The sequence below is a fragment of the Tenrec ecaudatus genome, chromosome 2 (genome assembly GCF_050624435.1).
Source record: "Tenrec ecaudatus isolate mTenEca1 chromosome 2, mTenEca1.hap1, whole genome shotgun sequence".
NCBI lineage: Eukaryota > Metazoa > Chordata > Mammalia > Afrosoricida > Tenrecidae > Tenrec > Tenrec ecaudatus.
The window spans coordinates 208,186,562-208,247,509 of record NC_134531.1 but is presented as its reverse complement, the minus strand read 5'-3'; the positions used below and the strand labels follow the sequence as shown (position 1 = coordinate 208,247,509).

Sequence of the window (60,948 nt, the reverse complement as noted above, 5' to 3'; positions counted from 1 at the left end):
AGACAAGTGTGTGCATGAGCAAATTGGTGAAGAAAGGTGATGGTGCCCGGCTATCAAAAGATACAGCGTCTGGGGTCTTGAAGGCTTGAAGGTAAACAAGTGGCCATCTAGCTCAGAAGCAACAAAGCCCACATGGAAGAAGCTCACCAGCCTGTGTGATCACGAGGTGTCGAAGGGATCAGGTATCAGGTATCAAAGAACAAAAAATCATTATTGTGAATGAGGGGGTGTGCAGATTGGGGACCCAATGCCCATCTGTAGGCAACTGGATATCCCCTTATGGAGGGGTCGCAGGGAGATGAGCCAGTCAGGGTGTAGTGTAGCAATGATGACACATACAACTTTCCTCTAGTTCCTAAATGCTTCCCACCCCCTGCCCCCCACTCTCATGATCCCAGTTCTACCTTACAAAGCCAGCTAGACCAGAGGATGTACACTGGTACAGATGGGAACCAGAAACACAGGGAATTCAGGACAGATGATCCCATCAGGACCAGTGGTGTGAGTGGTGATACCGGGAGGGTGGAAGGAAGGTTGGGTAGAAAAGGGGAACCGATTATAAGGATCTACATATAACCTCCTCCCTGGGGGACTGACCACAGAAAAGAGGGTGAGGGGAGACATCAGATAGTGTAAGAGAGGACAAAATAATTTGTAAATTATCAAGCGTACATGATAGAGAGGGGAGAGGGGAGTGGGGAGCGGGGAGGGAGGGGAAAAATGAGGAGCTGATACCAAGGGCTCAAGTAGAAAGCAAATGTTTTGAGAATGATGAGGAAAACTGATGTATAAATGTACTTGATATACAATGGATGTATGGTGATGAGTTGTATGAGCCCCCAATAAAATGATTTTTTTTAAAAATCAGCCCATTCTTCTCTCCTATTTCTCAGAGTGTTTTGTATTGTATATTGTAAGTGAAACAAAATATAAACAAATAGCTAAAGGAACTTTAAAATAAATACCTGCTCTGGTTTCTAAAAAAAAACAAGAAAAAAAGGTTTATATAAAAGGGCAATTGAATATTGAAAAACACCCCAGCCCAGTCCATAAGTCCAATATTAGCCTGTATGTTTGACACCAATCTATAAAGTCCTCTTGAGACTCACAAAACACAGGAAGATCACAGACCAGTGGGTGGGAAGTTTTGTGGATCCAGTGGTATTGTAAGCATCTCAGCACTGATGGGGGTGTCCCACGTGGCTCCTCTAGCTCAGGGCACTAGATTAGCTCCATGTGTCTTGTCAGCTGCAATAGGAGTATCTGTGTGCGACCTCCAGCAAGCTATCTCCGCTGTGGCCCCAAATGAGGTCATCAAGCAATGACCTGACAGGCTAAACTCTACCCTTTACTCTTAATCCTCTCAAATTGACAAGATGATGTAAGTACCAGACATTAAAGACCACGCTGAATATTTAATAGGCCAGGGAAGTCAACTGACCCCGTTTTCGAGTTTGATCCAGAATAAAGATTACAATAATCCCTATTTGAGAGGAAAGCATTTCGAGGCCCTTGCCTTGCCTGTGGCGAGTGGGGATGTGCTAGTGGCTTAATCTCACTAGATACTCTGCAGATGGATTTTTGCCCCCAGTAACTTTCTGTAGCAGTCTGATCCTTCTTTCCCAGGCTGTTCCTAGGGACACATACGAATCTGATGCTGGGGTGGGGGGTTAAGCATGCTGGGGACAAATCTTTCTGGTAACCTCCTTGACATCAAGGCCTCCAGTCCTTGTTCTAGCAAGTCAGCCCACAACACCCCCACCCCACATCAGCTCTGACAGCTCGTGACGGAGGAAACTCCTGGACGTTGTCACCAGGAAGGCCCAGCATCTTGAAGAAGCCAAAGTCTAGCTCTATAGACCCCACTCAGCTCCAGCCACTCTGTCCCTCTAGGGGACGGGTGGCGCAGCAGGCTAGGCACTGGCCTGCTAGCTGCAAGGCTGGTGATTCAAATCCACTTGCTGCTCCAAGGGAGATTGATGAGGCTGTCTGTCCCCAGTGTCTCGGGTACCCAGCGGAGGAGAGTTTGACCCTGTCCTACAGGGCCGCTATGATTCAAACAGACCCACGTAGTGGGTTTGGTCTGTACCTCTTGCTCACACATGACCAGGGGCCCAGAAAGTCAAGCTGCCACCCCACCCCAGTGGACCTGGCTCTCCCCATGCTCATGCTAGCACCACCCAGAAATGAAACTCAAGTAACACAAAGTACACGAGGCAGAAGCTTGTATTAAACCATTTTATTGCAAATGGTTAAGAATTCAGACTACAGATTTCCTTGAGGTTAGTTTGTGGCTGCTCCAGAGACTGGGAACGTGGATGAGACCCCTCAACGAGGGCCTGACTGCCCTAGCCCCACAGGATTGGGTACACTGGTTCTCCCGGCAGCGTAGTAACCTCAACTCCAAGACGGTGTGATTTACATACATACTACTGGGTTAATACAAAGTGCGCTACAGTCTATAATAAGAGGTCTCGTTAGGAATCAGGAGTGGGAAGCACAACTGTGAAGGCAGTGATAAAATATGTAGGAATGTTTCCTAATACTCTAATGTGTTATTCAATGCCTGAGAGAGAAGACGACAGCATGTGTCAAAGGAGCTCTTCTCCCCAGGTGGAAAGATCAGAGCAGAAATGTTAGCTGGTGCTACACACGGTCCACCGTGGAAAAAGGCCCATCAGGCAGGGTGGTGGTTGTGTCTGGGTCACAGAGCGCACTGATCTTGCAGGGGACCTTCTATGACGCTGAGGCGTCTCATCTCCGCCCCAACGTGACGGTGTACGTGAAAACAGAGATCACGCTCTTCAGAGTGCTGATGTGGACACTTACAAAGCGGAATGTGGAACTCGGACGGAGCAGAGTGGCAGCTGTGACTATGTTTAAATTACTTTCAGGCAAGGCTTCGCGGCTGTTACTTCAAGCTTGCCCTCCAGTATTTGCCACACATCCTGATTTTAAAGAAAGGTATCACATGTAAAACTGAGATGCTGGTGGACACTCAGAGGCGTGCGGCTCAAAGCCTGGAATCCTTTGGAAAGCAAGGCGTGCTCAGCAGTTGCTGTGCTGTGGGGAGACAGGCCCTGCAGCTGGCCCTGGACAGTGGGCCCTTCGCAGTGCAAGGCTGACCTGTGACACAGCACCTAAGACTCAACTCCTACCTCCTGGTTCCTGGCTGGGCACAGAGTCTGGCACACCTGTTAGCAGGTGAGAAAGACAAGTCCGGCATTACCATTCTCCGGCCACATCAGCCCACACAACTGGCCGACCGTCACACGCAGGGAGCCTGATCTCTGCTATTAACACGCTTCTGTTGTAGAATGTCCTGATAGTCTAATGAAGATGTAAACTGACAAGTCAGCCAGTAAGGGATCTAAAGCTTTGCATGAGGTTTCCTGGTGAAATCGCTTGGGTGGTGGTGGTGGTGCCAAGAAAACATAATCTCAAGTGATTGTAACCATTCCTCATGTTCAGGGAGAAAATCCTGCCATCTGGGGGGCCCCTGCTTTCAACACTCTAACAGTGTTGCAGATACGGCCAGCTTAGTGTTGCAAGAAAATGTGTGTGTGTGTGTGGGGGGGGGGGGGGGGGCGGGGCGGACAACACTGGCGCTTCCCCACCCCTGCGACTACAGTATAAAATGACTTTCCTCCTGGCTGGCCCAGGCTTGCTAGTGGGCAGAGGGAAGTGGGAAGTCTGTGTCGCAAGAAAAGAAGGACTGCGTCATCGTCACCAGTTGAAATTTCTGAGAAATGCAGGTGAGGGGTGGGTGTCACCGTTCCTCCTCAGAGGAAGGGTGGCTGGTTGATGTCTCCAGGGGCTCGCTGCCGAAATGGACAGGTCAGGATTGTCTTTGGGGTGTGGATCAGCTCACCCAGAGTGGATTCTGTGGGTGAGCTGTGAAGGCCCAGCCCCACCTCACCACGACATTCCAGGGTTGCTGCTGAGACTCGGAGCGTGTTGTTAGTTGTTTTCAAATCTGGCATACGGGTTCTCCTCTTTAAACAAACCTGAAAACAAAAGGAACTTGCATTATAAACTCATGCTTCCAATTGGAACAGAATTCAAGCAAGCCCCGTAGATCCATTTTATATGAAGGTTTCCTGGAGACCTTAGGAAGCCTGGGTATCGGTCTGTCTGCTTCTCTCTCTGCTGTAGCCCAGCTTCCTGAGCCCCTCAGCTCTACTGAGTCAGTTGCTTACATAGCAGCTCCGTGTTCATTTCGAGGAGCTTCACCCCACCTGGACCACCACCGAGACAATCTCCTCAGGAAGACATAAGCACTCTATCTGCACAGCCACTGCCCGATCCTTGCCCGAGCCTTACACCCTTTCTTGCACGAGTCAATCAAGCCCACACCATAAAGGCCATGAGAAACCCACTGCCCGGCAGCTGGCAGCATCAGCGCAGGGAAGGCTGTGACTCTAATTCCAACATGACACCGCCACCTCCACCAGCACCTCAGCCAGAGGGGCCCACCAGGCAAAGAGGCTTGACCCACCGCGGGGCGCTTTGCCTTACTGAGAGAACCAGGCCCTGTGGGCTCGCCAGGGGGCTGCGTAGCCGTGACTCCCAGTGGAGGGCCGCTGGACATGGGACTCGCTCCAGTGCACCGGGACTCCCGCAGCCCTGCTCAGTTGGGACCCTGAGCCCCTGGCACTTCAGCCTCTCGCCCTGTCCCCGGCAGCAAGTGCTGCTGACTGTAGGAGCAGTCAGTGGGGCCTTCCTGGGGCCTACGTAACCACGCTTCCCCAGAGGACAGCGCAGAGCGCCTTCATGAGGGCCCTGGTGGCAGAGTGCTGAAAAAGCCGGCACAGTGGATTTCCTTATACACCCTGCCCCCCCCCCCCCAGGGGCCTCTTGTTGGCAGGTGGGTCAGTTAGCACAGAAGCGAAGGAGCAGACAGGCCACCGAGGTAGCGGTGCCACGCTTCCTGCAGCCATAGTCCACGGACACCGTGTCTCGCCCAGGCCGCAGAGGGAGCTCCTCCCTCCCGCTCCCACAGGTTCGGGCCCGCAGGCTGCAGCGCTCGGGTGCAGGCCAGACTTTCCAGTAGCACAGAGCAACAGTCATACCTTCCAAGGCGGAAACAGAAAGTTAAAAAAGCAAACTCCTTCACACAAAGGGATGGGGGGTTTAGCATTTGTACAGTTTTTCTTCTTAGTTGCCACGGAGGTGGCGCCGACTCCCGGAAACCCGGGTGCTGTCTGTGCCGTCTGCAGAAACTAAGCGACTGTCTGGGGGTTATGTTACTCCATAACTTCCCTGGTTTTCACCAATTCTCTACTTTCCCAAACATGTCATCCTTTTCACGTTTCCTGGTGAAGTGCTCAAGGTCAGAGAGCCGGTGTGCGCCCAGCCTTGCTACTAAGGGGCATTCTTAGGGCTCTCGTTTGGAGATGGGCTGGGCTGTGTTCGGGAAGTCCATGGTGCAGGCAAGACCCTTCGCCAACACCCCAGGGCACACACATCAACTCTTCCCCAATGTTTCCGCCATGTTGTCCAGTTTTCACAGACACATGAGGTGACCGAAAAGACCAGGAGCACCTTCCACATCAAAATGACCCTGTGTGTTGTGACACTCTGAGGCGGTCTTGGGCGGCAGATGTGCCCAAAGCAATAGGTCCATTGAGTTCTTCACTATTTTTTCCATTGATTAAAAGCAAAACGAAATATCTGACTTCATATTCGCCCTCTGCTTTTATCACTACATCTTTTTATGGGTGTGCAGCTTATTGACAGCAATGACAAAAACCCAACCTTAATCAACGCATCTCCATCACTGTTAACCCCCTTCTCACCTCCCTTCTGCCCCAGGTAACCACTAGTAGACTTTGATTTCACTTTATATACGTGGGATCATACAATTACTGGTCCTGTGGGACTGACTGTGCTCGTTCAGCATAATATCTTCACACTGCATGCATACCGTGGCAGGTATCAGTCTTCATCCCTCCCAGTGCTGAAGAGTATTGGACTGTGTGTGTGTGTTAGGGTATTTCTATTGTTTGCCTACTGCAGTGACATTGGTGAGCAAGTCCTTTTTGGAGTCACGGCCTTTGAGTCTTTCAAACCCAGAGCTTGGAGTGGAAGTGCTGGGTCTGTATCATGATGACCTTCTGGGCCAGCGGTGAGGATTTTTGTTCTTTACGCTCAGGAGTAAACCATGGGGAAGGCGCCGGCTCAGACCTTCACCAGCAAGTGTTTCCAGGCTCTTCGGTTCTGGCAAGAAAGGCTGTGTCAGCTGCAAGTTGTTAGTGGGGCTTCTAATCGGACGCCATGCTATTCGTGATGTTACAGTCTCACTTCTTGGATTTCTGGGTTCGGCACACAGATTAAATTGGTGAGCTGAAAGGCTAGCACACCTTCTCTGATTCTGAACTATGCAGGAGCAGCCCCTTGTTCTGCTGAGACAGCTGCCCCTGGGTCCACGTTCAGGTTTCACACGAGCACAATGAGGTGCTCCAGAATTCCCAGGCTTCATAACGTTATTAAGAAACTTAGAGGAGATAAGAGACTAAAGGTGTATCTTCTGAACGGCTCCAACAGGAAATGTCTTTGTACCTGGTCTCTTTGGGTACCGGCTCGCTATCTCCAACTGAGAACACAGCCACGCACGCGCACCCACACACACACCCACACACGCAGACGGTCAGAAAGGGCGGCGTGCCTTTAGTGCTGCCTCCTGCTTGGTAGGCGGCTGCAGCACCCAGAGACAGAAATGAGCACACTGGGGGGAGATAAACACAGGACGCAGGGCTAGGTCAGAGATGACAAGATGACAATGACTCTCGCCACACAGGCCCCACTTCAGGGCAAACAAGAAGCTACATTCTGGCAGCTTTAATGTTGGCTACATGAGCCAACAATCATCAGAGACACCGAGCTTCGTGAAGAAACTCAGTGGAGATAAAAACACCCCACGGTTTACTCTTTCAAGACCGTCAGTGGAAGGAGCTCTGGTAGCAGCACCTGGAAACAAGCTGGCTGTTTCTCCTTGCAGCGCCTTCCTCCTGCTCCAGTGAAGGAAGCCTGACAGCAAGAACCAGGCCCCACCCAGCTCAGGTCCTGCGGCCCGGCATCAGCCCGGATGACGGACGGCGGCGATCCCTGATCGGCGGGAGAGGAGCCCGCGCGCTCTTACCGTACTTTTTCCTGATCTCGTCGTGTCGGGACTTCATCTCTGCTCTCCTAAGACATGAAAGAGAAACACGTGCAGCCTCAGATTCCAGTACCCAACGTCATCTCAACAGACACACCCACCCTTCGTCCTTGGTCAAAGAAGCTGCGAGTGTGGTCTGGGCATTTCCTCTCGCTGCCCAGAGGGGACCAGGTGAGGCTGACCATGGCCAGGTAACACCAGACAGGCAATGGGACAGCAGGCAGTTTCCGCAGATGGTCTCCTGAGGTCCCTGCCACCTGACATTCATTCAGGATATGGTCATTGTACCGCACGCATGAGGGTCATGCAAGCCAGGCCCCCAGCTGTTGCCTCTCGCTCTGACGAGTAACAGCAGACAAGGCAGAGACAGCCTGCAACAACGCTAATGCCGTTGACGAGGTGCCTACCGTGCAGCATCTCACTCTCCAACTGCGACCCACAAAACCCCGCAGCCTTCATTTTAAAAACAGAATGCACGGGAGACCTCGAACTTGAGTGTTCACGGTCCTTCTCATCAGTCCCCACCCCTCCTGGCACCTCTCTTCCTGGCGGATCCTGCGCTCCTCTCGCTCTCGGATGGCCTTCTCCTCGCTTTTGTCCGGCTTGCGGCTCTTCTTCCTCTTGTAGCAGCAGCAGTAGCAGCAGCAGACGGCGAGACTGAGCAGGAGGGAGCCCCCCACCGCTGACATGGCAATGATCAGTGCCTCAAAGTTCACTGGAAAAGGCAAAGGTTAAACTCACTTCAATGATGGCACACACTACCATTCACCCCGGTGAATGGTCGCAACGCACAGAAGTCGAAGTGGGAAGTCCACTCAGACAGGGCCTTGGACCGGAGCTGGGATGGAATGGGTCTGATGGCAGGCACTCCAAACCACACCTTCTGTCAGTCACACACTGTTGACTTGTACCCGTCTGCGGGCTGTAACCACGGGGAATGGCAGTTACAGGGCAGGCTTTCTCACCGCCTGATCTTGAGGAGCCGCGGATGGACTCAGCAAACGCACATAGGAAGCCGGTGATGTCAAGGGGCATCTGCATTTACACTCTCCTAGGGCATCTCAAAGTCTTAACTTGCAGAAATTAAAACTAAATCCGAGCCAGCTTATTCCTGTGATGTTTATTTCCAGGAGGAACAAGCCTCCTCTGGGGTGCACTCTGTCCACAGAGGACACCATAGAGTCATTTTCAAATCTGAGTCTTCACTGGACACCCGGGGCTAGAGAACCACTGACTCACCTGTGTCAAAAAGTGTAGGAGTGCTTGCCAGGGTCAATTTTTGCAGACAAATACAATTTTAAAACAATTTCAAGTTTTTTTAAAAGTTTATAGATTAAAGCCAGTCAAGATTTTCCTATTCAACCCAGTGCTCCAAGATGTGAATGGAACATAGCGGCATGAAGCAGGGAACCAGTAGAGAGATCTGAGGGGCCAGCCTCAATCCTAACTGCGTGGACAGCCGCCCCTCCTCCCAGAAGAGTTCATTTCAGAGGACAGCACTGAAGCTACTGCACAAGGAGAGGGACATGTCTGATCAGAGCAAGTGGAAACAAATGAAGGGGGAGGAAGAGAGTAGAGCACATCCTGGCCCACCAAGCCTTGAGGACGATATCCCTGCTCAGAGCAGCCAATCCACAGAGAGGACTATATGGTTGGCCCCACTACGAGACACAACCCTCACTTACCCACAGTCACTTTTGGGGAAAACACTGAAGACATAGTGTGGGAACTGCGCCCAATCTGACCCCACCACACGGAGGCAAAAGAGCATGCAACAGGACAGCAAGGGGAGCAGAGCAAGGAGGGCCAGAAGGTGTATCAAAAATAGACTTTGGGGCCAGGGCGTGGCACCCCATCAGACTCCACCAGAAAACACTCCTAAAAGTCAACAAACAGACCTTGAACTATTTACAGGCTTTTCTTTTCTTTTTTAAGTCAATTTCTTTGGTTCTTTTATTTTGTTGCTTTGTTTTGTTGTCTTGTTTTGTGCATATTATTATCTCAGCAGATCTAGATAAGCTGGATAACCAATCTGGAGAAAACATAACCAATCTGGAGAAAACAAAGGACCGATGGTTCCAGCAGGACATGGGAGAGGGGGAGGCGGGGCAAGGAAAGGAAGGACAAGGGAACAACAAGTGATCCAAAAATCAGTGGCAAGGAGGGTGTAAGAGGCCTGGTAGGGCTTGATTAAGGGCAATGTAACTGAGAGGAATTGCGGAAACCTAAATGAAGGCTGAGCATGATAGTGGGACATGAGGAAAGTAAGAAGAAATAGAGGAAAGATCTAGGAGGCAAAGGACATTTAGAGAGGTCCAAATACAGGGATGTACATATGTAAATACATTTATATATGATGATGGGGAAATAGATCTATGTGCATATATGTATAGGTTTAGTATTAAGGTAGCAGATGGACACTGGTCCTCCACTCAAGTACTTCCTCAATGAAAGAACACTTTGTTCTATTAAACTGGCATTCCATGATGGGTCACCTTCCCGACACAATTGCTGAAGACAAAGTGGGTACATAAGCAAATGTGGTGAAGAAAGCTGATGGTGCCCAGTTATCTAAAGATAAAGTGTCTGGGGTCTTAAAGGATTGAAGATAAACAAGCGGCCATCTGGCTCAGAAGCAACAAAGCCCCCATGGAAGAACACACCAGCTTGTGTGATCATGAGCATTGATGGGATCAGGTATTAGGCACCAAACAACAAAAAATCTTATCATTGTGAATGAGGGGGAGTGCGGAGTAGGGACCCAAAGTCTTCTGTAGGCAACTGGACATCCGGTCACAGGGAGGAGACAAGCCAGTCAGAGTGCAGTGTAACAACGATGAAACACACAACTTTCCTCTAGTTCTTAAATGTTTCCTCCCCACAACTATCATGATCCCAATTCTACCATACATATTTGGCTAGACCAGAGGATGTACACTGGTACAAATAGGAACTGGAAACACAGGGAATCCAGTACAGATGAACTCTTCAGGACCAGTGGTGAGGCTGGTGACACACGGAGGGTAGAAGGAAGGTAGGGGACAAAGCAGGAACCAATTAGAAGGATCTACATATAACCCCCTCCTGGGGGATGGACAACAGAAAAGTGGGTGAAGGGAAATGTTGGACAAAGACATGACAAATAATAATTTAATAAATTATCAAGGGTTCATGATGGAGGGGGTGCAAGGAGGGAGGGGAAAATGAGCTGATACTAAGGGCTCAAGTAGAAAATGTTTTAAGAATGATGATGGCAACAAATGTACAAATGTGCTTGACACAATGGATGGATGGATTGTACGAGCCCCCAGTAAAATGATTAAAAAAAAAAAAAGATATTTCTATTCAACTCCCACTGGAGCGGAGTATTGAATGTCGCCTTTACAACTGGTTTTTAATTGTACTGGTAATAGCAGCCCTTGAAGATGCTTCAAAAGTGAGTCCTCCCCTGGAGAGGGGTGTTACTCTATGTGAATACGCATGTCTACAGCAATTCCACTTTTGATGTTTTTCAGAATTGAAGTTAAAAATGATGCTACCACACAGAGTCAACAACCTCTAAACTTACAGCTCCTTGGGTTATAATGGGGGCAGCGCCCCTCCCAGAGGAAGAACACTTCCAAAGTGTTAAAGTAAAAAAGGGTCTCAAACACGGCCCAGTTTATGGGAATGTGTTTGATCCCGCAGCCTCTTCAGAATGGAGCCGTGAACAGAGAACTTTCACAGCTCGCTACCGGCAAGCACGCTTCAGAGAGACTGCAGCCCTACTCCTCTAAGTCTCCTTCCAATCGTCAGGACGCCTCCAGGGCGGGCCAAGGAGGCAGAAGCATCCACTGAGAGCCGCCCTAGAGCAGCAGGTGCCAGGTTCCCGAGTCGCTCCTGGTCCCACTTGTTACTGCTTGAAACTACAGCAAATTCACTTAAAAGATAATTCTACAAATCAATCTGCAACATAGCAAATGAACAAAACTTCTGTGTATTAAGTAGGTCAACCTGTAAGGCAGCAAAACCGTTAAAGCAGAACCCTAAAGAAAAATGTTTACCGTTGAGTCAGAATGGCATTCATTACTGTGACAACCCCTACATCCTAGCACCTGACAAGCCTAACCCAGATGTAATACATCAAATAATGAACAGACACACAGCTTCATTAGGATGTTGCTTTCAGGTGCAACTAACAATGACCCTGCTATCAACAGAAGGGAACACTCCCCAGTCCTGTGCCTGTTGGGCCTTCCTGTCTCCCTGATCCTCTCTCTACCAAGCTTGATGCCCTTCTCCATGGACTGGTCCCTCCTGATAACATGCATACATATTCCTCAGCAACACCATAATTCAAAGGCATCAATTCTTTAGTTTTCCTTAATCATTATCTAACTTTCGCATGCATATGAAGCAAATGAAAATACCATAGCTTGGGTCAGGCACACCTTAGCCCCCAAAGCGCGCATTTCTACTCTTTTAACATTTTAAAGAGGTCCTATGTGGCAGATCCGCCCATCGTACTGCATCCTTTGATTTTTTGACTGCTGTTTACTTGGACGTGTTGACCCAAGTAAATGAAATCTTTGACGACTTCTCCATTTAGTAAGATGTTGCTTTGTGGTTCAACTGGGCACACTGTGCTCCTCATGTCGAAGAAGCATCCACATTGAAGGCCGCAGTAAGCGCGTCAGGTCCTCCTCACTTTCAGCAGGTAAGGCTGCCACCTGCACACTGCAAGTTCAATGAGACTTCCTCCAAGCCTGATGCACATTCTTCTTCATCCAGTGCAGCTAACTCACATTATTTGCTCAGCACAGACTGAATCAATACAGTAAAAGGATACAGCCCTGATACACACTTCTGATTTTAAACCATGTGGTTCCCTTTGTTGATTTTAAACGACTGCCTGTCAGTCTATGTAAGGGTACAGATTCCCGAGGAGCACCATGAAGTGATGTGGAATTGCCATTCTTCACATTGTCATCCATGCTTTGTTATCACCCACACAGTTGAACGCCTTTACATACTCAGTGACACACATGTAAACACCTTTCTGGTGTCTCATCTTTCAGACACATCTCATTGCATGACCTCTTTTGAATCCATCATACATTTCTGGTCACTCCGTCAGTGAAGTGCTGCGCTTCACTTGCATGTGATATTACTGATATTGTTGGACAGGCCTGCATTCTGCTGGGTGCCTATCTTTGGAATGGGTGTAACTCTTCTCTAGTCAGTTAGCCAGGTAGCTGTGGCATAAGGTGCTTCTAGTGCTGCATCTCATTGATACTTTGCACCTCCTGGAGTCCTGGTTTTTGCTATGCCTTCAGGGCAGTTTGAACTTCCTCCTGCAGTACCAGCAGTTCTTGATCCTACGCTATCTCCTGAAGTGGTGAGCACCAGCCAACTCTTTCGGACACAGTGACACTGCCAACTTCTTTTGATGCTTCCTGCACTGTTCAACAGTTTGCCCAGAGAAGCCTTCAATGTTAAACTGACCGTGTGAACTTTTCCTTCTTTCTTTCAGCTCTCTGCTTGAGAAACTCCGAGTGTGCTCCTTCTGTCTGGTTTTCTGTGCCCGGGTCTTTGCCCTTTCACTACACTACTTTGCCTTCTCCAGCTGCCCGTCATAATCTTCTGTTTGGCTCGTTTACACCCTCCTTTCATGCACCTGCTTTAGCTACTCTGCATTCAAGAGCAAGTATCCGAGTTTCTCCTGACAGCCGTTTTGGTCTTTTTCTTCTTTCTCAACTTAAAACAAAATTTTTATTCAATACTTTTATTGGGGGCACTTACATCTCTTAGCACAATCCATACCTTCATCTCTGTGTCAAGCACATTTACACATATGCCGCCATCTTCATTTTCAATGCATTCCTTTCACCTTGAGCCCTTGATGTCAGCTCCTCCTTTCTCAATTTGTTAATGACCTTTTGCTTTCTTCACATATGTTCTTGATGTCATCCTACAACTTGTGTGGCCTTTAGTCACTAAGATTCAATGCCTCAAATCTACTCTGGAAATGGTCTCTAAATTCAGGTGGGGTATGCTTATGGTAGGACTGGCTCTCACGAACTTTTCATGTTCTTCGGCTGCATTTTAAACCTGCTTATGAGCAGTTATACTGTGGTATACAGGCTCCTGAGGGTACCTAACAATGTGACAACTGATACTCTACTCTGCATCTAGCCTTCTTTTGACTGATAATTGCGCTTCTCCACTGTTTTTCTATAGATGTCGTCAATGTGACTCCTGTGTATTCTGTCTGACCAGTACATGTCACAATTTATACTGTGGAAAAAAGATTTCCAGTGAACAAATCATTGGTCGTGCAAATTCTTCCATGCTATCTCTAGTGTTGTTTCCATTGCTGTGGCCATTCTTTTCCAACGACAGATTCTGTTTTTCTGTTTTTAACTTTCACATTCCAAGCACCAGTAACCACGCAGGCACCCTGCTGCAGGTTAGGGACAGTCCACGCTGTCCAAGCTGGTAAAGACCTCCAATCTCTCATCGCTGGCATCAGTGCGTGGTGCAGAAAGCGGAATAATTGTCATTATCAATCGGTCTCTCTGTAGGTGGCTGGGTACTACGGTATCACCGAGCAGTGTGCGTGGAACACAGATCCTGAAGGGTTTCTTTTTACAAGAAATGTGATCCTGTTCCTCTTCAACTTGCTGTTCCGGTGCAGATGACCGTACAGCTTTCAGATTGAAAATGGCCAATAGCAGACTCTTTCAGTGCATCACGGCCTATCATACTGATCTTTATGCACTGCTTTACTCTAGATAACTCCTAATGTCCTAGACTCGTCCTTTGTACACTCCTTGTTTTGATCCTGGATGTCTGTAGCCGTTTCTTTTCATTTGAGTCGGGCCACAGCAGCCAAGAAGGCTTCCGCAGCTTTGCCCCTCTAGGTCACGAAGGTGTCTGGCGGTAGTTTGAGGAGGCAGCCCTTTCCCAGGGGCATTTTGAGTACCTTGCAACCGGAGCAGCCAGGGTCCAGAACTGTATCTGCCACGGTCCGGCTGCTGTTTTCGGTGGCCAATCCCTCAGAATCAGGCCACTTACTCCTTCTTGCTATGCTCTTCGTCTGGAAGCTCCGAGAGAACAATTTACCATGCATGAACCTGCTAGTACTCGAAGCAAGCCACGTCAGCTCACCACCACAGAGGGACGGAGGAGTAAGAGTGGGTCACGCTCAGAACCATTTAATAATGAATGAAACGCTCCGAGGACTTCCTCTAAGGGTGACAGTCCGTGATGGAACACCCCAACCTCAATGAGCTGACGAGGTACTTCCCAGGCACGTTGCCACTAGTTGTGGCTGAAATGTCGGTGTGGTGCGGGGGACACTGAAAAGTAGAGTTCTAATATGCCAGCATGCCTTTTAGCTCACACAATCATGTTATTCACGAATGACCGGGAAAGCCGAGGTCAAGGTTACTCACCGAGGTTCACGCAAGATTCCTTCCTAGTCAGGGGCAGCATAAAGCAAAACAAAACAAAGCTAAGCAAAATGGGCAAGAGAAAACACCCCGAGCCTTTGCTAGTTTGGGAAGAACAACTGAGAGCCATGGCTCGAGATTCAGGGAATGACCGCCGATCCACAAGTGGTCAAGTCAGAGCTCTGGGGCCGGCCAGGGGGCCTGGCTGGCAGAGCAAGACGGTCAGTGAGTACCCTGACGCTGAGCGGGACACAGCCGTGTAGGAGAAGGTGTCAATCACCCTTAACTCAGACACCACTGGTGCACTGTGGTCATATCACGTGGGTTGTCAAGGGAACCAGAGTTCAGGATATTAAAGTTATGAAAAGGCAGAGCACGTCAAGACTGTCCCCAACACCACACCCACAGTCATTGCGACACTTTCCAGAGTGCGCGGAAGCGGGGTGAGCTGCTTCAACGACAGGCATGGCTGCAGGAGCCGCCAGAACCGACTGCCCACACAGGGAGAAGCTTAAACCGTAAGGCCAGGCTGATGGCTGAGAAGGCGGCTTTTCGGGTCACCCAGACCCACAGCAGCTCTCCCAGTGTATTTTTAGAGGGGCAACTTATGTTATCAAAAAAAAAATTGAAATATGGGTTTTTCAAGAAGTGAATTGAAACAGTGACTTACCCCAGCAAACGCCCCAGCGTGCAGCACTCAGCTTACACAGAGACCCAGGTGGCAAGATTTTCCTCACGGGGTAGTCCATACACACCTTGTTGGTGCTGCACCAAAGACACTGAAATTCAAGGCCAGTATTGGACCAGGTTAGGGCAGAATGTGAAAGCCACGCCTCACCGCCTTAAGGCCTAGAAGCACGCCATGCCACCCCCCCAACCCCCCTCTGCCGGGCTGAGATGGTCTTGGCCTCACAACCAGACTGTTCTCCACTCAGCACAGCTGCTTCTGTCTGCTGCCACAGCAGCCCGCTCAAAGGAAGAGCCAAGGCCCAGGGGCACGTCACTCTTTCCCTGGTGCTAAGCACAATCCCTCACGGGGGCTTTGCATGGTCTGCTCACTCTGGCCAGGAGGCTCCCTCCCCAAGGAGGCCGACCCTCACCAACTTCAAGGTGTGACCTTCCTCACCCCCTTCTCTGCTGGGCTGGTTTTCTCCTGCCCCCATCCACCCACCTTGTGCACTATGTAGTCTGTGGCAGCTGTGTGCTCCTCGGGTGGCACCAGAGCACCCAGGACCAAGTCTGGCCCGCGGGAGGCACTTAGTAAGTGCCCACTGCACAATTATGACCACCACCTCCTCTGCTTTTGATCAGGGGCTCACCCTCTTACAGTGGCTCTTCACCGCCATGCTGAATGGTGGGCACTGTGCACCCAGTTTAAAGGTCATGTAACACGTAAGAAGGTTCATGGTGGTTGTCTTACACTGCTGATACGGTAAGATGCGATGGTGAGGCTGCGGCGACACAGAGCCTCCTGTACCCGTGGCACCGTTCCTAACACATGTGCTTGACATGCCTAGTTGGTGACAACCAGAAGATGGATGAGCAACAGGAGGCAGCAGGAGACTGATGTCCATAGAGGAGGGGCAGGAACCATGCTGGAGGTAGCACCTGCCATGCCGCGACAGGCCAGACTGTACTTTGTATTTGCAATCTTGATTGAAGCAGTTTAGGAGGAGAGATCAAAATTGCTTGTCCCGGTTAGGATGAAGTCTATTAACAAGACTTCTCCAGAGGACCCCTGGCTTGCCTAGGTCTATTTGCAAAGTATCCACTTTAGGGTCTTGTGCTTACTTACGGTCATTCAGGTGGTCCTTAACCACCTGCGTCGCCCTCTGCTTAGCGGGGCCCGCCGGGAACCTCTCCCACCCCAGGAGCTACATAAAGAGTGCGTGGGGAACACTCGGGTGACAATGCAGTTCTCCACAGGCATCGTGATATGCTCTAGGAAAGGACAAAACAACACAACCCCCTCTAGCAGAACTCCTAAAACATACAAGGGCACTGGCTGCAGGAGAAGCTGTGTCTCCTGAGGACTAGGTGACAAGCTGAGCTACTTACGGAGACATTTTTCAGGCACTCTTCACAGGTTCTGTTTGAGTTCTGAGAGCAAGCTGTGGGAAAAGAGGAACAAGGAAATCATTGAGTTGTGCAACATAGACATCGGCTTTCTGGTGCGGGTGAGGTGGAGGGCAGGATATTGACGAGTCTCCTGATGCTTGACTCTGATTCAGAACCATACGATTCACAGCCCCCACCCTCCAAGAACACACCTCCTTCAGGAAATGCCAACCCGCGCCGAGCAGCTAAGCAGCCAAATGCTGTGGGCACGCACGCAGGCACACTCCCACCCTCACAGGGTCTCCTGGGGAGAGGAGGTCAGCAGATAGCCCACTGGAGTCTCAAGAAGTGTGCATGGAGGGTCACGAATGGACTGGAGCCTGCAGCTGGGCAGCAGCAGCAGACACTCTGGGACACGAGCCTTTATTCACCACTGACGTGATGCCAAACCAGGGTCTTCAGACCCATCCTGAGCCTCGGTGACAAGCAAGGCCTCCATCTCCCTCAGACAGCACAGAGCAGGTAGTGCCATGGAGTCAGCTGCTCCAATCAAGGGGGTGGGTGGCCTCGGGGCTCTCTCCAGGATGGGGCCCCACGGTTGCTGCAGGGAGGGATCAACTTCCAACAGCTCACAACTTTGGAATTCCAGCTGAGCAAGAAGGGCTGACCACATACAAGACTTCCCATGTCCCCTCATGCAGCTGCTGAAGGCTCACTCCCCTCTACCACCCCCCCCCCCCCACTCAAACATTCACTCATTCTGAAAAGAGCTCTGTGACCTGAAGACTCCAAATCCTACCCCACCCCGAGTGGCTACTGGTGAAAAGTACTGGTGAGAACCAGCGTGGCACCCAGTGCTCAGGGCTGGGTGGGGGGGAGCAGTCTGAATACTTTGGTGAAAGGCTGGGCGGTTTGCTCAAAGTAGAAACTCCCTAAACCACAGATTCTGGTCAGCCACGGGAAGGGAAGTACAGCTGACCCCACTGAACTCCCTTACTGTCGTGGGTGCTGCAGAAGAGGCTGCGGCTGCAGTTCCAAGTCTCTGGGAAGGCGGCCTTGGGGAAAGGGAGGTGTGATGTGGGGCTGCAGGACAGAGGCCCTGGGGGAGGGGGGCAGAGCTGGCAATACTACAAACCTCTGATAGGAAACGGAACTTCTGAGCACTGGTTCTGGAAGGCTTGGAGACAGACACCGCAGGGGCCCACTCTGTGTCAGGCTGTGCCCTCTGGACACCATTCTTCACTAAAGGGCACGGGTTAACTCCAGGGTTAGGCCCGGGGATGGCCAAGCTCTGCCCTGAACAGCGTGTTGCTCTACAAGCTGAGCAACGCCCCCAACTGATGGGCACGTGGCTAAAGAGCAGGAGCAGGGAGTTGTCCTGCTCACACCGGGGTAATCTAAGCCTCAGAACGGAGGCTGGCAGGGGACAGACTAACATCCGGGAATACAGCAGCCCATGATCCACAGCGACAAGGAGCAAGCACACAGGAGGCGGCTGCAGAGAGGGAGGCACCGCTACCACTGGACACACCGACAAAGCCAGTCACCTGACGGGTGAAGGGTAGGGCCACTGCCCACTCAAATATTTTGGTAAAAATAGTCACAGCAGATACCAAGGGGGAGTGGCCAGCACGCTGAGTAGATGGGGATCCCGGAATTCACCAGACCAGACCTTCACCCTTTCCATGGCTTTGCTGTTTCTAAACAGAGGGCTTGGTGGGAGGCTTTGCACAGCTGCCAGACACGCCCCGTTCACAGTGCCTTCTTGAAAAATGTTTACCAGGAAGGGTACCCTGCCTTCTCATCCCGGGGGCCAGGAAGGGTGAGCAGAGGGAGTGGGCGCTCCCTGACAGGGAGAGCCCTTGATGAAGCCGTGTTGGGATAGCTACTTTTCGTGAACAAAAAGAATTCTGTCCAAGAAACACATCACACGCTCCGTACTGCCCGGGGCCTCAAGACCCAGAGCCAGCATGAGTCATGAGGAGTCCAGGGTTACAGCCAGTGCGGGGCTTGACAGCTGCCAGGGGGAGGGGGGGGGGGCACAGGCCTGGTGCAGGTCACTGCCAACGCTGGGGGAGGTCACTTGGGGCTCTCCTCTGACAACACCACATCATCGTGCACTAACATCTGACTCCTGCTGCTCTGATAGCTCAGGGGTCATGGCACCCTCCCAGTCCCCCAGGCTGTGAAAGGACCCAGGGGCTTCTCGCCAGAGTTCACCCAAAGATGCCTATGCTTCTAAGTCTACTGCTGAGGTACTGGCAAAGGTACGCACTTCTGAAGTCTTACCACCCAAAGTCTTCATGCACAGCCGATTATTTACCGAGCCATACAACTTTGAGTCTCACTCACTTGAGAAATTATATATAAAAAGATAAATAATAATAATTAAAAAAAAGGTCCTTCTGTTAAGATACACTAAACCATGACCCACTTAGAAGCTCTCACCTAAAGTTTCAGGCCAGCCAGTTAATTCATTAAGGACACACACAGACTTGTGTAAAGAGATACATTTACGTGAAGAAAAGATAAAGTGTATTATTTACTGCGGGTGTGTGTCACATGTCAGGCCAAGGGCTGTAGCAGTCTGCCATGCCCTTGGGTCATAGGACAAGTGTGTTGGTAAAAGCATCCAGCCAGCTCGCTCACTCGTGCGCGCGCACGCACACACACACACACACACACACACACGGAGTGCACCAACACTGCCCATTTCAGACAGGAAGGGAAAGGGGAATCTCGACTAGACAAAACTCCCCTGTCGTCATGCTGCCTTGACAGAAAATGCAGCGAGGACGAGCGCTAGCACCCGGCCAAAGGATGCCCCGGATGTCCTGTCACATCTCACACCATCTCCTGAGGGCAAGTAGGACAAGCCCTGAGGAATTTTCTGGGACTGCAGACCTCTCCAAGTGGGACCCTGACTGCAAGGGAGACTGGCACCTGCTCTTTCTGGAGCAGCAAATGGAGGGAAGGGACTCCTCCAGGAGTGGTGCTCCCTCCAGGTAGAGACGTGGGGTTCTCGGACCGGTCTGACAGACCACTCGCACAGTGCGAGCGGGGCCCACCACAGCGACCACTTGGCATCCATCTTGCAGTAAGCTCTTCGGGACCATGTGGGTTCCTAATGACTGCCCTCCACCAAAGCACGCACAGCCATTACAGAGGTGGAGTGAGGCATTCTCGGAATCCACACTGGATCCTGGCCAAGAAACCACAGCCTTAGCACAGCAGGATGGCACGGTTCTCACAGTGGGACCAGCAGCACAGAACATCCTCTGCAGGGGAAGAGGGAGGGGCCGTTGAAGGTAGGCACTTACATGTCCTTGGGGACAGCACCATTATCTTCTCTACCAGGGGAAGGCTGTTCCTTGGTGAGGGAGGGAGCTGGGAAAACCACAGGGGACTCCTTAGGAATGGAAGCAAGCTTGCACAGTGCCCTCCTGGCTCCGTGGCCCTGAATTACTGGGATTACCACTCAGGTTATGGGCAGTTCAAACCCAACAGCCTATCGGAAGGGGAAAGATGAGGCCCGCTTGGAAACCCGATTACCGGGTCTCCATGACTCGGAATTGACTTGGGTTTGGTTTGTCTGTTTCTTTGGTGACAGTCTGTGCGAATTTCACTTCATGAAGCTTCTCTCTGCAACTCTGGGCACAAATACAAAGCTACAATCAGCATGGTCAAATCGTGTTTCCTGGAGCCTGGGCCCGCCATTTCCCAATGGCTTTCTTGCCACTTCCCTCTAATAAGCCCAGCAAATGTGCCCTGAAGCTGTTGATAACGAGGTGCTGGTTTGGTCACAGACTCCTGGCACACACCTATTCTGTTTCAAAGTACTCCTTCCACCCTGGCCCTTAGAACTGAGTTTAGGTCTCATGCTCTGCCCTACACTCGTTCGTCCACTGAGAAGCTTAAATCGGCTGCATGGCTAACGTCACCAATACATAGGCACATACTGGCAGTAGGTAAGAAGGCACAGATAAGAACCTGTCCTACTCAGAGCAAATATACAGGAAGGTCAGCGGAGAAAAGGCGCTGTGCTAGGCTGGTGTGGAAATGACCTCCCATACTAAGGTGAGCAGCAAACACCCTTCCAACTGGGCCCCCACACTACAAAGAAACAAACTCACTGCCCCCAAGCTGATTCCAACTCACAGGGCAGAACTGCTCTTGGGGGTTTCAGAGACTGTAACTCTTTACAGGCATAGAAAGCCTTTGTCCTGCGGAGAGGCTGGTGGTTTTCCACTGCTCACCTTGTGAGCCCAGTAAACAACCCGTAGCCATCGGGGCTCCTTTACCCAGGTCCGGATCAACCTTCATTTTAAAGGTTAGGCTATAAAGTTCTGTAACACTGGTTCTCAACCTTCCTAAGGCTGCGACCCCTTCATACAGTTCCTCATACTGTGGTGACCCCCCCACCAACCATAAAATTATTTTTGTTGCTACTTTATCACTGTCATTTTGCTACTGTTATGAATCGGACGACGGTCGTTGGACCCTCAAAGGGGTTGCTACCCACAGGTTGTGCACCGTTGCTCCAGAATCAATCAACAGCAGTGAGTTTGGCTGTTGGTGTTTAAAAAAAACCAAGTCGGAGCTGTTTGTAAAATGTACTGGGCGTTAGATCTACGTCTGATCAACCGGATCCCCAAACCACAGGGATATGTCAAAGGAGACCATGTGTGGCAACTGACATTCTTCCTCCGATTCCCCAGCCTGCTGTCCTGCTCTGGACCCTTTCCCAGCCCCACTTCTTGGAGCGCTGATGCTGGCTCCTGCTCCCCAGCAGCACTCAACTTCTTAAGCTTCCATTCGCTTTCTTCCACTACAACTGTGCGCCCCAACCCTCCCCCCACAACACCAACTAACTTATTTCTGGGTCAATCTTCCCAAGCAATAGGAACTGTCTGGTGATCACCCCAGGTGCTCCTGCACTGGGCACAGTGAACCAAACCAAACCACTACAACAAAACCTCACTGCCATTAAGTCAATAGCGACTCACAGCCACTCTATAGGACAGGGTAGAAGTGCCCCTGTGCGTTTCCGAGACTTTAACTCTTGATGGTAGAGGGAAGCCTCTCCTGCAGAGACTGAGGGTTTCCATCCTGTAACCCCTGTGGCACAGGGAACATGCAGGAGGGATAGGGAAAACCCCCCTGAAGGCCTGGAGTACGCAGGCACTGAATCTTTTGCTTCCAAGGAGCAGAGGAACGTGTCACTTTGATAAAAGTTTCTTCCCCCTGCCCTTTCTGAAGGAAGGCACACCGCAACCCCAAGTAGTCACCAAGTACCCACCGCGGCCACCTGCAGCTCCTTGGGGGTCTCTAACTTTGGTTAGTTGCAGTGAAGGGGTGGCCTATCACATACCTAGTCCCTTCTATTTCTCCAGGAGTGGGAGACTGGAGGCTAGGGAAGGGTAATGAGGGGGTGCGTGGAATCAGCCCCTCCATAGACCAGCCCTGGAACTTGGAATTCGTTTTTCAGCTCTGTTACGGGACCCCAAATCTAAACCACGGGCAAAATAGTCAGCTTTTTCTTCGAGGGTGGCAATACGAAATGAGACGCAGCCCGCCTGGTGTCGCACTAAGCGCGGCGCTATCCGCACAAACAATACAGACCCCGCCCCCATGGACACTTTCCATAGCGGCCCTGGCCCTCAGGCCCCGCCACGGGGCGCAATTGTCTTACAGAGTCACGCGCTGGGCGGGGAGGGGGGGAAGTTGTCGAGCAGCAGAAGTTAAGTGCAAAGAAATGGTCCTGTCCACATCACTAAGGACCGCCCGTCTGTGTCCTCTCTCATAAAGACATGAGGTTATGAGCCCTCAGCCACAATACCATCCCCGATGGCGGGGCTGTGTGACAATCAGGGGCACCCTTACTTTGGGGGCTGTCCGACCCGAGTCTCCCTGCTGGCCGAGCTGCGGAATCCCGAGGGGGGCGGGGCGGTCCCGGGGCCCCTCGCCGCCTCCCGCAGCCCCGGGCTTGGGTTTGAAGTGTTTGTGGGAGGGATGAGGGGCGCTCTGTGGGGCGGGGTCGGAAACCGCGGCGCAGCGACTCGGGGGTCGCGGCCTGGAGGGGGGCACTCGGCCTGCGAGCCTTCAACTGGCCCCGCCGGCTGGTCCTTACCTGTCCCGAGCGGCTGCTGCGCGGCGGCCGCAGGGAGGAGTATCAGGAGCAGCGCGAAGCCGCCGAAGGGCAGCGCCCAGCGCGCCGTCAGCCCGCGGGCCCCGCCGGACGCCATGTCGCTTGGGTCTCAGTTGGCAGCCGTCGGCTGGTCCTACGGTCGGTCGTGAAACTCGCAGGACTGCCAGCAGACCCGGGATGTCTGGCGGAAGAGTTCCGGCGCCGGAAACTGGCCGGGCGGGGCGGGCCGCGCAGTGCGCAGCCGCGACTCCGTCGGTTTCCCCGCCCCCGTCTCCGGCCCCGCCCCCCGCGCGAGTGCGGCTAAGTGCGCACGCGCAGGGGACGGACGCGCTCTGGGGTCCCGGAAGGGTAGCTCCCCTGCGGCTTTGCTCCCGAGGTGACGCGGGAATCCAGCAGGCTGCCCCGGCCTAGTTGTATTACTGTCCTTCTCCGCTTGGCCCCATGCTCTGTCTCCTACACCCGCGCCCCGGCACCCCGGTCTCTGAACCTCCATCCCGACGCCCGGGCCCGACCAGCCTTTCCCCCACTCCCCCCGGAACACCCAGTCCGGCCCCGGGCCTTGATGGAGGGGTCACCTCGGTGCGGCTTATGGCACAATGGGCTTTGTATGGGGCGGGCGAGGGACCGTGCTCACTGCCACCGAGCCAGCTCTGACTCACGTGACACTGAGACAGAGCAATCTGCCCCCGGGCGTTTCCGAGACGGAACGCTACAGCAGTAGAATGCCCGCGTCTTTCTCCCAGGTCGGCAGGTGGTTTGCGATGAGCACCCTAGCACGTATCCACTACGCCACCAGGATTCGGAGCGATTCAGACCTACTAACGTACGAAATGCGCGGAATTCGAGGACACCGCTGCTTTAACACATGGAAAAAACGATCTTGCACGCTGCTAACGGTTTGGCGGTGGGCTTTTTGCGTCTCAGGTGTGCTACTACAGGCTCCACGCACCCAGGCTTGGGCCAAGACCAGGTCACCCAGGAGCTGGCCACTTAGGAGCCAGCCCTGGACAACCTCCGTCCAAACCAACCGACAGTTGTGTGCGCTAGCTCTGGGTCTGTTGCGGGTCACCCTGGCCACTCCAGCCGTCAAACCGTCCAGCTTCCCCCTACAATAACCAGGAGGCTCTTCTGGTGTGGCCTCCTGCCCTTCCTGTGAAGTCTCTGGCTTAATGGAATCCTGGAGTCTCTTGAACCAATGGACAATGGGAGTTTCCTTCCATGGGGAGTTGGGCCTTCAGGATACACCCCCAGTTGTCTGGGGTGGATTGGTGGAGGATGACATTTGTAGAAGGTAATATCTGTACCCTGTCACCTCCCTGCTCAAGTCTCCTTCTCAGACTCTGCTATGAGGGGAAAAGCCTGAGGAGATACAACGTTCTTTATTATGGTTATTAACCATTTTATTGGGAGCTCTTACAGATAGTATAACAATCCATATTCCAATTAGATCCATCATAATTGTACAATTACTGCCAACATCAGTTTCAAAACATTTTCTTCTTGAACTCAGATATCAGCTTGCTCCCCCTTATGCCCCCCCTTCCTCACCCCAGGAACCCTTATTATTGTATATTATTATTGTAATTATTTTTTGCCCTATCTTACACCATCCAATGTGTCCTTTTACCTACAATTCTGTTATTCGTTCTCCACATTCATCATTGCTATCAGCCCCCCAACCCTACCCCTCCTCTTAAAATGTTCTTAATATGATAGATCATTTATATAGCCTTGTTGTTAATTGCCATCCCATATATCAAAGTGACCTTAACCTAGCTTACTAGAAACAAAAGTTCAAAGTCTGCCATACCCACATAAAGAATTACTTTATCCTTTCTTCCCTTTGACTTTCTTCCTAGCTCTTCATCAACTATTTACAGTGCATTTTTTCAGGATTTCGTAATGTATATCCATAAAGAACATTCCAAACAACCTCAACTATCATTTACATCTATAGGAGAAACTTATTTATCTCATGTTTTCATGGATGTTACAATTTCACATGGACTTGTATGTTAAACCTTTTTAAAAAAATCGTTTTATTGGGGGGGCATCATATAGCTCTTATCGCAGTGTACCTCCATACATCCATGTGTCAAGCACATTTGTACATATGTTGCCATCATCATTCTCAAAACATTTGCTTTCACTTGAGTCCTTGGTATTAGATCATTTCCCCCCTAACACCCCTCCCTTCCTCATGAACTTTTTTTCCCACCATGTCTTACACTGACTTATGTCTCCCTTCACCCACTTTCCTGTAGATCATTGTGATCAGTTCCTCCTTTCTCCCCCCACCTTTCCCTTACCCTCCTGGTATCACTGCTCTCATTATTGGTCCTGTCCATTACTTATCTGTTCTGGATTCCCTGTGTTGACAGCTCTTATCTGCACCAGTGTACATGCACTGGTCTAGCCTGATTTGTAAGGTAGAATTGGGATCATGAAAGTGGGGTGGAGGAAGCATAAAAGAACTAGAGAAAGGTTGTATGTAAGAGACTGGCTTGTCTCTTTCTTGTGACCCTTCTGTAAAGGAATGTCCAGTTGCCTACTGATGGACTGTGGGTCTCCACTCAGCACTCCTCATTCATAATGATATTATTTTTTGTTTTTTGATGCTAGATACCTGATTCTGTCGATACCGTGTGATCACAGAGGCTGGTGTGCTTCTTCCATGTGGGCTTTGTTGCTTCTCAGCTAGATGGTCGCTTGTTTATCTTCAAACCTTTAAGACCCCAGATGAGATATCTTTTAACTTTTTTTTTTGGAGAATGTTAGGAAATTATTTCATTTATTTTGAAAACAAGGAAAGAAGCATTTTATACTGTTTCTAGTATGCAACTTGTACCTCAGCATAACCAAAGTGCTGGTGAAAGAAGGTATTTCTCTGCAGGAAAAAACAGCTAATAAATACATAAGAAATAAAAGATTACCACCCTTTATATCCGCTATTAAAATAATAGATTTGGGGAATGATCATCAATTCTACACCAAACCAATAACTGAAAAGCTGATGGAGAATTTTTAAATTGTCACTTCAGGCAATAACAGGCACACATCACACAAAAAGATGCAATACCCTATATGCTTGCTATTAAAAACGTAAGTACCTATGTTGATAAAATTCCTTTCTTTACAGGGAAGGAAGATCAATTACAAACAATTCCTAAATTGGTCATAACCACTATTTCATATTAACCATTATCTTGGGTACAGTACAGGGGAAGGGAGGGTACAGTATAAAATCTAGGCCATCTGCCTTAAAACTGGTGTTAGCCAAGTACAAACGTTCCTACCAGAAATACTTGTCGGCATCCAACAGATATGGCAACGCTCTTCCATATACCTTTCTTTTCAGGAAAGCTCTGCCCTTCTCATGATATCCCATAGCTAACATAAGGGCTATTCTCTCTGAGGGGGGGATCTTGATTGATGTGCCTGTCTGGTTGGCTATGTCTAAATAAGGTGTAGTTTCCGGATCCACCACCATCTCAGCTCTCTCGGCCAGGATTTCCCGTCCTCTCTTGGTCCTCTGGGTCTTTTTTTCTTTCAGTTCAGCTTCATTTTGCTCTTCTTCTACCTGAAAGTTCTTTCTCGCATCCTCTTCAGACTGCTTTAGTTCAAGCACCATAGCCTTCACATTATGGGTCACTCCTTGCTCTTGCAGGGTTTTCCCTAGTTGAAGCTGTTTCTTATTTATGACAATTTTGATATAATTTTCTTGGAATCCAAAGGTTTCAGCTATTTTGGACCTCAGTTCCCTGCCAGTAATGTGCAATCGGGTCTCCAACAAGTTTTCCCCGTCTTTTCTTAGTCTTGGAGGTAAAAATACCTCAATTATAGCAATTCCTGTTGTTTTAAAATTTTCATTTCCTGTCCCACGTTCAATGGCTTTGCACCGTATCTCTTCTATTATTTTTTGCACCTCATTTTCACAACATTCTAGCTTGTCAGAGTATTTCTTAGCAAGGTCCTTTAATGCTTCACCAACTTCTTTATTTTCATCTGTATATGGAGGTTTCCAAAGTCGAATTTTATCTTCCCTTAAAAACTGGGTTAATTTTGCTTGAAGATATTTCTTTTGTGCCATCCTACGCCACCGCCGCCGCCAGTCCGCCCTCAGCCGTCCCCCGAGTGCCCGGATGTGGCACGGCCGCTGTTTGTTTTCATTCCGAGTGAAACCAGCCCAGCTGCCCGACTGGCCGCGCGCCTCCCGGAAGGCCAGATGAGATATCTTTTGATAACCGGGCACCATCAGCTTTCTTCACCACATTTGCGTATGTACCCATTTTGACTTCAGCAATTGTGTCTAGAAGGTGCGCATCACAAAACACTCAGTTATTAGAACAGAGTGTTCTTGCGTTATAGGAGTACTTGAGAAGAAGCCCAATATCCATCTGCTGCCTTAATACTCAACATGTAAAATATGTTCATAGATCGATTTCCCTATCATTATATATAAATATATTTACATATGTACTTGCCTGTACTTAGACCTCTATAAATGTCCTTTGCCTCCTAGTTCTTTCCTCTATTTCCTTTTACTTTCCTCTTGTCCCACTATGATGTTCAGCCTTCATTGGGGTTTCAGTAATTCTTCTTGGCTAGATTGCCCTTGATCAAGTCCCACTGGTTATTCTACACCCGCCTTACCAATGATTGTTCCTTTTACCCTGGGTTTGTTGGCAACCCGCTTCCTTTCCCCTGCCTCCCCCTCTTCCATTTCTCTCCCAGAACATTAGTTACGTTTTTTTCTCCAGATTGTTTAGCCGACCTATCTTATCTAGAGAGACATGCAGGGACAATAATACGCACAAAAACAAGACAGAGCAAAACAAAACAACAACCAAAACCCCCCAAAACAACAACATAAAAAAAACTAACAACAAAAAACGCTTATAAATAGTTCCAGGTCTGTTTGTTGACCTTTAGTAGTGTTTTCCAGTTGAGTCTGATGGGGTGCCATGGCCTGGCCCCAAAGTCTACTTTTGGTGTACCCTGGGGACTTCATTGCCCCCGTGGCTGCTGTGCTGCACACCCTTAGTGCTTAACCTTTTGCTGTTGCTGCCAGGATGGATCTTTGCTTCTGCAAAAGAGAGTCACGTTCATTTCACTTCTCACTCTCCATGATTTGATGCCCTTTCGGTCAGACAGTGCTCCGTATTGGACAACTTGTTTTTAAAGTTACTTAACAGATTCTGGAACTAAGGGATACATATTTTAAGAAATATTTGCTAGTAAACCAAATTACTGTACCAAGAAAACTTGGCACTAGACAGGAAATACCAAAGACTTCAAACTGAGAGAGTAATTGGTTTTCTTTTATGAGAAGCTTTGAAAAGAGTGCAGGAGGGGGTGACTGGCTCTACACAATTATCAGTTAAGCCAAAGTAGATCCTTTCAAAGCAGGGTATGGCTGTGGTGATTGGACCCTGCGCCGTCTTTTCTTTCCCTCTGTACGAGGCGGAAGGGTGCCGTTCTGTCCTACTGTGGCAATTCAAGAGCATGTGGGTTTGGAAAATGCCAGTTTAAGGTTACAGGGAGAAGCTGGTCTGGAATGGTTGACAGAACAAATTGTGGGGGTGGGTGGGTGGGGGGGAACCACACAAACAAGAGTCCAGTTTCTTTCTCTTTAAAACTAACATGCCCAAGCCCAAAGGAGAGAGAAGAGTTGGGGATTGTCTACAGATGTGGGACTTGTTCAGGAAGAGCTTACTCAGACCAATGAGCTCTGTTTGGAGTTTCCTCCTGGTTCAGAAGGAGCCGAGTTGGGCTCTATCAGCGATGCCTGTGGTGGATGAGACACCTGCCTCTTCGCTTTGCCTCAGACCCCCAAGTTTACCTGCTGTCCCATGCCTACCTCATCCTTTAGGGGAAACATGAATTTTGGGGTACAATCTGGTAAAGAGGCAGCTCTCAAGCTGATCCCTTGAGCAGGCATGGGCCAGTCTGAACACTCCCCTCTCTGATCCAGGATGTGGGGAGTCATCAGGAGGACCTACAGAATCTTCCAGAAATGTTCCAGGAGAAGGGCCAAAGTACTTAGAATGCAGTTGGTCCTCAAGCCCTGGGGCCACTGCAGAAAACCTGCCTCTTGCGAGGAGGTCCCTGCTGGCCACTGTGCAGCCCTGCTTCCTTCCGTGGGCAAAGACCTCCAACGGTGTTGAATTTGTAATTTTTTCTCTCTCCAGACTCGCTGGAGTTAAAGAAGCTCATTGAAAGAGTTAAAGTTAAAAGACTTACAGAGGCTTGGATGGTGGACCTGAGTAGGGGGCGGGGAGAAAACTAGTTTGAAATTCCTGCCTCCTTTTGACCTCATTGGTGTTTACAACATCACTGTTTACACGTGGGTCCCTTAAACTTTTCCAGACAGAAATAGAGCCCTTGGAGTAGACAAGTTAGAATGGTTAGGTTAGGCTTTTGGTATATCCCCGTGGGTAGATGACCTAAGGGTATGTCAAAGGTATGAAAGATGTTTGTTTTCTCTCTTTCCCTCCCCCTCTGCCCCCTTTGTCTCTTAATAAAACCCACTCCCCTTCTGTCTAGCCTGTGGAGCACATTCACTGCACTGAGACAAAGGCTGCTGGCTAACAAACATTTCCCCAAACCTAAGCAAAGCCTATTAACTTAGTCAGTTTTAAATTAACAGCTTCACCCCACTCAGTTCCATCACCATGGCAGCAGCCACTGGATCAGAAGGCTGCTTTACTGCCCAGGTTCCCTGGGCCAGAGAATGGGGGGAAGCCACGAAAGTTCAAACCTCAGTACCACCGATTCTATCTTTGTGACCTTGACGAGCCTCAGGCAACACAGTTCCCCTCACTGCACTGCTGAGAAAATGGAGCCAGTACGGAGCACACAATGGGGTGCTAAGTCACAGTCCAACCTGAACAACCCTCAGGACAGAGCAGGAGCTCACACAGCTCCTGAAGACACTGGTACCAGGGGCTGGGCCTGCCCAGGAAGACCCCTCTGCCTGTACATGCAGGACCTGGGAGTGCAACTAGCTAAGGCACCCTGAAGGGGCCCTGGGCCTCGTGGTTAAGAGCTGGGCTGCCATCGGAAAGGTCAGCAATCCGGAACCACCAGGCGTGGCGGTTGTGCGCTGTCCCGGGGTTGCTTTGAGCCGGCACCAACGCAATGGCGGTGAGTTTGGACAGACTGGAGTCCAGGGCCAGGCCACCCAGAGAGGAACACAGACTGTTTTGAATATTCATGTTTTACTTTTCCCACACTGGTGACTTATTTCGCCATGAAATGAAGATATTGTTTTGAAGCCTGAAGTTTTCCGTTGTTTTCCCAAGTCTGTATACACACACTGCAGACTGTCATTTCCGTGGCTGCGTTGCCTTCCTCGGTAGGTAGGACGGTACCCGGTCCTGGGGGTCTCCGAGAGGTGCAACCAGTTGACATGCTCAGCTGCTAACTGGACAGGTTAGAAGTTCGAGTCCACCCAGAGGCGCCTTCGAGGAAGAGCCTGGTGGTCTCTTCCTAGACCTCTGCCCCCGAAACCCCTCTGGAGTCCATGCTCTGACACACACGAGGTCCCCAGGAGGTGGGCTGACTGGGAAGTGGTTTTATGGAGCCCGTTTGCTCTGTGCACTCTCACTGAAACCACACGAGGAAGTTAAAAAGCAAAGCAAAGGAATTAGACTGAGTCAGGTGCCTACTTCCTAGACCAAAACTGCCATGGTGCCACTTTCCGAACAACGATCGCTAACCTCCAGGGTGACAGAAAGGCCTGTGCGGGAGGCCAGGTCAAAGCCAGAGCGCATAGGGGCCCACTCCAGGGTGCAGCAGCAGCCCCACCCGGGAACTATGCCAGAAAGCACTCCTCCAGCCCCAGAGGAGGCAATCACTGCAGGAAGCGATTTCCAGAGTGTCTGCACTGTGTGCCGTGTCCTATTATAACTGCATTCTTTAGAAAGTGAAAGGGTATAGAGTGTGATGAGTTGTATGAGCCCCCAATAAAATATTTTTAAAAAAGAGTTAAAGTATGCCTTGAGGAGAAGCTGCACTAAGAGCGGGTCTTTGACCGGAGCAGGGTGACAGTTAAGCTGTCCCAGTCCTGAACATCGGTGGTGGAGGGAGAGGGCATGCTCAGCTTCACTGAGGACAAAGAAAGTGCTGGGGAGGACTTGGGAAGGCTGCTAAAAGGTGTGGGCCTGCCTCCTGTGGGCACTCTTAAGTGGTTGGAAGTCAGCAGGAGGCCCAGGTGCTGGGGTACAGGGAGGGGGGGAGGAGCAGCGGGGGGGCAGCACCGATTTTTCATGCTTGGATTAAGGGGCGAGGTGAACTGTGCCTTCCTGGTATGTGAGGTGAAGCCATGAGGCCAGCGAGCAGAAAGGGCGCCCTGCCCCCTGCAAGAGCTGGAGATGTCCCAGGTGCTGCCTCCAGTGTCAGGGGAGAAGTGTATGCCAGGGGCTGTCCTGGATGTGTGATCTCCTGGAAGCACATCACCAGAGATTGCCAGGCCTTTCTCTCAGAGCGGTGCTGGCTAGACAAGAAGCTTTAGGTCAGCAGCCAAATGAGTGGACAGTTTGCAATAACGAGGGACTCCTATTGTTGGAGATAGTCCATGTGGACATGCGGATGTGGAGCCCTGCTGGCAGAATGGTTGCGCATTGGGCTGCTAGCTGCAAGATCACCAGTTCAAAACCATCAGACCTTCCTTGGGAGAAAGACGCTTCCTACTCCCGTATAGAGTTACGGTCTTGGAAACTCACAGGGCAGTTCGACCCTGACCTTACTGACTTGCTGTGAGTAGGAATTGACTTGAAGGCCGTGAGTTTGGGTTTTTAATCATTTTATTGGGGGGGCTCTTACAAATCTGATAACAATCCACCATTCAATGGTATTAAGCACACTTGTACACATGTTGCCATCAACATTTCCAAAACATTTTCTTTTTGCTTGAGCCTTTGGTATCAGCTCCTCTTTTTTTTCCCACCCTCCCTCCCTTCCCCTGCCCCCTTGTGAATCCTTGATCATTTATATACTATTGTTATTTCGTGTCTCCCTCCACCCACATTTCTGTTATTCGTGCCCCTCGGGCGGAGGGGGCTTGACTATGGATCCAGCCTCATGTGAGTGAGGTTTGAGTTAGAGGAAATCATGGCTGTAAAACTGAAACTGACCAGGAAGCAGGCACTCCTGGGGACATCACGGGATGCAGGAACAATGCCTCGAGGGGAGCGTAACAGACACCATAGACAGGGTGACATTGTAAATAGACACCTATGAAGTCAACACCTCAGTTGTTTTTCAGGTCATAAACTTCTTCCTCAAAGCTCGGGCTCAGCGGGTGTAAGGCCCGCACAGTAAGGGCACTGGAGACCACTGGGCAGCCTCAAAAGGCAGCTCCAGCACTAACCCAGGGTTCAAACACTAAAGGAGCTTGGCACATGCCCAACTAGTTATGCTAAGTATCCCAGACGCCCTTGCTACAAACCCCACTTTGAATTTTCTCATTCCCACTTGGAACAACACTGTGCACACCCTCACTGAAAAGGGGGCCCAGGAAAGAGCTCATACACTGCCGGCCCAAACCAGAGACCTTGCCTCCAGAAACACATGTCTTGACTAAGATGGCAGCATACAAGAACCGTTTGTAAATTCCAAGAGACCTGGCTGCCTGTGGCGACTTCCCTGTAGTTCTCTCCTACAGGCCTCTGTGCGCTAACAGACGTCTTAATGCTCATGCCCACCACCTCAACTGGTAATTCTTCACGACCCAGGCTCCATCAGTTCATCAGCTCTAACTTCTGGGCTGCCTTCATTGTCAATCTCTCCACCTGGTTTACATGGCGCCCCCCTCTTTCTCCAAGAACCAGGAGCCTGGAGGTGCAGTGATTATGCATTGAGTGGCTTACGTCCACGTCAGCAGTTCACAAACACCAGCCAGTCCTCTGGAGAAAGCCTGGACTTTCGCCAGTCTGGGAAGCCCACAGGGGCAGTTCTTCCCTGTTCCGGAGGGTGGCTGGGAGTTAGCACCGACTCGCTGGCAGTGAGCGTGCAGGTTTTGATTGCTCCCCAAGAGCCAGGTTGCATGGAGAGTCAGGGCAGCTGAGCAGCCAATGACAGGGAGGATCGTAGTGCTGGCCCTACCATGGGACACCATGTCCCGCATTAAACTGTGGTGCTATGTGGGACAACACTGGCGACAGTGCAGGAGGTTTTTCTTTTTTTATTTATACAACTCATCACAATCCATATATATATCCACTGTGTCAAGCACATTTGTACATTTGTTGCCATCATCAGTCTCAAAACATTTTATTTCTACTTGAGCCCTTGGTATCAGCTCATTTGTTTCCTTCCCTCCCTTCACCCCTCCCTCATGAACCCTTGATCATTTATTATTTTGTCATGTCTTACAATGTCCGACATCTCCCTTGATCCACTTTTCTGTTGTCTGTCCCTCAGAAAGGGGGTTATATGCAGATCCTTGTGATTGGTTCCCCCTTTCTACCCCACCTTTCCTCTACCCTCCCGGTATCGTCACTCTCTGATTTGACCCTATCACACTTGGGCAAAACACTAAGGGCATACAACAGAGCAGCTAGGGGAGCAAAGCGATGTAGTCCCTGGGGAATACCAAAAATAGACTTTGGGTACAGAATGCATCACCCCATCAGATTCTAAAGGCCAAAAACCAGACCTGGAATTATTTATAGGCTTTTCCTTTTTTGTCATTAGCTTTCTTTTTGTTGGTTTTGTCTTCCTCTCTTGTTTTTTGGGGGGCTTTGCCTGGTTTTTGCACTTATTAATGTCTCTGCATGTCTATCTAGACAAGATGGAGGGGGATAAACAATTTGGAGATGAAAACAATGGGACTGACGTTTCCAGGGGGACACAGGAGAAGGGAAGGTGGGAGAAAGCCTAGGGACAAGGGAGCAACAAGTGAACTAAAAATCAATAGAGAGAAGGGCATAGGATGCTTAGTGGGGCTTAATAAAGGGCAATGTAACAGCAAGGAATTGCTAAACCTGAATGAAGGCTGAACATGATAGTGGGATAAGAGGAAAGTAAAGGAAAGTAGAGGAAAGAGTTTGGAGGTCAAGGACATTATAGAGGTCTAAATACAGGCATGTACATCTGTAAATATATTTTTATATAACAATAGGAAATAGATCTATGTACTTATATTTATATGTTAAGAATTAAGGTAGCAGATGGACATTGGACCTCGACTCAAGTATTCCCTCAACACAAGAACTTTGTTTTAATAACCCGTCATTCTGTGGTGCTCACCTTCCGAACACAATCACTGAAGACAACATGGGTGCATAAGCAAATATGGTGAAGAAAGCTGATGGTGGCCAGCTATCAAAAGATATAGCATCTGGAGTTTTAAAGGCTTAAAGATAAACAAGCAGCCATCTAGCTGAGAAGCAACAAAGCTCACATGGAAGAAGCACCCAGCCTGTGTGATAATGAGTTATCGATGGGATCAGGTACCAGGCATCAAAAACCCAGAACAAAAATCATATCAATGTGAATGAGGGGGAGTGTGGAGTAGAGACTCAATGCCCATCTCTAGACAATTGGACGTCCCCTTACAGAAGGGTCACAAGGAAGAGACGTTCCAGTTAGGGTGCAGTATAGCACTGATGAAACATAGAACTTTAGTTCTTTAGTGCTTCCTCCTCCCCACTATCATGACCTCAATTCTACCTTACAAACAGGACTAGGCCAGAACACGCACACTGCTCCAGATAGAGCCCAAGACACAGGGAATCCAGGATAGATAAACCCCTCAGGGCCAACAATGCGAATAGAGATACCAGGAGGATAAAGGGAAGGTGGGGGCGGGGTAAAGGGAGAATTGACCAGAAGGATCGACATATAACTCCCTCTTAGGGGGATGAGGAACAGAAAAGTGGGTGAAGGTTGACAGAGGACAATGTAAGATATGAAAATAATAATCTATAATTTATCAAGGGTTCATGATAGTGAGAGGGAGGGGGGAAATGAGGAGCTGATACCAAGGGCTCAAGTAGAAAGAAAATGCTTTGAAAATGATGATGGCAGCATATGTGCAAATGTGCTCGACACACTGGATGAATGTATGGATTGTGATGAGAGATGTAAGAATCCCCAATACAAGTATTTAATCATAATGAAAAGATAGTCAGGAGCAGATTGCTGCAGGGAAGCGGGGAGAGAGCCGTTTTCTGGTGCTCCTCCCTGGTCAGGCCTGGCAGCAGCCCTTGTGCAGTGCAATCCCGTGGCTTCTGGAAAGCTGCTTAGAATGTAAGACCAGAGAAGCACCGTGTAAACCTGTGCCCACGCCAACAAGTGTGGAAGGATAACGGACAATCAGGATGGTGACACTCGCCCAACTGCCCGCCGGCCAGGACGCACTCCCGGTGTAACAGGCTGAGCAATAGCCACTCCACGTCCAGCTGTCCTCCCCCCAGGAGGCGGGGTGGGGGTGGGGGCACAGAACCCAGCTCTCAGATGCCTCATGGAAGGTTTATTTCTTTTCTGACCCGTACAGGTGAACAATATAATCCATGGAGTGGCGTTCTATACATTTTATAGGCTTTTCATATAAATAAATGTGCACACTTTGTCAGGCCCTTGTCCTAACTAGAAAACATCTCTCTAACCTTAGAAGGCAGACATGATTCCTTTTATAGCTCTCTACCCCACCCCTCCCCAAATTGTCCAAGCTGGCAAGGGGAGGCTGTCGGTTTTGATGAGTTTATGAACACCTGCGATTTGGGGGTCGGGGTAAAAAGAAAGCAAGGCAAGTAACTGTTGGATCACGGAGGGTGGGAATGGCTGGGAGCCGTGAGCTGTGCCTCGTGGTGGGGTGGGTGGGTGGGAGTCCCGGGTGGGTGGGTGGGAGTCCCAGCGGCTGTGCGACAGGAGACCTGACTGGAGGGGCGGTTCCATCTGGTGGCTCCGGAAGGCCTTGCTCCTAGTTCTCGGCAAACTTGGGATTCATGACCGTGGTGGTGGCACTCTTGAAGAGGGGGTTATCCTGGTGAGAGAGTTGAGCAGGGTTAGTGCCTGGACTCTGGAGGCCTGGGCCCATATCCAAGAAAGCACTGTGAGGGAGGAGCCAGAGGGGGCAGCAGGTATTACTGGTGGGGTGCAGGGCAGATCCCCACGCCTTCCAGAGTGAGATGGTTAAAAGCACAGGGAGCGGGCGTCCCAGTGTGTATGTCTGTCACCCTTGGCCCCCAAGAGACGGCACTCACGTTGTTCCATTGAGACTTAAGCTTCTCCTTCTCGAAGCGCTTGAACTCCCTGCGGTCGCTCACGTGGGTCAGCACCTTCCAGATGACCAGCAGGAGGACTCCGATGAGCACGATGCCGGCCACTGTGCCCCCCACAATGGCGGCTACCCTGGGTCCCTGCACACACTCTGTGGGGAGGCACAAGCCCACCGAGGCATAAGTCCCACACACCTGGGAGTGTCCACATTGCCCCACACTCTCCAGGGACAGGGTGCAGCCCCACCGCCCTTGCCAACATCCTGGTCACCAGGAACAAGCAAAGCAGGGACAAGGCTAGACCCCCCATCATCCCAAATCACAGTCCTTGTGGGGTGAAGAGAGAAGGGTCTTCAGGGGCAAGCCCCGCGCCCAAGCAAAACCAGATGACCTGGCAGAGGCTGGAGGAGACCACTGCCCTGCGGAACAGCCTGGCCTGACATCCATGGGTGTCGATGAAGCCCGGAGGCAGCGGTGGCCGGGGCCCAGCACAGCTTGTCTGGCAGGGTAGGGAGAGTGGCCTTGCGCCCCCTGGGGAGGAGTCCCCAGAGGAGGAGTGAGTGGTAGGGAGGCGCAGGGCTGGTGCGGTCCCGCCCTGGGTGCCTGTGGTACCTGCGCCTGGTCTCAGCCTGAGCGTAGGGCTAGGGGCTTCAGGGCCCATCTGTCACCCCTGGCCATGTGCAGGGTCACTGTCATTCTCTGACAGCCCCCATTCACCTCGCCCTGGTCACCAGCTTTTCTGTGTGCGCCCCAGTCATGCTGACCCTTCCACAGAGGCCTAGCATCCTTCCAGAGGTTAGCCAAGGTGGCCAAGGCAGCCAAGGCTTTGCAACACCAGGCTAGCAGTGCCTCTGGCCACCTCTGTCACCCGGAGAGGGCTGTTAACCCTGGGGACAGGCCGGCGAGCCCCAGCTCCATGCCCAAGAGGGTTCTGTACCCACTGACCTGCACACACAACCTTGGGCCTCCACTGGAATCTGCTTCTCCTTAGACTCCTGACCCCCCAGGACCCCAGCTCTCTCCACAGCTTCCCCAGCTGTCCCGTGTCGTGTCAGACACAGCTGTGGGCATTTGCTTCCTTTCTTTCTGACTGAGAGTGCCCTAGCCCCCTGGACGGTGACCTGTGACACCAGCTGTCCCCTCTATAGTTGTGTATGTCACTGCATCTGACCTGGCAGTGGAGCCAAGGGGCTATATCAGCCTGTAAAGCCATTGGGCTGGCTGCAGAACTGAGGTGGGAGCCCCTCCATTTACCAAAGCCTCTAAGGGGATCCTGGCTCCGCTGACTGCTGGGCTACCCTCTCCAGCCACATTGAGATGGAAAGCTCGCCCCCGCAGCCTGGCAGCTTGCCCGCACAAAGGTCACTCCTGCCCGGGATGAGGCGCCCCTCACCTTGGATGTTCTTCACATGGATAAGGTAACGTTCTCTCCCGTGCTGCTGCTTCATCGTGTAGCTTATCCAGCAGCCCTCGGAGTCCAGTTCCCTGCAGGTCCGGCCCTGGACCACGTCTTCTTGCAGCGTCAGGTTGGAGCAGGCCGTGCTGCAGTTCCTCTGGTAGGGGCCCTTGTTGAATCGCAGGCACTCGGCGCAGGAGCTGCGGGCCGGACGAGGGGCAGTTGGTGTGGAGGTGGAAGAGCGTGTGCAGGTGTGCCCTAGGTGTATGAGAGGAGTATGTGGAGGTGACGTGTATGCAGGTTCTGCATGAGTATGTTCTTGGCACCGGCATGCAGAGCATGCGTTGGCTGAGAAGGGCCCGTGGGGGTGGGGGCACAAGATTATCTCAAAGGATGCGTGTGTGTGGCAGGAAAGTGGGACCCACACTTTTTCTGCTTGACATTCCTGTTGACAAGCCACATGGAGCTACTACTGATGGAGCCAGAGCCCCGGAGCTGGAGGAGCCATGTGGAGACCCATGCCAGCGTTGAAATGCTTCCACAAGACTTTCCATTCACTGGCCTGTGATCTTCCTGCTTTGGGTATTATTGCATGTGCTGCGTGAGTCTGTAGAAGAATTCGTGGACTAGAATGGGACATATGGGCTGATATTAGACTTATGGACTTGATCTGGACTGGACTGGGATGTTTTCTTAATATGTAATTCCTCTTTCTATAAAGCTCTCTCTTATATACATATGAATGTCTATGAGAAGGTACACAGGTGTGGGAATGTGTGTGTCGTGGGAGAGGGCATGTACAGGGCCCGCACCCCCTCAATGCCTGGCTTGAGATGAAGGGACGCAGCCACAGGATGACTGTGCAGGGAAGGGGACGTCTGGGCTCAGAGGGCAGTCCCCCCACTGCCCACTCCACACTCACACATAGCGGCTACAGGGCGAGGGACAGCCAGGGCACTCCAGGCAGAGGAGTGTCTGGTAACCCGTGTCGCACTGGCACTGATTGCACTGGCACCTGCCCCGACCGTTGCACACGACGCCCGGCTGGCTCAGGCAGCCTTGGATGGAGGTGCTGCACTGGCAGGCGGAGCCTTCGAATTTTTCATTGCAGATGCACTTGCCGCAGTCACAGACCCCCCTCTCTGCAAGACAACAGAGACTGGACTCAGGCCTCCTGCACCTGCTGGCCAGGAGCTGCACAGAAGTACAGACTGCACAGACCCCTGCCCCCCATGCCTCGGCCGCCCGCCCTGACACGGGCACCACCGGGCCCTTACCCTCCCCAGTGTTACAGTCTGGGTGCTTCTGGAAACCAAGGGTGGTGGGGCATGCAGGCCTGCCTTCCCCTTGCTGTCCTGCTCTCCCCCACACCCCTGTAACTGCACCTGGAGCTGAGCCAGAAGCCCAAAGCATCAAAGGTACCAGGCCCCACCGCCCACCAGAAGCACGGCCGTTTACCACCTTATCATCTGGACCACCCTCAGCCAGCCCTTCACACCTGTGCATGGGCTCCCTTGCCTACGCAGACCTCACCAGGGCTGTGTGACCGCCAAGTTGCCTTCCCCTGAGTGCCTCGCTGCAGACCCTGTGGGGTCCATCGCCATGAGGAGTCCTGGTCCTTACAGACCAGGGCAGAGGCCAGGAGAGACGAGGTCAACCACATGGGACAATTTGTCTGTATCTTCCAGAATGGATGCTCTCATCCTAACCCTTAGTACCGTGTCTGGAAATACGGTCTTTGAGATGGTATTGCTTAAGTTACCATCAGGTGACACGGAGCGAAAGACAGACAAAAAGTGACCGCCACGGAGTCGATACAGCACAGAGTAGAACTGCCCCTGGGAGCTTCTGGGACTGGAACGCTCCACCCTAGGAGCCGCGGGTGGTTTTGAACTGCCAGTCAGGCGGGTTGCAGCCTAGCTCTATGCCACCAGGGCACCTTTGTGCAGGAGCAGGGTGAGTCTTGATGTCTATGAGGGCTGTCCTTACAAAAGAGAAGAGACGCGGGCAGGGGGACATCGGGATGGTGGCTATGGGAAGGTGGGGTACAGACTGGAGATGGCGAGGATGATGGGGAGTCACCAGACAGACACTGGAGTAGCCCAACAAAGCCCCTCCTCCAGAACCTTCAGAAGGAGCCAACCCTGACTTGGGGTTCCTGCCCCAGCACTGTGAGAGATGGCATTCTTATTATTGGAAGCCCCCCACCCCCCGGCCGTGCCTGCCCAAGTAGCTGTGCCTCTAGTCTCCGTATCTCCCCTTCCGGCTCCCGATCACTGCCTCCCCGTGCACAGGGGCTGGAAAGACTGCCTTCTAAGCCAGGTTCATTTTGCACATGGCTGAGGGCAGCTCCACCGTGGCCCCGAGCGGGGTCCTTGGAGCTGCAGGGCCCACCCTCGGGTTCGAGCACCCACCCTTGCCACCACAGATCTGCCCATCGTATCGCTCGCAGCTGAAGGTGTCACAGTCACAGTAGCGGCCGTAGATCTGCTTCTTGGGGTCATCGGCCCGGTGGCAGATGCACTCCCCGCAGATGCAGTCGCCCATCCCCGAGCACACCACGGAACTGTTGTCCTTCCGGCAGCTCCCCTCCAGCTCCTGGCTGCTGCGTCCCCGCGTCCTGCACTCGCAGTTCTTCCCGGTGAAGCCGGGCTCACACCTGGGGGAGAAAGGGCCTGGTGCTGGAGAACATTCACACGGGGCCATGTGGCCAGGCCGAGCCAGGGGGACAGCTGGCTCTCCCCCAGATGAAGGGCACCGTGCATGAACACAGCTCTGGGAGCCCCAGCCCTGAGGCGCTGCCCTTCCTCCGTGGCCCTGCTTGTCTGGTTTTCTGCCTGCTCCCTGGCGGTGACTCCCTCCCTCCCTGCAGCTTCCACCATCTGAGTTGGTGAGCTAGCCAGATAAGTAGGCCTTTGTCCACCATGGCAGGGGCCTGCCAACATCTGCCTAAACTGCCCACTGGACAGACCCCTGCCCATAACCAGCTGTATCTGGTGCGGGGGATGTGGACATGACCAGGTCCTGGGGCCATGATCTGTCTGGAAGCTCTCTGGCCGAGCGGCACTGGCTTAATGGTGAGGCCAAAGAGAGAAGGGTCTTTAGAGACCATGGGGCAGGGGAAAGGAGGCGACCTGCCTGAGGCCCAGGCACCCAGTAGGGACACATGTCTCACCCAGCCTCTTCTCCTCACCCCTCCTGACCTCTGAGATGTACCCCCGGTGGCCCGGAGTCCTCTGCCTGCCACCCCCTGGTGACCTGGGCCTTCCATCTGCCGAAGGGCTAATCACCTGGGAAACCAAGAGCCTGGGGGCAGGCCCATGCTCCCCCGACCCCCCAACTCCCCTGCTCCGGCCCCCTCACCTGCAGACACCACACTGCAAGACACCCTTGCCGCTGCAGAGGCTCTGGCTGGGGCTGGTGTCTAGGCAGCGGCAGTCACACTGGGAGCGTACGAGCACCGTCACCGTGTCTGTGAAGCCCAGTGAGCGGATCACAAAGGACTGCTCCTGGATGCACTCCTTAGCTGTGACCTTCACCTGGAAGGTGATCTGTGGGGCCAGAGTGAGGGGGGCAAGACAGACGGCTCAGCTGCCAGCCACAAGCCAGTTCCATCTGTCTAGTCCCTAGCCTGCTCGGCTGGGCACAGGGACTAGGCTGGGCTGTCACAGCTCAGCTGGGTAACAATGAGCCCAGGCATATAGGGGGCACCCTGCTTCTGTCAACAGCATGGGCATATTGCACAGTCTCTAAGCGCCCTGCTTTTCATTGGCTGGGCCCTTCCTGAAGAGGTCAGCCAGAGGGTAAACGCCTTCATACAAGAAAGCGCCTTTCTCTGTCCTCTCACTCCATCAAACAACCTGGCAGGGGCCAGGCTGGCACAGGGGAGGGGACTTGTGAGAAATGAGCCCAGTGGCTGTGGGCACAGGGTGTGTGGGATGAGAGACAGGAAGGAGAATGAGAGGTGGAAACCTGGGATCTGGGAGGCAGAGTCCACAGCAGGGACCAGAGTCCTTTGCAGGGTTAGCCTGAGAGAGGTTTCTGGAGAGGAAGCATATATCTTTATTTACCATTATGCACGATTCAAAGGAAGAATGTATAGATAACTACATATGTAGACAGGTAAGTAGGTAGATAGGTAGGTAAACCCCACTGCTGTCAAGTCCATTTTGATTCATAGTCATAGCAAGTCTGTCCAGTGTTTCCAAGGAGGCTGTCAATCTTCTCTGGAGCAGACAGCCTCATCTTTCTCTCCAAGAGCAATTGGGGGGTTTGAACTGCAGATCTTATGGTTTGTAGTCCAGCGATGATCCGACATACCCCTGCTTCCTATCAAGATCTGTAAACTCGCTGCCCGGAGTCCATTTTGACTCCTGGTGACCGTAAAAGCCAGGGAAGAACATTCCCCGTGGGTTTCCGTGATTGACCCTGTCCAGAAGTCTAAAGCCCGGTCTTTCTCCCTCCCTCTGTATGTAGAGACACGTGTGAATGAGTTTAACATGCTGTGAGCAGCCCCGATGGTGCTGGAAAGGTAAGTGTTCGCCTGGCAGCTGGAAGGTTGGTGGTTCAAGCCCATCGTCCTCTCCGAGGGAGAAGGCCGAGGCTGTCTGCTCCTGCAAAGATGGACAGCCTTGGGAAGCAGACATGGGGTTGCTGTGAGTTGCCTCCACTTGATGGCAGGGGGGTTTGGAGGTAGAAGGCCTTGTCTTTCTCCTTGTGGAACAGCTATGGTTTCAAACTGCTGACCTTGTAGTCAAATAACCACTATAGCACTAGGGCTCCCAAACCTCAAATGGTGACCGGGACATCTGCTGGCAGGCACAGAACCGACAGCCCACTACCCACATTCCACAGTCACCGTGGAGGTTGGTCCCGGATCTCAGGGAGCACGAGGGAGTCAGGAGCAAGCCGTGTGTAAGATAAATCTAGATAACTTCTCATGTAGCACATCAGAGTTACACAAAGAGGTGCGGGTGGGGTGGAACCAATCAAAATGTGCAGAACCACCCCCCCTACCGAACATTATAAGAAACTTGAGCCAATCCCCACATAGGTGGCCCAGAATGAGGGAAACCATTTCAGTGAAAATGTGCACACAATTGTTTGGCAGTAACATAGCTGGGGGCATTTCGATGGCCTAGCCAAACATTTAATTAAAGCAAGTCTTTCCCACAGTAAGCAATGGGAACATTCAAATTGCTGTGGGCATAATAAATTTAGTTATAAAATATTAGGAAAAATCCTATACCTATTGTTATCAATTGTGTGACCTATGGCTCATTGTTTTAGAAAGCAAGAGAGAAAGAGAGAGAGAAATGGAGGGAGGGAGGGAAGAAAGGAAGGAAGGAAGGAAGGAAAGAAGGAAGGAAGGAAGGAAGGAAGGAAGGAAGGAAGGAAGGAAGGAAGGAAGGAAGGAAGACAAGCCGAAACAACCAGGGTAAAAAAATGTTGACAGTGATTGACAAGCGCTCCGTTGCCCAGCGGTTATGCTGCGGCCTGACACCAGAGGGTGCTGTCACCACAGTGAACTGTCAGTCTACACACCACTGGTTTTCTGAGATTCGGGAGGCAACTCATTTGAACTAATAAATAGACATGTGCTGGTGCCCATGCCACCCCTTCAGCATCTAAGGCATGTGGTCAGTGTTGGCTATGGAGTTGACTCAGTCTCCTAGTGGGCCCTGCAGACAGCAATGAACGGCTCTGGGGCCTCTTTCTGAGCCGCCCACGACTGGGTGGGTTCGAACTGCCAACCTTTTGACTAGGAGTCGAGTGGTTAACCGTTTGTGCCACCCAGGGTCTCCTGACATAAATCTACACATGCTTATTTTTGGCCTCATCAGAGAGAAGCCTCAGTGGGCCCCCTGCTCTTGATCCTGCACACTCACGAGGCCCCTTAGAAGACGCAGTGGACCGTCCCCTCCAGGATGTTGGCCCTGAGGATGCACTGGAGGGCACCACGGTGAGCGCCGATGGCCGCACTCACCGGGACGTTGATCTGCACGCCGTCACAGTCCCCTCGGAAGTGGTCCAGTTGTGGGACGCCTTTGCTGCAGAAGGAGTCATAGGTGACGCTCAGGGTGTCGGGGAGCGCGCTGTGTTCCAGGACCACTCTGGAGGAGAGTTTCTGTGGGGAGAGGCGGGATGAAGACCCTGCTGTTGGAGGGACAGGGGAGGCACCAGCACCACAATCCTGCCCTCAAGGGCTTCCAGGTCAGCTGAGGAGACCAGCTTGAGCCTTATGGGATCCGGCTCCACCCCAGCCCTCACGCTGAGTCCCCAAGTGCCTGTCCCAGGGCAGGAGCTGCTCAGTGTGCATGAATGAGAGACAAGCAGAGAGGAAGGGGGACAGAGGGGAGCCTTCTTCCGGCAAGTGGTCCAGAGCTCTCTGGAGCCCCCGTCCTGCGTGGTGTCTCAGGCTTCCTCAGAGCATGGGTGTAGCTGGGAGCTCCTGCTTTGGATACAGGTGATGGCGGGGCACCTCTGCACATCCAGGATGGGGCTGGGGAACTGAGGCGCGAGACTCGGTCAGCCTGATGGTGCAGGGGCTGGCGGCAGAAGATGCTGCCGGCCTAACAAGACAGCTGGGCTCCCTGTCCAGGCCACCACCTCCTGACCGGCACACTACTCCCAGGGCTCCGGCTCCAGCTCACAGTTCGGGGCGAGCCCAGCTAGTGCTGGGGGAGACTCACATTGTAAGCATTCTTGATGAGCTGGACCACGTTGCTGGAGTCGTCGGAGAGTTCTCCCACTGCCGACTTAGGGATGATCTCCGTAAGCTTCTGTTAGACAGGGGGACCCAACACATGGCACTGAGCACCCCTCAGCACCCACCAGGCTCCACGACACCCCGAGGGCGGTAGCCCAGAAAACCTCCACCGTGTAATTTTATTTCGCTGAGGCAGCCTGTGTTCGGCAATAGTGAGCACGCTGTTCAAGAAAGTTCAACCTCCAGCTCCCGGGAAGGAACACCCCCGTGGTGCAACTTCTGCTCATTGTCCTGGGATCAATGCTCCCACCCCGATAGGCTTCAAACCACCGGCGTGATGTCACCAGGCACAGAAGCTACCACTGGATAGTGCTGCCCTCCATGGATGCGTAGGTGTGCTAGCCCCAGGGCCTGGGCTAATAGAGCAGGGTAGGAAACCGGCCAGAAGAGCCGCGTTCCGAGCACCTTAATACACACACATCTGTTTCTCACAATGCTAAGATCAACCATGTGACACGGGGCAGGCCAGTACCAGGGAACCTGGTGACACTTCCAGGATAGGGAGCTCAGGACACTCTAAAAGGCAGATCGCCCCTGGCCAGCCATGGGAGCAGCCCCCCGCCTTCCTCTCCGCACACCTGCCTGGGCGTCCGTTCCAGCAGCATCACTCAGAGACGTCATTATCACGGAGTCACACAGGAAAGGGGTCTGACAGTCCGACCACAGTCCCCAGCAGCCACAGCAGCACCAGCCAAGAGGGAGGAGTAGCTCCCACGAGCGTGGCAGGCTCTACCCAAACCCACTGCCAGTGAGGAGGTTCCAACTCCAAGCCCCCAGGGGTTTCTGAGGCCATCTAACCGTTGACAAGCGCAGGCAGCCTCATCTTTCCCCCGTGGACCGGCTGGTGGGTTTGAGCAGGCAATCTTGTGATGAGCCACCCAATGCTTCGCCCAGGAAAGAATGGCAAGAGCACAGCAGTAACCTGAGTCCAGGCTGAATGGAAGAAGGAAGAGCTCTTGGTGCACCCACTCGGTAGTGTCCCTGGGAGGGGACGGTGGCGGCAGGGAGGGCCCATGGCCACTCTTGACCTCACGATCATCCCCTTCGTGAAATTCAACAGCCCACCGTTGCCAAGACGGGGGACGTTTCTGCACAGAGCCCGTGTCTTTGTGGTGGGGTGCCTTGGGGTCAGGGCAGCCCCGTGTGTGCAGAGAGGCCTCAGAGAGTGTTCCAGGCTGTGACTTTTAGGGAAGCAGGTCACAAGGTCTTTCTCCCATGGAGCCACTAAAAAAAACCCCAACAAATAAACCCTGGCCGTCGATCGAGTTAGTTCTGACTCATAGCGACTCTTGAGAGAGGGCAGGATAGAGCTGCTCCCGTGGGTTTCTGAGGCCGTTGCTCTGGATGGGACTAGAAAGCCTTGTTTGCCTCCCGCAGAGTGGCTGGTAGTTTAGAACTGCTAACCTCCAGGTTAGCAGCTGCATGCCGTAGCGCACCACACCAACAGGGCTCTTGCGGAACCACGGGGTGGGTAGACTCATCATTGCCAACCTATGAACCCCAGCACCACCAGGGCTTCCTGAAAGATGTTTCCATCCAAATGTATATGTATATATAAGGGCAGGGGCGGCAGGAAGCACCTTGCTGCCATTGAGCCGATTCCGAGTCTCAGCGACCCTGTAGGAGAGAGAACGGCCCCCGTTTCTCTCCTGAGGAACGGCTGACGGCTTCTCATTGCTGACCTGGCCGTCACCAGCCCACCTCGTCACCGAGACACCACTGGGGCGCCTTATAAAAGAAGAAAGTGCCCTACATTTGTAAAAGGCTGACTTGTCAGTCTAAACGACTTGCTACTCTAAAATATAGTCTAAAGCAGTGGTTGTCAACCTTCCTCACGTAGCGACCCTTTCATACATTTCCTCATGTGGCAGTGGACCCTCCAAGCATAACATTATTGCCGTTGCTACTTCATCACTGTCATTTTGCTACTGTGATGAATCAGGAGGCCCCCGTGAAAGGGTTGTTTGACCCCCAAAGGGGTCGCGGCCCACAGGTTGAGAACCTCTGGTCTAAAGGGACGTATCTCAGCTGATATTCGGACAAGCACTAGGTGTGGCTGTGACCACATTTCAAGCATGGGGACACATCCTTCCTTTATCCACATGTGGATGTTGTGCCACCAATAAGGAAGCTCCAGGCTCCTTAGTTGCAAAAGTCGTCACCGGAACACGGGGGACGCCAGCCAGGCCGACACCCCCCATAGGCGGAAGTGGGGCTCAGGCCGTGGTCACACTGGGTATTGCCATCACTCCCCTGAAATGACCAACTCTTGCCCGTGCTGCCCAAGATGCCTGGCTCCGCTTACCTCATATGTTGGCACCATATTCTTGGTCACGGCAAAGATGGGCTGGATGTTGTTCTCGGCCAGTTTGTGTGCCAGCTGGCCCACGGACGGGTAGTCCTGGAGGGGCGAGATGCCCGGTTAGACGGCCCGAGGGGAGGGGGACACGACCTTTGGGAGCCTGCGTTGCTTTTGCCAGGACCCAGAGGGGGTCAGCAACAGCCCTTCCGTGTGCGGTGAAATAATGTTCAAGAAAGATGCAGAGTCGACGGGGGTTGTACGCCATCGGCAATGTTCACAAATGCAGAAAGTAAAGAGAGACAGCCCGGGGCTGTATGCTGTGAGTGGATGCCGACTCACAGCGACCCCGTGTGACGGAGGAGAACTAGTTCCGGGGCCTCCTACGCTGCCATCTGTGTGGGAGGAGGAGCTGGTCGGTTGGGATCGCCGGCCTTTCTCTAGCCCAGCACTTGGCCCGTCGTCGGCCACCTCTCTCTGCCACTGAGTCAGTGCTGACTCCTAGCGCCGCCCTATGGGTTTCTGAGACGTAACCGTTGACCGGAGTAGAACGCCCGGACTGTCTCCCTCACAGCTGCTGGTGGTTTTGAACTGCCGGCCGTGCCCAAAGCGTAACCTCTACACCCCCTGGCACACCTTTAAAGAAGGTCATGGAGCCAGACCAATCACGTGGCCACAATTTGGCAACTATTCAGAATTCTACCGCGTGTCTCAATCACAGTACAAACCGGATTGAGCGACAGTCACACTGCTGTGAGGAGACGCCCGTCTGAGTGAGGTGTCAGGGGACCCCTTCATTCAACTTTTATCGAGGTCAGGAGCTTGGGTCCCATCCACACCATGTGGGGCTGAATTGCTTTCTTTGTGCGTTCAGGGACCTCTCAAGTCTCCCCACTGCCCCCACCCCTAGTCCACACGCAGGGCCCCAGGTGAAGATGCTTGGAACCAGCTCTGCAGCACCCAGAGCAGAGGCTTCTGGGATGGTGGAGCCTCGGGTTCGCCGCTGCCCCCAGTAGTCATTGGCCCTCTACGGTCTCCACACATGCCCGGTGAGCTACACAGGCGCCGTGGCTGGTGGGGCAGCACAGCCTGGCAGGTGGCCTTGTTTTCTGTGGGGTTTGCGCTCTACGTGAGACGGGATGCTGATCCCTTGAATTCCTGCCAGCAGCCCTGGAATCTGGGCCAGGACCGGGCGCATCTAAACCTTGCAGTGTTTCCTGCCGGCGGCAGGCACCTCACAGCTCTCTGTACTCTGAATCCATCCCCGGACACCACCCCGAGGTGGTGAAAAGTCACCAATGTAAAGCACCCCAAGGTGACCAGCCCAGTGTGGCCCCAAGCCGGCTGCGTGCGCAGGGCTCGGCTGTTTACCAGCTGTGGTTGTTATATAATCGTTGGTCAATTTGAAGGGATGAAGAGTGAAAGGGTGGAGTCTAGTCTGTCAGTCAGGTGATAGCGAATGAGGCCTCATGGCCTTCTCCTGAGGATTTTGGGAGCTCCAATATTCCTCCTTGGAGGCGGGAGACACACTCTCTCTGCTCACTCCCTTCGAGACATTTCTGATAAGAAGCCACAAGAAGCTACCCTGAGGCAGTCAGTTTCTGAGCTGAAGGAACCACATGGAGACCCCTGCCAGTACTGCGATGCTTACAATGCCACTGGATCCACAAGACTTCCCACCCACTGGCCTGTGATCTTCCTGCATTCGGTGTCATTGCATGTATTTTGTGAGTCTGAAGAGGCCTTTATAGATTGGTATTGGACATACGGGCTAATATCAGACTTATGGACTTGATCTGGACTGGGCTGGGATGTTTTCTCAATATTCAATTGCTTTTGAATCTAAAGCTTTTTCTTATACACATAATGTGTCTCTATGAATTTGTTTCTCTAGTCTTCCTGGGCTAACACACCGTGGAAAGCTTGTTCACCCTCAGCCAGGGGCAACAGGAGCCCCTAAGTTCTGATTGCTCTGAGCACAAACGAGTGACCCGGGAGTGGCACCACTGTGGAACTGGGGGTCCTTGCAAATGCATCTTAGCATGCAGGCCAATTTGCAGCATGGAATCCACTAACCACAGGGACTTTCAGTGTAGGGTGAGGGCATCGGGGTTGGGGGATGCCTGCGCCCCCCCACACCAGAGCGTTCACAGACACCTGGTCTCTCCTGGGAGGGAAGGATTCTCATGCAGTGACCCTGACGCCTAGCTCCAGGCGCCTGGGGGCGCCCCGTTCATGTACCTCCCTCTGCAGAGCACAGGGGCACAGGCTACCAGGCTACTGCGAAGACCCCACCATCACCCTGGCCCTCCTCTTCCCCGAGGCCCCCGCCCAGGCGCAGAGCGACTAAGGGTGTGGGAGGCCCCTCGGAAGGCCTCTCCTTTTGCTGCTGCCCTGCGCCAGGCCGGTGGCGCATCTGGTCAGACAGCGCCAAAGACCCAGCGAGACAAGGACTTACAAACTCGTTGCTCCTTTTATACAGGTTGTCCTCCAGGTGGCAGTGGCCGTCGTTGGGGGTCAGGATGGCACCCAGCTTCCCGTCCCCCGCAATGTGGAAGCCGTCGTCAGTGGTGTACACCAGCAGGCGTGTGACGTTGCGCCAGCCGATTTCCTCCTGGCGGAGAGAGCCGCGGCCTGACTCAGTCTCCCAGGCTTGGCCCTCCAGCCTGCACCGATCCCCTTCCCAGGCCTGGTTTCCCAGGCAGGAGAACCAGAGAGTGAGCCAGCCCACCAGGCTGCTCCTGAACGACCCTTCAGTAATGCCTGTCTAGACCACAGACATGCTGCCAACCAGGGAGCCCTGTGAGGGTGAGGGACACTGACGTGCATGGTCACGTTTGGAGAAAAGATATGTCCTCCTTCAGAGACTCACTGCCACCGAGGCAATGCTGACTCATAGCGACCCTATAGGATGGGGTAGAGCCGCCCTGTGGGTTTCAAGGACTGCAACTCTTGCCAGGAGTAGAAACCTCCTCTTCCACCCGAGGAGCGGCTGGCAGTTTCGAACTGGTGGTTTTGCGGAGAACAGCCCTGCCCAGCCTCGCTGTGCTACCAGGGCGCCTACAGCTTCCTTATCGCTCAACATTGCAGACCCTGCAATACATCTGGAGAAAATAACCCCAGAGCAGAAGCAGCGTGTAGAAAGAATACACATGCGTGTGTTTATGACCTAGGAAATATTGTCCATACAAAATGAGCACTGACCCCAGCAAGACCACAGGGGGTGGGGGCTCAAGGGTCCTAGGACACTCCCACACTGGAGAGGGCATATGAGCAGCCTGCATCACCCCCAAGGCTCCCAGGTAGGTGGAGCAGACACCAGAGTCGGGGTGCTTACCGGGCAGACTGCCACCTGCATCATGGCATCGAGGCCACCCTCAGGGGCGTCCAGGTTCCCAGAAATCAGTTGCTTCCCGACCTCCGTCTGAAACTGGTTGGAGTTGTTGGTTAGCTTTAGGACGTGCCGGAAGGAGAACGGGGACTGGCACTCCTTCTCCTTGTTGGGACACGGGTTCTTCAGCTTCTCAGGGTGCGTGTTCACAAAGGGCAGCACTGTCTTGTCCACGAAAGAACCAAAGCCTGAAGGGCGCACAGTGGGAAAAGGGCGAGGTGTGAGAAGGGACACTTGGTGTGGGAGGACATGGTGTGAGAGGACACGGTGTGAGAGGACACGGCTGCGGGGTGCAGGTCAGGGAGGTGTGGTGTGAGGCAGGCTGGGAGAATGTCCCGTCAGGTGGAGGTGGGCTGAGAAGGGCAGGAGGGAACGCATGATGGAGTGTGTGCTGGTGTGTGAGCACAGGGGGAGGGGGATCTGCACGCACACTGGTTGGTCAGGCACCTGGCTGGGATGCCTGTGCGACACCGTGTGTGCATCGTCCCTGTCTCCCGACGGGGCTGGTTCCCGCGGGGCTACTCAGGACTTGTCGTGACTCTCTACCTCTGCGACTGCTTTGCAACTGACACGCTTTGGTATCCTATCATGTTTTGATCGCATGGGAAACCCGCATCCTTCAGCAATGTCAAAGATCCATCGAGGGGAGGGGAGAGCATAGAGCATGTGGAGGGGCTGGACCATGCCAGCAAGTCTCAGGATGTGGGCACTGGGCGTCGGGGTCGCCCAGGACTCCCCTTCCCCCATAGGAAAGATGGATTTGTGGACGTGGGGTGGGGTGGTGGGACTGGGGAAGGCCTGAACCCGTGTGCCCTGCCTGCCCCACCTCACCGATTCGGCCCGACTCGGTGATCTCGTTGAGGGCCCTGAGCAGGTCTCCGCCCAGCTTCTTGACGTTGATGAGGTCGTCGAGCATGGAGTAGGACAGGTCCATCAGGTAGTACAGGTCGATGGGGTAGCCCTTGGCCCGCCGGAAGGTCACATTGAACACGGCCGCCTGGCCTGCCAGGGAGAGGGCAGGGGGACGTGGTTCATGGAGCCCGACCGGGGCTCGCTCCCTGGGACCTCCAGGCAGGCACGCGGCCACAGGGCATCCTGCCATGATGCCCAGCTTCCAGGAGTTCCAAGCTCATCTCCTACGATCCCAGTGTGGCACAGGAGTGGCAGGTAAGACACAGGTGCCCAGGGAGGTTTGAGTGATGGGAAAACAGCACTGACTTTTTGGGCATCACACCAGAAAATCTTGTCGGCCATCAGATCCAGTCTGACACTCATGATGACCCCATGCGTCACAGAGCAGAACCTCTCCGTAGGTCTACGTTGGCTGCAATCTTGACGGACACAGGGTCCCAGGTCCCCTTTCCCCACGGCCCTGCTGCGAGGTCACGCTGCTGACACAGAGGCCAGCTTACACCCCTCATGGACTTTGTAGCAAAAGTATGTCCCAAACCCTGGGTGTATGGGGCCCCTAATCTGAAGGTTGGTGGTTCAGACCCACTTAGAAGTGCCCAAGAAGAAGGGCCTAGTGCCCTGCCTCTGTCATGCAGGGAGAATCTGCCGCTGGCTGCAGATGGAGTGGGACCACAGTGGGCCTCCATCTCAGGGGTGAAGGAGCACCGAGGACCAGCCTCCTGCTTCACCTGGCCGCCCCTCCCAACACAAGCCAGCCACCTGGGGGACAGGACTAGAGGAGCCTGGCCAGACTCTGGAGCAACACACGCAGGAAGCAGGGGGCCCAGCCTGCCTGCCAAGGACAGCCTACCTGGTCTCAGGTAAAGCGTCACTCTCTGCGGGGATAGCTGCTGACGGTCCCTGGCCTCGTCCTTCTGGACCTCCACAAGGCTGCTGGGTTCCACGATGTCATCATTCACACAGCCCTTCTGTAGCAGTTGCTCCCTGGTGTCACAGCGAACCGAGTCGGGCTCCCCACGCCCAGTGAAGTTCTGGGGGACAGAGGGGCCCAGGCGGAGGGCAGAGAGAACATGGATGTCACAATTGTAGTGCCCCCCTTCAGCTGCCCTCAGGACACAGAGACAGACACCCGCCTCCCAGACAGGCCTCCCCACACAGCTCCCAGATGACACGGACTTGGCCTCCCAGCCGCCAAATCCGGAACCATCTGAGCATCAGAATGAAGCCGCGAGAGTGGCGGGCCCTGACCAACTGAAGCAGCCCTGGCGGGGGCGTGGTTGTTACGTGGTGGGCTGCGATCTGCAAGGCCGGCAGTTCAAAACCACCAGCCGCTCCTCAGGCGAAAGACGGGCTTTCTATTCTCATAAACAGCCATGGTCTTGGAAACTCGCCGGGGCGGTGCTCACCTGTCCTACAGGTGTGCTACGAGTCTGCATCAACAGAACTGACTTATTGACTCAAAGAAGACTCCGGGGTCATACAGACTCTGCGCGGAACGGCCATGCTTCCCTCTCCTGACCATTTCCTGCTGCTCCCAGCTGCCCACGGCCGATTCAAAGGGGAACTCGCAGCCACACAGGAAGCAAGTGCCGCCTCAGTAGCAATGGCCATCGCTGCCTGGAGGCTGCAGCTCTGGGCCAACCCTGGGTCAGCTTACCCAACAAGCAAGGTAAGCGTGGGCTTTACTGTGCTCATTCAGCCCTGGTGGCATAGTGGTTACACAGGGGACTTCGACCTGCAAGGTCAGCAGTTTGAAACCACCAGTCGCTCAGGGGAAGAGAGATGAGGCGACTCCCATAAGGAGTTACAGTCTCTGAAACCTGCAGGGACAGGTCCACCCTGTCCTATAGGGTCATGATGAGTTGGCGTTAACTTGATGGGGGTGATTTTGTGTGTTTAGGGAACAATTTCATGTTTTGTTTTGTTTTCACCAGACCCAAGATTCTGCCTGTAGGTCTGTCTGACAGCCGTCTCTCCTAATCGCACAGCACCTTCCTACAGAATCCAACCTCTGTTCAGGTTGATAATCCCTGACAGCGATGAGGAACCCAGACATCTACAGTTAGTAAGTAAGCACAAGGAAGCCTGGACTGACCTTGCTTACCGGGCAATCTATCGCTGGCCAAGCCCCTCACCGAAGGGGCCCCGAGGCAAGAGGGAAGCGTGGAGTACTGGACCCAGGGCTCCTTCCTCTTGACCACTTGGCTTTATAGAAGCCCCTGGGTCCGGACGGGCCAGGAGGAATGAAGAAAGGGTGCTCAGTGGGTCCCAGGCCCTTTAAGGAGGGGATGGCAAACATGTCCGTGTGGCTAGTTGTTCTCCACCCGATTGTGTCTGATGACAATGACCAGCATGCAGAATAGGACTGTGTGCCCATCAGGAAGTCTTCAAGGCGGTGGCCCCACTGAGGTGGTGCTGGGTGGCTTCACACTGCCAACCATTTGGTTAGGAGTAGAGTGCTTAGCTGGTCGTGCCACCCAGCAGCCCTGCTAAACACAGGCGAAAAGATACACAGGGTGGCTCAGTGGCAGAAGATGCACCTTCTGTGAGCGAGGGCCAGGCTAGGTTCCCGCCCCCTGCACCTCATGCACAGCCCGCCCCGTCTCTCCTCTCCGTGGAGGCTTGCTTGTTGCTAGGAAGGATGCTAATAAGGTTGGATGGGAAGAGCCTGGGGACTGATTTCCAAAAGACAGCCAATGAAAACCTCAGGAATGAAGAGGGTCTAAGTCCCAACGGAGGGTGCAGGGCCAGGCAGGGCGTAGTTTTATTTCTGCATGATGTCCCCAAAGTCAGGGCCAAGTCACTGCAGCTGACAACAAACAAGCATCTGTTCACCCAGAGAAAGGAAGCCCAGGAGAGATAAGCGCCCGTGGAGAGGGTGAGGTTGGTTACCGACAGTTGGTGAGAGGGGTGCGGAGGGGGCAGTGAGAGGTGACACTTCCTGGGTATGTCTCTTTGAGCTGCTTTGACTTCTAGAAGAGGCCAACACTTAAACCTTTCCAAAACAATCAACAAAGACGGGCAAGGGGGAGAAAAAAACGCAATACACACCAACATTTATCAAGCTAATGACGGTCCACATAGGGAGCTCTGGTGGAGCCGGGGGTGAGGCACGGGGCTGCCAACCGAGAGGAGGGGAGCTTGAACCCACCCACCGCTCCATGGGAGAGAGGCGTCTGCTCCTTTCCGGATGTACAGCCTCCATTGCTGCCCACGGGTCAGTGCGAGTCAGAAACAACTCAGTGGCAGTGGGGTTGTTTTTGGTTTGGGGATTTCAAAGGAATGAAATAATTGCACCCCCCTTACCCCCCCTAAAAAAAGTGGAACAAAACTCGAGAGCATAGTAAAAGACCAGGCTTTCTGGTCAGATAGAGATGGTGGAACCCCCAGGACTGCGGCTCTTCATCACCCTCCATGTCCAGAACTGGACTCACCCCGTCCTCAATCTTGAGCCAAATGACAGGTCACTGAAGGAACAATAGCACTGTGAGGCATACACACCCTAGGACAGGCAGTCATTTGAGATCAAAGGGCGGTAGGTGCCCCACGACAAAGACCAGAAGGGTCAGGGAAGGAGGAGGACTGGAGGCAGGATACATAGGGCAGGGGAGGGGGGAGGGGGATTGAGGACTGGTCCATGGGGGGATTGTCATGCGTGAGATCAAACAAAATGTATGTGAATTGCAGAGTAGAAGGCCGATCTGCTCTGCAATCCTCACCCAGTTAGACCAAAGAAAAGAAACCTCTCCAAAGAGAAGGGGTGGAGGGAGTAACTGGAGGGCTGCATCGCGGGCTTGGCTACAGCCCTCCGGGAAAGACAGCGGGGTACAGGCACAGGACCTCCTTCCCACCTTGGCTCTGAGTAGGCTCGTGCCCTGGGCTGCTGTCTGTGGGCTGAGCAAGTATGGAGACAGGTTTCTTAGGAAAAAGAACAGAGATTCCTTGGAGAATGTTTCATTCCAACACTCGGGCTGGGGAAGTCCAAGAGGAGCCTGGGAGATCTTCCGGAAAGCAAGAGCAGGCTCGCAGCAAGGTGGGGGCACAGGAGCCAGCACGGAGGGGTTCCCACAGGCCCTATCAAGAACAACTGAAGCATCAAGATGAAACGATGATTAAAAAAACTCACTGCCACTGAATTGATTCTAACTCATCGCGATCCTCTAGGACAGAGTCAAACTGCTCTGGTGGGTTTTAGAGCCTGTAACTCTTTACGAAGCAGCTGGTGGGTTAGAACTGCTGACCTTGCTATCCACAGTCCAGTGAGTCACCCCCCCATGCCACCAGTGCTCCTTAGAGAATTAGGCACAGGCATGTGCTATGACACAGATGGACCTTGAAAACAGCCTACTGAGCACAGGAAGTTCGTCACCAAGTGACAAATATCCCATGATCCTCTAAGACAGTCGTTCTCAACCTTCCCAATGCCACAGCCTTTTCATACAGTTCCTCATTCTGTGGTGACCCCTCCAACCATAATATTATTTTCATTGCCACTTCATAACTGTCATTTTGCTACTGTGATGAATTGGGCGACCCTGTGAAAAAGTCGTTTAATCCCCAAAGGGGTCGCGACCCACAGGTTGAGAGCCGCTGCCTAAGACATCTAAAACAATGCAGAGGTGTGGAGACCACTGCAGAGCAGAGGTGGGCAAGGGGGGCAGGGTTTCTGCTGCTGAAAGGATACTGAGTTGCGTGTATGTGTGTGTGTGTGTGTGTGTGTGTGTGTGTAGGGGGGATGAAAAACTTTGGAAATCAACAGTGGTGGCAGCTGCACAGCACAGGGAATATAACATCATGGGATCGGGCACTTAAAATGCCACGTTTTGTGTTAAACATAAAGAGTTGAACAGGATGCAAATAGAAAAGAGGGAGAAGCCCCAATAAAAAGATTTAAAAAAAAAAGAGGGAGATATACAATCCTGAATATACACATTTGAAAACCAAAATGATCATGTATTGCATAAAATAAAGAATCCACAGGACTACACCAGTAAGCCATGCATCCAGAGAGAAAAGTGGAATGTACAGATAATGATGAGAGACAGACAGACATTAGAAAGAAGGAAAAAAAAGTCCCGTGAGAACGTCTGTTACTAACAGCAGGAGGCTGTACGGCATCTGGGCAGCAGCGTCTTGCCGACACAGTGCTACTGGACTCAGGGAGAGTCCCCGAGGGGCCCAGTGGCTGTGAGCGTGCTCAATGGGAGAGGGGTGTTTATCATTCACACAAGTCACACAGCTCTTACCAGCTTTTGGCACCAGGCGCAGCCGGGCCCCATCTGCACACACTCCTGGCAGGTGCTAGCCTTGTACTTGGTGCACTCCTGGGGAGAGACTGGGGCGAGGGGGCGTGGAGCAGGGGGTCACAGGCCTGGCCCAAGTTCATGCTGAATTGGAGAAGGAGGCAGGAGGACAGTCTCTCCCCACACCCATCCCCAGCCAAGCTGACTGCCCCACTGTCACAGATAGGGGACTTGGACATCTCAACAGATATTCATGAACTCGTCTGCAGCAAAGGACAGAGGTGGGCACAGTGGGGAGTGTGAGAAGCTGGTGGAGAGCAGAAACAGCAGCAGGTAGGCAGGTCTCCGTGAGGACAAAGGGAGCTGGCCAGGGGGCTGGACGAAGCTCTTGAGTGGGATTCTGGGAGACTCAGGGCTCTAAGCAGTCTGGCAGGACTATTCTCAATGGTATCTGTGCTTCCAAGAGGGTCCCGCTGGCTGCTGGGAGGACACCCAGGGGCGCTGCAGCTGTCGGGGACAGATGGCAGTGGGTAGGCACACTCATAGGGGGTTGTAAGGGAAGTCGTAGGATTCCGGGGCGGGTGGCAGGGTGTGCAGCACGTACTAATGAGGTAGATGCAGGCGTGAGGTCTGAAGAGGAGCTGGGGGGCATGGGTGATGCTTGTGCCAGGGAGAGAGGGGGCGCAGGTGTTGGGGTCCAGCACTGAAGCTCTGTCCTGGGTACGGTGAGCTAAGGTGCTGGTAGCTGTTCTACCAGAGACACCGGAAGCACAGAGGGCATCCAATGAGGCGCAGGGCAGTGAGGGGCAGACGTGGGCATTTGCGGTGCACGTGCGGGACTTGGAGGCACAGGGCAGTGGGTTGAGGGGGGACCAAAGGAAAGAACAGGGGGTGTGAAACCAAGGCTATATCCAGGGCTAAGCTCTCGGCAGGGCAGGGGTGGGGGGGTTGTCAGGAGACTGAGCAGGAATGGACAGGGGGAGGGTCTCAGGAGAGTGGTCCTGAATGGAGGTTGGGGAACATGAGACCCCTCTCCTGGCATGTGGGTAGACTAAGCCCCGGAGTGTGGGAGGTGCTGCCCAGTCTCCCTGAATTCAGTAACTCCCATCCTCCCCTCTCCCCTCACCCTTGCAACTCACCGGACCCCAGGAAGAGCAGCCCCAGCAGAGTGAGCAGCGGGGTATGCCGGCCCAGCATGACCTGTGGAGGGAGAGGGTTCTTGGTGAGAGGGTTCAGACCCCAGGTTCCCAGCACCAGACGTCTGCTCAGCCACACTCCCAACACCCAACAGCCCCTTGGGTGGCCCAGAGTGCCTGCAGGGGAGCCTGGCCCCCTCTTCCAGGGTTCAGACAGGGCTGGGGCAGACATGCCTCAGCCATAATCCCACGCAAGGGTGTGGGTCTTGGTGGTGGCAGGGGACTGGGCCCAGAAAGCTTCCTTCAGCATTCTCCAGAATCGTGACCTGCGCTCTGCTGGGCAGCCAGCCAGACTGGCCGATGCCTTGATGCGCATGGTGTGGGGGGAGTCCACTCAAGGATCTGGAGTGTTGAGCCTAGGTCCCTCAGCAGGTGACAGGGTGAGGACAGGAAAGAAAACCAGCTTCACTGAGCACCCACACTGTACCTGACCCTCAGGAAGAACATCCCACAAGCCTCCCCTCCCCCCACCCCCACCCCGACTACTGGGTCCCCTAGTCTCATCCTCCACCTCTCCCACCTCCATGCTGGGCAGCCCCAAACCCTGCGGATGCCCCAACAGCTGCGGGGAAGGAGCTGGCCCAGTCAACCCTAACTCTTCGCGGCCTCTGCATCTCCCATCTTTGACATCTGGGCCCCAGGTGAGGACAGATGCCCTAACCTAGACCTGGCCCACTGCAGGAAGTTGTGTTACCAGCTGCGCTCCAGGGAGGGGTGCCGGCCCTCTGGGGGCAGAAGCAGAGCAGGAGGTGGGGTAGCTCTGACTCCCCAAGACTCACACTCTGGGGTTCACAGGTGTGGGTGTGAGAACAAAGCTGACTGCTGGCCTTTTTATCTGACACCCAGAGCGAGTGAGGCTGCTGAGGGGTGTGCAGGAAGCGACAGGCACCTCGCACGGCTGTGCTTCTTCACAGAAAAGGGCCAGCACACGTCAGCTGGCAGGGCCAGATCCTCAGAGGTCAGGTTTCGGGGTGCTGGGTCTACTCCCATGGGTCACCCTGGTGGTGGTGGGTCTGACAGGGCTCCCTCAGGGGTTGGAGGCTGGGGCAGCCAGACCCTCCAGGTCCCTGTGCAGAGTTTCTTCTCCCCCTCTCCCCCCGGGGACCAGTGCATTTGCAGTGGAGTGCTGAGGTTGGGGAGGACTGGTCAGAGGCCCCTGCCCACATCCAGTTGTGATCTGTTTGGAGAGGGCCTCTTTCCGGTCCCTGCTAAGGACAGTCGCGACCCAGATATGTCACAACCAAACCTTTGTCCTTTTGATTTGGGAATTGGAAAGTAGAGGCACTCTGGGAACTCCCTGTGTCCTATCTGACTTCCTGGTTATGCCGGGGAGGGCCTGAGCATCTCTCAGCTCACTGCCAGTCCACCCCTTTGGTGGAAAGCCTGTTTGGGGGAAGCAGGCTGAGCTCAGTCCTGTGCCTGTCCCAATGTTCCCAAAGTCCCCTGGCTAGACGGTCATTGGCTCATGAGTCAGGGCCTGCAGCCCCAAAGCTGACCTAAAGGGCTACCTCTTTCCCAGACGTCAGTGGCATGCTGGGGCCCATCTCTGGGCAGTCCATCCAGGCAAATGTCCATCGACCTAAGAGCAGCCCCTCTTCAGAGGAACTACTAGCAGCTCTACGTCACGTGGGGAAGCCCGCCTCATGGTGCTCCAACCATACATGAGGACTCACCGCCCCAGAGTCCCCCTGGTTTGAGTGAAGACCTAAAGGCACCCCTGTCCTGGGCTGTACTAACTGAACTCCCTCTGGCCCGCTCCCTCCCGTGAGCCCCCACGATGACCTTCTGGCCCGAGATCTGGCGATCTGCCTCTGTGAAGATGAGTCAGGAAAACCTAACGGAGCACACGTGCACCGTGACACGGGAGCTGAATTCGCGTCGCCGGCGTCTCGCAAGACATCCTCGCAGGGAAACCAAGGCCGAGGAGCAGCAGGATGCAGAGCCAGCCCCCTGATGGTGACACCTCTGCCCACACAGGGAGGAGCTCTTTGGTGAGGAGAAGACCAACCCCCAGACCGCAGGTCCTGCCTTTGGTCACAGGAAGTGGGTTGCGGAGAGATGGATTCCGCCCCACCTCCAGTGCTGTGCTCTGATGGAGCTCGGTCAGGCCCAGCTGATGAACCCTGGGGGAGGCTACAGCGTGGGGTCTTGAGAAGAATGAGGCTCCCTCTCCCACTCTCTAGCTGGGCAGGGGCCAGGACACCCAGGGGAAATGGTGGCTTTGAAGGTAGAGGGGGCAGTAGGCAGAGGCATAGCACACAGGGGCCAGTGCTACGCTTCCCCGTCCTCACTGAGCAGCGCCCTCAGAAGCGGGAGCGGAGCAGGCAGAGCAGAGGCCCAGGTGAGCCAGGCCCTCCTGCCCGTGCCTCAGTGGGCAGTGGGGCCTCAGTGGACCCACCCAGCAGTTAGACCTTTTCATTCAAGGCACAGGGCCTTGGGAGGTCTTGAGACTGAAGTGGCTGGCTAAGCTTAGTCCCTAGGAGTTCAGAGCTGGGCCTGTAGGAATGGCCGGGGGAGGAGGGAGGGAGCTACTGATACCTAGCTGATGCCTAGCCTTCGAGGAGCCTGGCTCTGCGCAGCTCAAGTCCAGAGGCAGGTGAGCACCCGAAGGTCTGAGGGTCATTCCAACCAGCCTTTCAGCTGCTTGGGGCATTTGTGCCACCCACCGTGCTCTCCGGGACTGCTGGCTGCAGTGTTTGCGGTCTACAGCCAAGTTCCCTGACTAAGAAGCTGGGGCCCACCCCTGGCCTTAACCCTGCCTGGGTAGCACTTGTCAAAGCAAGCACCACGGCAGGAAGTGAGGTCCAGAGTGTCACCAAGTCTCCTCAAGGAGCCCCGCAGGAGCCAGTCCTTCACCTTTCTGCCCAGCACCCACCGTACAAAGCTCGCAAGGGACTGAAGCTAGAAACATGCAGGTCTTGAAACACGGAAGGAATGTCAGAACAGAAATAGAATGCATTTCCTCCTGAGACCAGCACACACAAACACACACACACACACACACACACACACAGATCGAAAACACATAAAAATACCATCCAGGAGTGAGAGGGAGAGCACATGTGAAACAGACAGCAGGGCCAGGGAAGGTGGACATCGGAGCGACAGTGCCACACTGATGACACACCAGGCCTCTTGCTCCCCTTAGGAGGAGAGGCCTCCCCCAAACCCAAACTCGCTGCCATCAAGTCGATGCTGACTCAGCAATCCTAGGGGGCGGTTCTACTCTTGTAAAGAGCTACAGCCTCAGAAACTCACCGAGGTGGTTCTACCCTGTCCTATAGGGTTGCTCGGTGAAGGGGAGCCCAGATCAGGAAAAGAACCCCCTGGAGGCTGACTTGCCAGGGATGCTCCTGAACTCAGCACACAATGAGCGCCAAAGACCTGCGGAGGTCCTCACCAGGGGAGAGCGAGAAAGAAAAGAAGAGAAAGCCAGGGCCACCAACTTCCCTCTAGCAACTGTGGGGTCGAAGGGCTGTCTCATGCAGGGAAAAAGAAAAGCTTACAATGAATGTACAGTAGTCATCAACCTTGTTAGATTGAAAGGCACCATATCAAAATATAATCCATTTTCTTTGTGTCAGTAAAAAAAGGGGCAGGGACCACGGAAATTCAATTCCAGCAGGTGGACATTGGGCCTCCTCGTGCACACTCCCTCAATACAATAGCACCTTGCCCAGCTAAACGGTCATTTCATGATACCCACCTTCCCGACATG

General features: G+C 53.1%; 2 protein-coding genes across 2 annotated transcripts; both read right to left on the bottom strand.

Annotated features, from left to right (window-relative positions):
• Nucleotides 1-2,224: 2,224 nt before the first annotated feature.
• On the bottom strand, nucleotides 2,225-23,027 carry PTTG1IP (PTTG1 interacting protein). Its single transcript, XM_075542205.1, has 6 exons — nucleotides 22,781-23,027; nucleotides 16,651-16,703; nucleotides 15,263-15,371; nucleotides 7,697-7,874; nucleotides 7,142-7,188; nucleotides 2,225-4,007 (listed from the first exon to the last, which is right to left on the bottom strand). The coding sequence occupies exons 1-6, from the start codon at nucleotides 22,893-22,895 to the stop codon at nucleotides 3,961-3,963; spliced, it is 549 nt and encodes a 182-aa protein (XP_075398320.1). The 5' UTR covers nucleotides 22,896-23,027; the 3' UTR covers nucleotides 2,225-3,960.
• Nucleotides 23,028-35,348: 12,321 nt separating this feature from the next.
• Nucleotides 35,349-57,231, bottom strand: ITGB2 (integrin subunit beta 2). The gene is made up of 15 exons (XM_075543335.1): nucleotides 57,174-57,231; nucleotides 56,038-56,126; nucleotides 51,642-51,822; nucleotides 50,711-50,881; nucleotides 49,826-50,067; nucleotides 48,947-49,102; nucleotides 46,495-46,590; nucleotides 44,113-44,202; nucleotides 43,407-43,547; nucleotides 40,784-40,971; nucleotides 39,831-40,079; nucleotides 38,343-38,558; nucleotides 37,418-37,620; nucleotides 36,010-36,176; nucleotides 35,349-35,789 (listed from the first exon to the last, which is right to left on the bottom strand). Exons 1-15 carry the CDS (start codon nucleotides 57,229-57,231, stop codon nucleotides 35,727-35,729), a joined length of 2,310 nt encoding a protein of 769 aa, XP_075399450.1. The 3' UTR covers nucleotides 35,349-35,726.
• Between the last annotated feature and the right edge of the window lie 3,717 nt (nucleotides 57,232-60,948).

What these genes read in the sequence shown, in the direction of transcription:
- ITGB2 (XM_075543335.1), bottom strand. Translation starts at nt 57,231, where the DNA reads ATGCTGGGCCGGCATACCCCGCTGCTCACTCTGCTGGGGCTGCTCTTC. An exon ending in GCTGCTCTTCCTGGGGTCCG is followed by an intron (nt 56,127 to 57,173) that starts GTGAGTTGCAAG and finishes CCCTCGCCCCAG; the next exon opens with TCTCTCCCCAGGAGTGCACC. An exon ending in GCGTGCAGATCAACGTCCCG is followed by an intron (nt 40,972 to 43,406) that starts GTGAGTGCGGCC and finishes CTGGCCCCACAG; the next exon opens with ATCACCTTCCAGGTGAAGGT.
- PTTG1IP (XM_075542205.1), bottom strand. Translation starts at nt 22,895, where the DNA reads ATGGCGTCCGGCGGGGCCCGCGGGCTGACGGCGCGCTGGGCGCTGCCC. An exon ending in GCAGCAGCCGCTCGGGACAG is followed by an intron (nt 16,704 to 22,780) that starts GTAAGGACCAGC and finishes CTTTTCCCACAG; the next exon opens with CTTGCTCTCAGAACTCAAAC. An exon ending in CGAGATCAGGAAAAAGTACG is followed by an intron (nt 4,008 to 7,141) that starts GTAAGAGCGCGC and finishes TTTTGTTTTCAG; the next exon opens with GTTTGTTTAAAGAGGAGAAC.